The 72,089-nt window shown below is 36.6% G+C and overlaps 2 protein-coding genes across 2 annotated transcripts; both read right to left on the bottom strand.

The window, feature by feature from the left end:
• Window positions 1-18,780: 18,780 nt before the first annotated feature.
• On the bottom strand, window positions 18,781-21,784 carry LOC145568765 (putative GPI-anchored protein At4g28100). The gene is made up of 2 exons (XM_081628175.1): window positions 20,977-21,784; window positions 18,781-19,218 (listed from the first exon to the last, which is right to left on the bottom strand). The coding sequence occupies exons 1-2, from the start codon at window positions 21,640-21,642 to the stop codon at window positions 18,877-18,879; spliced, it is 1,008 nt and encodes a 335-aa protein (XP_081484301.1). The 5' UTR covers window positions 21,643-21,784; the 3' UTR covers window positions 18,781-18,876.
• Window positions 21,785-44,969: 23,185 nt separating this feature from the next.
• LOC145567503 (phosphoethanolamine N-methyltransferase) lies at window positions 44,970-53,842 on the bottom strand. Its single transcript, XM_081626796.1, has 12 exons — window positions 53,541-53,842; window positions 53,304-53,431; window positions 49,667-49,804; window positions 49,371-49,508; window positions 48,831-48,974; window positions 47,405-47,515; window positions 47,168-47,309; window positions 46,189-46,469; window positions 45,721-45,882; window positions 45,579-45,632; window positions 45,403-45,477; window positions 44,970-45,267 (listed from the first exon to the last, which is right to left on the bottom strand). The coding sequence occupies exons 1-12, from the start codon at window positions 53,551-53,553 to the stop codon at window positions 45,169-45,171; spliced, it is 1,485 nt and encodes a 494-aa protein (XP_081482922.1). The 5' UTR covers window positions 53,554-53,842; the 3' UTR covers window positions 44,970-45,168.
• Window positions 53,843-72,089: the final 18,247 nt, after the last annotated feature.

Genomic DNA, 72,089 nt, shown 5'->3' with positions numbered 1-72,089 from the left:
CTCTCTTTTCTGAAACCCATATGTGTTCTACATATGGACATAACCCTCTGGGGGTTCACGCTCCATCTACCCTATCGAACTCTCCTGGCAACGACGGGTACATCCGAGTTTGTGAATCCACCAAACCGTGGAAGCAAGTTTTTAACTTGCGGGGTCCCATCCATACGCGCCAACCCTTCCAAAGGTAAGGTTTTCGCGCGATGCATCTGGACTCATAACCATGACCCTCTTTGACTAACCCATATCCTTGAACTTTAGAGAACTAGAGCCATGGTTAGGTTGCAAACTCATTGCATCATATTGTGACTATTTGAACTATTTGTGCATTCTTTGCTTGTGCATACACTATATGTGCTAACCGTTTGTTTGACTTGTGTTTAAGTCTAAATAAACCAATTAATGATTAAAAAGGACTTTGTCTAACTAATTAATTAATTAATTTGACTAATTAAAGACTAATAAAATAATTAATCTGACTTAGTAAGACTGTAGGCATGTCCCCTTAAAGTAAGCTTACTGGAAACAGTCCCAGATTAATGTTCCAGCAATGGCACAGGAGTTTGGGCTGTGGCACCGCAGTTTACTGCTTGTCGCAAGGCGACATATTTGTCGTTTGGCGACAAGCTTCAAACTGTGGCGACAGTTCTGTCGTTCCGGTGACAGTCCAGATTCTTACTCGAGTCATCATGACGAGTCTAATTAACCATTCTGCTAATCAGTTTAACCAATTTGTTAATAGCTCTACCCATGTTTAAGTCCTTAATAGAGTTTAGGCACTTAGTCCCATGGTCATACATTAGATTCAAAGCATGTCACTTGCACTCACTTATAAAGCACACACTTAACATGTATGTCACACCTTGACCATGTCTAGAGAATCTTGAATGCGTATTTTCCGTCATTTTTTTTAGGGGGATAAGTCGGATATTAATCCTCCAATTAAATCACTTGTCTTGTTTGAACCCATTCCCAAAAATACACCCTATTTTTGCTTTTTTTTTAAAAAACCATAAAATCAAAGTCAACTTGAGTCAAGTCATTAAAACAAATATGGTTTAATCTACAACGCGTGGTTAAGGAAGGAAAGGCGTTTAATCAAGGACAACACTTTCGTTCAAATCTCACTTTTTGATAAGCCAATCGGTCGAAAAAGGAAAGCTAAGAAGATAATGGCAAGTCAGGAAGAAGTCAATGAACTCAAGGGACAAGTGGCTAACATGGCTGAAATGTTGAAGAATTTGACTCTTCAAATCAATGACCCTGTGAGACAACAGCAAATGGAGCTCATCCAGGAAAGTTTGAGCAGATTATCCAATGACTATAGATTCCAGGACATTAGCTCACAAGGGGTCTCGGTGGACAAAGATCTTCTTCCACAGAAGTTCAATGCCAACAACATCCCGATATTCAAGGCAATGGATAACCCTTATTTTCATTTAAGAGCTTTTGAAACTGTAATGAATATTAAGGGAATAGACAAGAAAGCTTTTCATTCTATGTTTTCTCTCTATCTTTAGAAACCGTTTGTCAGCAATGGTACTTTTCTCTTGATAAAGAGAAAACCTCTAGTTGGGAGTCAATTGTAAACGCTTTCATTGATAGATATAAATGCAATATTCAAGTTGAAACTGATCATAGGGAACTTGAAATACTCAAGCAGAAAGAGAATGAAGGTTTTACTTCTTTCTTTAATAGATGGAGGGAAACTTCTGCAAAGATGAATGAGGTGCCTAGTGAGAAAGAATCTATGAGGATGTTCATCAAGAACCTCCAAGAAAAATATTCCAAGCATCTTAAATACCAAAATAACTTGCACACTTTCAAGGCCGTCTATGACATTGGTATCAATATTGAAGACGACTTAGCTAAACAAAAAGCTGCTAACAACAGTAACTCTAATAGTGGCTGGAAAGGCAAGAATAACGACAATCCTTCTTCTTCCAAAACCACCCACTCAAATAATGTTAGCACCTTTAATTTGAATGAAGTCCTCGCCATGAATAATCAAGGACAAAAGAAACCATTTAGGAGGAACTTTACTCCTATTGGTATGAGTTATGACACCGCATTCGATCGCTTACATGCAAAAGGTTTTATAACTCCCACAGGACCGTTTGGGGACCCACCTGTCGAAAAGAGAACGGCTAGCTGGAACCCCAATGCACATTGCAAGTATCATCAGGGTAGGGGCCATCTCACAGAAAATTGTTGGAAGCTAAAGGAAGCAATCCAAGATTTAATTGATAACAACAAACTTCCATTGCCCCCTGCAAGCAAGAAGCCAAGTATCAATAACGCACCACTGTCGGATTCCTTGGCTATTTGCGATGAGGAAAATCAGGTTGACCCCTCGAACCTCATTAAACCTGTCGAAGCTATTGAAGAAGAAGAAGAGGAAGTATTCGAAGATGCCGAGGATCATTTTCCTTGTGGACAAGAACCTGAGACAAAACAAGAAGTGTGTATCCTTATTCAGGTTGTGTTGGAAGCAAGAGAATTATTACGCGAGGCCATGGAGGTTGTAAAAGAATGAAACGAACTACTCAAAAGTAGACCTCTACCTAAGGAGAAGAAATCGTTCTCCCTCCAAGTAATTGACACACCCAAAAGGAGCAATAGGCCATAAACTCCATTGGGATTTCTTATGCAAATATGTTCAAAATGCTCTCCGAGAATGGTAAAATTCAACCTCTCGAACCGAGACCATTTGAATCACTAAAAAGGACAGATAGGTACTACTGTCCATATCATCAATCGGGAGGACATACTATAGAAAATTGTTTCAAGTTCAAAGACTTGGTCCAAAGATTGATTGATAACAAGAAACTAGTTCAAATCCCACAAGAACGAGATGCTACCATTAATGGGGTTTGGGATAGTGATGACGAGGATGTCTACCTCAAGGACGTCGAAGAAACTTCACTCTCGACAATATATCCAGTAGGCGACATTTGGGATGAAGAGGATTCACCCATAGATGTCCTCACAAGATCCGGGAGAATGCAACCTCCCATTACTACACAACCTATTCCCACTATTCAGCAAGTTCCCATACCAATCATAGAAGACAACGATGTTGTCAAACAATTTAAAAAGACTAAGGCCGAAATGAACGTAAGGAAACTTCTAGCTACATCCCGAGAACATAGAATTGCGGTCATTGATGCCTTAGCTAAAGTAGGGATAGAATCGGACACCACTCCTGAGGGGTTGGCTAACTTCCTCACGAGTGATCTCCCAAGTCCTACTAATTTGATTACTTTTTCCGACAAAGATCTACCGCCGGAAGGTGACAAGCACAACAAATCTCTCAACCTCACAGTAATTTGCAAGAGAATGAACGTCCCTATGACTCTTGTAGATAATGGATCGGCAATTAACGTTTGTCCACATAGAACTGCGAGGATGTTGGGGATAAGAGATGAAGATTTATCTCCATCAACACAAGGGATAAGAGCTTACGATAACTCGTGCCGCCAAGCATTAGGCACAATTACTATGAACATAACGGCGGGAGTAATTGAACATGCCACCACATTCCAAGTGGTAGATATTAGGGCTTTGTTCAACTTACTGTTGGGACGCCTTTAGCTTCATGACCTAAAGGCCATCCCTTCATCTCTTCACCAACAAGTGAAAGCCATAGTTGGAGGAGTACCGATTACAATTGATGCTTCACCCATGAGGATCAAAACAGTAGAAAATCCACTAATCAATGTGGAGCACGATGAGAATGATGAAGATTTGTGGGGCTTTAATGAAGAGGACTCCTTAATCGAGGAAGATGAAAGGACCCCTCTTCGTTATGACCTCCACTCCAACATGATAACCAATGCAATCCTGAGAAAACAGGGACACTTCCCTGGAATGACTCTAGGAAAAAAGAAAGGGATAGCAAAACAGATGGGACTACCTGGCCTCCCTAAATTAGATACTTTCGGACTTGGTTTCGAACCGACTCTCGAAGATCTAAAGAGAGCTCAGGAAAAATCAAAAGCAATCCCAATGGATCAATACCCTCTTACTTTAAATGGACAATTCATAAGAGAGGGAGAAGATTATCCATGTTACGAATTTCCAGAACCCTTTGTTGTAAACAGCATAAGACAACCTAGGTTCGAAATATTTCTGGATTGTTGCTTTCTACATGAAATCCCAACTCCTATCCATAAAGAAAAAGCACCCCCATGCTTTGACTTTAATGTCATGGGACTTCTCTTTGGGCAAGAAAAGAATGAGCCAAGATATATAGAGGATAACTCTTCACTCATTCAAACAGTCCTACAAAGCGAGAACTTTGATCCCTCTAAACTCATCACTCCAGCAGAGGATTTAGTGCGAGGATGGCACAAGACAGTGAAGGTGACTACTGCAAACGGAAAGAAGATCTCAATAACTACAGGACAAGGTCCAATGTTCGAAGAATCGTCTGAGTCAGAGTCTGAGTCAGAGTCTTCCCCTATCGAGTCCTCTAAGTCTCTAGTTGTAGCACCTCCCTCTAGCTCTTCTATTTCAGCATCTACTCCTAGGATAGTTAGCAATCAAGTCCCAACGGGCATTTATTTGTTCGATGTAATGATTTCTGAGTTTAATAATATGTCTTCTTCCCCTTATTCCTCGTGTCTTTCCTTAACTCAAGATGACGAGTATTGCTTAACTAACGATGAAAATGACAAAGAAATTATTAAAGCAATGGAAACACTTGAAAATAAGACACCAATAATTGAGGACACTGAAACAGTTGATATCTCAAAAGATCCAACCATTAAAAGAGAAGTTAAAATCAGACTCACGCTAAACAAAGATGAAAGAACCGATTTAATTAATTTACTTAAAGAATTCATCGATGTATTTGCATGGTCATATGAAGATATGCCAGGTATTAATAGATAAATAGCTCAGCACACTATACCACTAATCCCAGGATTGAAACCTGTAAAACAAAAGTTGCGTCGAATGAAACCCGACGTAGCTCTTAAAATAAAAGAAGAAGTACAAAAGCAAATAACTGCAGGTTTTATCAGGGTATCCAAATACCCCGAATGGGTTGCAAATGTAGTCCCAGTCCCAAAAAAGGATGGTAGGGTTCGAATGTGTGTCGACTATCGAGACCTAAATAAGGCAAGTCCAAAGGACGACTTCCCTTTACCACACATCGATATTTTGGTAGATAATACAGCAAATCACGCACTTCTCTCATTCATGGATGGATACGCAGGGTACAACCAGATTCTCATGGCCGAAGAAGACATGGAAAAAACAACATTCATAACACCTTGGGGTACTTACTATTACACGGTAATGCTATTCGGGTTGAAAAACGAGGGTGCCACTTACCAACGAGCAGCAACTGCCCTACTCCATGACATGATGCACAAAGAAGTCGCAGTATATGTGGACGACATGATTGTGAAATCTAAAGACCGTCCAGGACATCAAGTGGCCTTAAGAAAATTCTTCGAGAGGCTAAGAAAATACAACATGAGGTTGAATCCATCCAAGTGTGCTTTTGGAGTAGTCTCAGGCAAACTCTTGGGATATGTCATAAGCTCTAGAGGAATAGAGATAGACCCAACCAAGATCAAAGCAATCATGTCAATGCCACCGCCCAAAACCAAGAAGCAAATTCGAGGATTTATTGGCCGGTTGCAATATATAAGTAAATTCATATCTAAGCTAACAACAATATGTGAACCAATATTCAAGAAGCTTAAGAAAAACGTGTCAGTAATATGGGACGACGAGTGTCAAAAAGCCTTTGAGAAGGTCAAAGCCTATCTCGCCAATCCTCCCGTATTAGCCCCAACGCTTCCAAGAATCCCTCTAAGGTTGTACTTAACAGTCATCAAAGAAACAATGGGAGCTATGCTCGCACAAGAGGTAGAGGGGAAAGACAACGCCATCTACTACCTAAGCAAAAAGATGCTCGAATATGAAGCACGCTATACACCACTTGAGAAATTGTGACTCGCATTGGTGTCGGCCACAACCAAGTTAAGACATTACATGCTGGTTCACACAGTCTTTATAGTGTCACGACTGGATCCTCTCAAGTACTTATTCGAGAAATCCACGCTTAACGGACGCATCTCAAGGTGTATAGTCAACCTAGCCCAGTTTGATGTAAGATTCATGCCTCAAAAGGCTATTAAAGGATATGTAGTCTCAGACTTCTTAGCGGACTTTCCAATAGAAGATTCGACACCAATACACGACAATGTATTTCCAGATGAAGACTTAATGGTCACGGAAGATGATACTTGGACTTTATACTTCGATGGAGCCTCGAACCAAAAGGGATGTGGCGTAGGAGTCCTATTAGTAGCACCTAAAGAGGAGCATGTTCCAATCTCAATAAAGTTAGATTTCGACGTTACCAACAACGCTACAGAATATGAAGCATGTGTGGTAAGCCTCGAAACAGCTTTAGCATTGGGTGTAAAGAAACTTCGAATATTCGGAGATTCTTCCTTGATCATCAACCAAATCTTCAAAAGATGGAAATTAAGGAGCGAAAGCTTAGCCCCTTACCAAACCTATTTGGAAACTCTCACCGATCAACTGGAAAAGGTAGAATACACATATCTACCTAGAGAAGAAAACCAATTTGCCGTTGCCTTGGCAAAACTAGCCTCAATGGTTAGGATTCCTAAGGAAATTGAGCAAATGCCTCTAACTATAGAGAAAAGACACAAACCAGCATACATTCAGGCTATAGAGGATGATGAAACAATCCAAGAAGAAGAAGAAGAAGAAGAAGAACCATGGTATACCGATATACTCAATTATGTCACCAAAGGAGAATACCCTCCTCATGCTGACAAAAGAGCAAAACAAGCTTTATGACTTTTGGCTTCCTAATACGTACTCATAAATGATGAGTTACACGAAAGGGTACCTAAAGGTCGAGCCCTATTATGTGTAGGCAAGAAGGACGCTCAAAGAACTATGAGAATAGTCCACGAAGGAGTATGTGGAACACATGTTAATGGCAAATGCTAGTCCAAAAGATAATGCGAGAAGGATATTATTGGACTACCATGAATAGGGACTGTCATCAATATGTAAAAAGATGCCCTAAGTGCCAAATTTATGCAAATTTGCAACATATTCCTCCATCTCTTCTCTACACCTACATCTCACCATGGCCATTCTCAACATGGGGAATCGATATAATCGGAAAAATCACACCTCCTGGAAAAGGAGGTCACGAGTACATCTTGGTAGCAATCGATTACTTCACAAAGTGAGTTGAAGCACAATCATATGCTAAACTCACTGCAAAACATGTATTACTCTTTATCGAAAGGAACATAATTTGTCGATACGGAGTCCCACATGAGATGATAACTGACAATGGAACTCACTTTCAAGCCGAATGTGAAGAATTGTTACAAAAGTATGGTATTCAACATCACCATTCTTCCCCTTATAGACCTCAAGCAAATGGAGCAGTTAAGGCAGCTAACAAAAATTTAAGAACTATCATCGAGAAAATGACAGAAAATTACAAGGATTGGCATGACAAACTCCATTTTGCACTTTGGGGTTATCGCACGTCAATTCGAACGTCAACAGGAAACACGCCATTCGCCCTAGTCTATGGAATGGATGTCATACACCCTGTAGAACTAGAAATACCTTCTCTACGCATTGCGTTAGAAAGTAAACTCGATGAAGTTGAATGGACTAGAGCACGGTATGAAGAGTTAATTCTACTTGATGAAAAACGACTAGAAGCTCTACATCATACCCAATGCTACCAAACTCGTATGGCTAGACACTTCAACAAAAAATTCAAGATAAGAAACATCAAGGTTGGAGACTTGGTACTAAAAGCACTAAGGAAAAATGTTTTGGATCCAAGAGGCAAATTCAGGCCCAATTGGTCCGGACCATACATTGTCAAAACAATCTTGTCAGGAGGTGCAGCTCAATTAACTGACATGGACGGCAATGAATTCTCAAACATAACCAATCTTGACCAACTTAAGAAATACTACCCATAATTACTTGAGTAGGACACTCAAGAGAGCTACATTTGGCCTGATTCCTTAAGAAAGGATACGTAGGCAACCCTTTAAAGGGTGCGGCCACTTTAATTATCAAGCATTTCGTGTCCCAGCATCGACAAAAGCATAAATAAAAATAAAAATATAAAAATTAAAAAAAAAATTGTCGCCAAACGACAAGTGCGTCGCCATGCGACAAGTGGAAAAGTCTGGCGACAGACTTGTATGAGCAACGCCAATTTCCTGCGGACATCTGGACAACTTTGGTGCATTCTGGAATTTTTTTTGACTTCCGTTCTTGAAGAAATTTTTTCGGAAAAAATATTTTAAGCTGTTTTCATTGCTTTAATGTAAAGTTAATTTAATTAAAAAGCTGAAATTGCATTAATAAATAAAAGAATTACATTATTAATGGAATTTAAATAAAGCTTAAAAAAATTAAAATTAACTTAAAATTGTCTAATAAATTGAAGGAAAAGCAATACTCTAATCTTTATTTTCTTTCTTAATTCTTTTCCAATTCTTGTCAGAAGCTTCCTCTTCATCCATCATTTTTGCTAAGAGACATCCATTAGAAGCTCTACATTCGATTTTAGTATGGATAGTCTCTCCCACAGCTAAAACTCCATGCTTTATCTCTACCCAAACCTTCTTTTCTATAGAGTCCACCTTTCTTTTACCTTTGTCTTTATTAGCACTCTTCTTCTTAGGCAGCACAGGAGTCTTAAACTCAACTCTTTCACCTAGGCGTTCCTTAGCAGGAATTTTCTTGTCACCAAGGCGAGTCTTCACATTGGTCTTTTCTACTTTGGTTCGGTCCTTTTGAGATCTACCAGTCAACCATTGCTTCACATCATTGGACAAAGAAGGTGGAACTTTTTGGGTAATCACTTCCCATAAAGGCCTAGCACACCAATACTTGTCAAATCGTTCAACTTCTTGTGAAACGGGGAATTCATAAGAGCAACGAAGATCTCCCGTAGGAATGGTTTGCGCAATCCCATATTGCCTCTTTACTCTACAGGGATAATAAAAGGTCAATTTTGACAAACTAGGAAGACGGCAAAAGGGTTGGGTATTACAACCAATCATCTTTTTAAGCTTCCACAAGGGAACGACCCATTTAATGGAGAAGTCACAACAGGCAAAAACTTTACCCCACTCACGGCGACCCATCTTCGAGAATAAATGTTTCTTTCGCCGAACAAAGCAATTGGGGGTATATTTGTCAATAGTATCAGGAGGACTAATCAATTCTAGTCTCTCCATGAGCCACATCTGTAAAAATCAATGCACATAATTAGTATTGCTATACAAAAATATGTTTTTAATTTCTGTAATTAAGAATATTATTTTTCTACCTGTAATAAAATTGGAGAGCCTCGAAGAGGTGCTTCGGGATTCTTCTTCAATTCATCAAGATTAAGCATAGTCTCTCCAATGATTAATGGCATTGGATTTCTCCCAGATTCGATTTGTTCTACCACAGATATTATAATTGCTTGACCATCATTATTTTTACCATTAGTAAGAAAATATTGGCTAAGCATGCAAAAGAGGAAAGCTCTTCTCCTATAAACATGAAAAGATTCAGAGTATGGTCTATCAAAATAAAAATGTGCAAATTCTTTTAAATCAACATTATTACCATGCACGATGTTTTTTAGATCTTTACCCCTAAGGTCAAGGAAACGCTCATAATCTTTGTAATAATACTCACTCACCCTAAGCATTACCACAAGATTTAATGAAGGAAAGCCTAGAATGGCACCAAACTCTTCTGGTAAAGGGCAAATTTCATCATAGCCTAATCTAAAGCAATGAGTATTAGGATCCCAATATTCTAAGGCGGTATGAATGAAGTCTATATTAAGATCTACCCCCTTTATGCCATAAATACCCCCCCATATGGAAAAAGTCAAGTTCCTTAGCAGTTAAAGAACGACACCACTCACGAATGAAATCACAAAAATTCTTCTTAATTAAAGCCATGATTAATTTTTTGAGTTAATATGTTGGAATTATACAGAAATTGTCAAATTTGGGGGCTATTTATAAACAATTTTTGGCAGATTTCGAATTCTAAAAGGATTTGGAAAAAAAGGTTGTCGCCAAACGACAAGCTTGTCGCGTAGCGACAACATCTGTCGCGCGGCGACAAAAGGACACGCTTGGCGACAACTCGTCTGAGCTAGCGACAATTACGCGTTATGCAAACCGTATTTTTCTGACTTCGATTCGACTTTGATTTTGCACATTACACCCCGTTATTCAATACCCCTACATACAAATCCATTCCATATTGCCTTTTTATTTTGATTAAATTGGGCTTAGGCGTATTTTTGATCGAAATCATTTTATTTTTCATTTTTTCTTTTGGGGGAGAAAGTCGGATACCCTCCATTGATGATAAAAATGACGGAAATTTTTACGCAAAAATTAAGTCACAATTGCACACACTCACATGCACATAAAATGAAAAATTAAAATGCAAAGATAAACTAGGCTTAATATAAAAAGTTTGTATGTACAATATGTCCAATCTACAAAAGACAAAGTCCTATGAAGTCAAATAAATAAATAAGCATAGGTGCAAACTATGGTGCCGGAGGCCGTAGATGATGAGGTACGCCCATCATATCAAAGAACGCTGTAGTCCGGGGTGTATGCCCCTCACCATCTCCTGACCCACCAGTCGGCGGAAACCCCAGCTCAGGGCCAGTCCACCCAGGCTCACCAATCGACAACGGCTGAGGCTGCAAGGGCTGTTGCGACGACGAGCCAACCTCGTACGTCCCACCACCCATCGAATGAGCCGATGTCACGTCTCCTTGGCCCATCGGCCCAGCAAAAACATCCTCAAGCGAAGAAACCGAGTCCTCGGTTGGAGCAGCCTCAGACCGGCCACCTCGACCGCCATCAAAAGTGCGGCGACGCCTTGAGCCAGATCTAGTCAGCTCTCTCTTAGCCTCGGGTCTCAACCGAGTGCGGGGTGAAGGAATAGGCTGTCCCTGCAAAGGTAAATCAAGTCAGATACCAAGTAAAGAATATAATAAAAGGTGATACAAAAGAAGGACAAGAGAGATACCTCCTCAACGTCGTTCCTCCGACAAGTAGCTCGGTTCCGTAACCTTACGAGCTGGCTGCGAAAGAAATCTATACACCTCGCCATGGCTGTCACCACCTCGCGAGAAAACTGTCAAAGGAACAAAGTCAGTAACAATACAGAACAAATACAAAAATAAGAAAATAGATAAGCTCACCCGAGTTTGGTGACGAGGAATGGATCGCTCCACAAAACGTTGATCCTCGGGGGCTGGAGGAATCATCTCCTCGATCGGTCCGAACACATCCTGGCAATAGATAGACATCCTCGGAGGGACGAACTCCCTTGGCCCAGCCTGATAAAATAAAATTCAAATGATCAGAATTCACTTGGGAGGCTACCTAAAGAAAAATAAAAAGTAAGCATACCGCTGCCTCCTTAGACAAAACAGGGGCCGGCGCTAGCAAAGGCAGCAAGTCATCCTCGTAACTCTGCTCCAAATGGACATGAGACCGCCAGGGAGTGCCAGGAGACGACCGACTCGCAGAGTCACGCATCAATGCCTCATGAAACATATGTTGAGGCGGGCAAGCGGGGACGACGAAAATATCCGAGGAGTGCTGAATAGCTACTCTCTTGCCAAGATATACTGTAGCGTCATACGTCCCTAGAAAATAACGACGCTCGATAGAATACCGCACGGCCAGCGCAGGTATAGCCAAATCAGCCCATGGTCGGTATACCACGCCAGGCTCCTACAAAATAGCTATGTAAGATAAATGCCCTCAAAAGAGTAATATCAAAAATAACAAGTGTCCACGAGAATCTACCGAGAGGATCAGATCTCGAATACGTGCAGTCTCAACCTGACCGATGCGACCTCCCCAACCAGCACCAACGGGAAGCTCGCAAGGTGAAGGTCTCACCAGCGCAAGCGAGGGGAAGTACTCGTAGAACCAAATCTACATGGTAAGAGAAAGTTAGCGAATGCTTGCACAAGTCTAGAGCTAATTTCAAAAGGATATAATTATACCTCTACGACCCTCCAGAAACTGGAAAGTGCAACTTCTCCAGACAAGGCCCTGTGACGGCAGGAACGTCGCAGGCCTAGAAGAAAGTCAGCATAGGCCAAGCTGGCCTAATCATACGTCCCGCCCAGGTGAAGGTCGCGAACAGCTCTCAGGTAGTAGAGGAGCACTCGACTACCCTTGTCAGGAGAAAAGGTCCCTGACAGCAAAATAAGAACAAAGATGTGCACCCGCTGCTTGCGAGTGGTCGCATCATCCTCAAAATCCGCTACTAAGGTGGAACGGCGGATGCACCGGGAACTAAGCTGTCCCGGCTGAGCCTCAGCACGGGCCCGAACAGCAATCGGACCCAATAACTCCAAAACCATCGGTGAGTAGAAAGTAATATCACTGTCAAATGGCAGCGGAGAAGAACGAAACTCCAAACCTGTGATGAGACTGAAGTCGGCAGGAGTGACCGTCATCTCACCCCAGGGAAAGTGAAAGGTGTTGGTGGTGTCCCAAAAGATTCCACCAAAGCTCGGACGACGAGGTTACCCCCATCATAGAAGTACATGGCCTAAGTAGCCCGAAAGAGGGGAGTCAACCCACAGGACTCCCACAACTGTCGCAACGCCTCGTCTCTACTGAAGTACGCTTTATATAGCGTACCGATGACGTTGTTGCCAGAACCATGACTGCAAGTCCTCCCGCTGATGAGCCCACGTCGCACCCGCTCAGAGATATGGTGCTCGGGAGAAAAGAAAAGAGTGTGCTCATCCCACTCTGGAAGAGGTCCAAGTCTAGTAGAGGGGTCCTCACCCTCACCGACAGGCTCGTCCTCCTGGCGTGTGTCCCTCGACTGAGACCATGCTATATTATGCAAATAGTAAAGATTAAGGTTCTATAGTATCTAATGGTTCACCTAGCCGCATGATACTATGTTCACAAAAAATAGAGTACGTAGTACTAAAACAGAGCATAAATTCAATTTAAGCATAATTAGCATTTTCGAGCAACCAAACAATTTCTTGCAATACCATGACAAATATTGTGACAAATTGTTCAAGAAGAACTAGTAAAAACACAAAGAACGGATCACATTGTTCTTCACGGCCTCAAGAGGTCCAACAATGGTGAATCGCTCATTTCTTCACCAAATTGAGTCAAATAAGTCTCAAAACACTCCCAAGGCAATGCATAAGCATAATCAAGCAAGTTCAACGCATAAAATTCAACAAACGAAGCATAATAAGCAAGAACATGTTCGAATTTTCGGAAAATTCGTGAACAAAGAACGCATAATTCAGCAAAAACCGAGTTGAGTTTGAACAAAACTTACATGGATCGGGAAAATAGATGAAATAAACTTTGATTTGCAACAAGTTTGAGCGAATTCGGTTGAGAATTGAGCGAGAACGAGAAAATCAAAGTTTTAAGCAAATGCGAAAAAACAGAACAGCAGAAGCAGAAAATGAAGAAGAAAGGGAGGGTATTTAAAAAACTCGACCCTGTCGCCAAACGACAAGTTTGTCGGGTGGCGACAAGCAGAAATATCGGCGACAATCAGTTCCGGCTAGCGCTGGAGCGGCGACAGAGTACAGGGCTCCATAATATGGTTATGTGAACCTCCTGCAGCGGTTTGGGTTTCTTGGTGCGCCAGTTAGCCCCTCTAAGAAACTTGACATGATTTAATGATCGGCTCGATTACGATTAAATCAAGTGATCGACCTGGTAAAAAGATCGTCTCACTTCGCTTAAAGCGCCTGAACATTGGCTCATTGCAAAGGCACCAACATAATGGTTCATAAACAGCAAAAGCACCGACATAATGGTTCATAAACAGCAAAGGCACCGACGTAATTGTTCACAAGAAGCAAAAGTGCCGACGTACTAGCATAGCGGAAGCAAAGTTCAAGCGAACTTTAAAGGATCAATAGGCATTAGTCTTCGGTGATATTCTTCGGAGTATTGTCGCAATAAATGAGGATGACTTCAAGCGAAGATATCTTCGACAGCGTCCCCTATCTTGTGGAGGGTTGTCACAAACAACTGAAGATGGCTACAAGCAGAGTTATCTTCGATCGTGTTCCCTAGGATGTGGAAGATGGTTACAAGCGGCGGAGAATGACTACAAGCAGAGTCATCTTCGATAAAATAGGAGGCAGCTACAAGCAGAGCGGTCTTCAACAAATGCAGTAAATCGGTTACTTCCAGAGACGTGTCCTCGACGGTGCAAGATACACGTTTCTTAACTCTTTTATCTGTTTAACTAACGCTAGTTTGCAGGTATCGGCGTTACAAGAATGATTTAGGATCGCCGAACGTTCTGAATCATTCTCCGTCCCTATCGCTACTTTGACTTTCATTTTCGAAACTTGCGTTTCTCCAAACTCAGTCAAAGTGGGGGCTTCTGTAGACACCCATTTGTGTCTGCCCAAAACCAAACCCGGTGATGAATACCTTTTGCATCGAATGATAATCGAATTAGGTGAAAGTGTGAAAGGTCAGGTGTTGCGGTTGGTTTTTTATTAAAAATTCTTTCTTTCTGTTTTCAAAAAACAACTCTATTTTATGAAAACAGCCAATCTAGTTTAGTTTGGTCCACGACAAGGGTCCAATAATAGCGTAGTTGGATGGGGCTTGCAAAAAGCTTTCCAACGATATATTATAAGCCCAATTCCGATGAATAATGAGGAAGTTATGGCTAAAATACTAAATTGGGCCCGGTTTGATCTTTACATGCGGCCCAATGATCTAGGGGAGGACCCAATGTTAATTATTATTCCTAAAGTTATTAGAATTAATTATGGTCTTCTAGAATTCTCTAGAGGGTTCTCTTTAATCCTAATAGAATTAGAATTAATAATTATATTTTGATAAGTTTTATTTGGAATAAAATATTATTTTATGAAAATACGATTTCAGTTTTCATACGGATTTTACAAGTTGATTTTAATCGATAAGTGGACTCCGTGTTTGAAAGCACGTAGGAGTCCAGGCTGTTGCCACGCGACAGAGCTTGTCGCCAAGCGACAAGGTCGGTTTTGCGGCGACAGCGTGGAGTTTTATTCCTTATCAAATTCTACCTATTTTCGAACTGTTTTCTTATAAATAGGGTCCTGAACCTCCGTTTTTATTCATTCACAATCATCAATTATCATCAATCATCTCTCTATGCTCTCATCTCTCTAGCTTTTCATAAACACAATTCCGCATACACGAGATCTAGAAACACCTAGCCAAGTTCGAAGTTGCCTTCGCCCTAGACGTAAAAGGTTTGATATTTCTGAGGGTTTGGTCCCAAATCTCTATTTCAATTATTTGATTTGATTGTTTAATTTTATTATTTTCCTTGAAGTTACTAACACATATATTTTGTTATTAGAAAGAGGTACGAGGCATCAAAGTATGTGATCTTATTGCTCTATTCTTGTAGAAAGTATGTTTAAATTTGTTTAATTCCTAGTATCATGTTAGGATGTTATTATTGCTTTCTAATATCATGTTTAGAGTGCCTTTTACCCTTTTCTAATATCATGTTAGTATCATGTTAGGGCTAAAACTTTGATTTTTATTGTTTAGTGACATGTTAGGGTTTGTTATTAATCTTGTTAGTATCATGCCTAGGATCTTGCTATTATTATGCTTTAACGTGATTATGATTGTTATTATGATTATGATATTTTTTATTATTATTATTATTATGTTGCTTGATATGTTATATTATCGTTATTGCTTGATCACGCCTTTTATGCAGGATTAAAGGGAATTTGTACTTGTAATCACGCTTAATAAGATAATTAATAATCTTGTTTAGGCTAATTTGATTATAATTCAAGTGATCACCAATAATAGTTTTGTCTGTGCATTAATATTTAACTAACATAGATAAACAGGTTTAGGGTTAACCTATTGATTGCATGTTAGTCAGAAAGCGCACATGAATACGAGAAGAATGAAGTAGAGTCCTATTATTAGGGCGAGTTCTTTCTTTTGTAGATTGGATTTGTACCTTCATCCCCGAACCCTATTTGGTTCAAGACCTTTTGGAGTTGACGATCTCATGGATCGTTAAGGGGTGTAATCTTCACCTTGTGAACGGCTTACAAGTTCCTAAAACTTGTTGGTGACTCTTTTGCTCTAGCTTCCTTCCCTTTGGACGCCACCATGCTTAAATGTATGATCACAGTGGGGTTCAAGTTTGAGGTAATGCTTGAAATGTTCCCTACAGCATGATATAATGGACTAGTAAATAAGGGATCTAGAATATATGTCCATTTTAATGTCGACATAATGATAATAATTAAAGTTTATAATGGACCAGAAATCCAATGAAATATAGATTTTTAAAATCCACACTTTACAGTGTCTTGCATTATTTCGAGTCCTATGTATGGTCATATGCATGTGTGAGTTCATAGGTTACTGGATTACTCATTGCATATGTTCGAAGTTGTTAGATGAATTACTTATTGTATAATTTGTTTAATATGTTATCATATTCTCTATATCTCATATTGCATGCATAACTTTCTATACAATAATTGTGGTGTTTGTCAATGTTCATTCATTCAAAGTATAGTAAGACATTTACAACTTTGATGGAATGAGAAAGAGATATTTATATTCCAATAGGTTTATAATTGTGATGAAATTATTGATGACGCCGATTTAATTGCATGTTATGAATCATGTAAGAAGAAGAGTTTCTGAAGAACTTATGTATGACGCATTTATATATCCAGCCCTACAAAATTTATATTTTGGAAATTGTAATTATTATTAAACTTTTAGTCTATGTAACTAAACCATTGACATCTCAACCTGAAATTTGAGCATATAAGTGTTAGTAATTAGTTAGGAATTACTATTTGTATATGAAATAGAACTATCGTGTCAATTATAAATATTATAAAAAAATCAACAAGATACTAATGCATGAGACTGTTTTATCATGGACCAGAAGAACCATGATCAATGTATATAATTACATGTGTTATATTAATATTTCATACAAGATTGAAAAATCAACATTAATAATATCATGTGTTGCCATATTATTATTAAGGAATGTTTAATCAAATAATAATGATCATCAATTTCTATTATTCACGGCCTCTAGAAGAAGGCATAAGTATAATGGTTAAGGCAACTTTAAACAGACATTTCGAATGAAATGTGGACAAACACATGTATTATTGTTATAGGTTTGGTGATATGAAGACTCACTTGTTCGCGTAAAGATTTGAAGATTTGGGAGGATCGAAAATCAAGGAATGATACTATTCTGTGTCATGTGAGAAGACTCTCAACTATATTGGATTCATAGCATTAGAAGACCTCAAGTTATGTATTCATCAGGGGGAGAAATTACACGCTACACTCTTTTTCCCTTAACCATGGTTTTTGTCCCATATTGGGTTTTCCTGGTAAGGTTTTTAACTAGGTAGCATTTTGAGCGTATTACGAAGAATGTTGTACTCTTTTTCCTTCATTAGGTTTTTATCCCACAGGGTTTTTCCTAATAAGGTTTTAATGAGGCACAATCTTCGATAATGGACATCCAAAGGGGAGTGTTATGAAATATTTGTGGATATCCATTATCCTCCCTTGTATCATTCAAGAACAATCTAGATCTAGGGTTTATATTCTTATCCAACCAAACCCTAATTATATTATATGTATATATATACCTTATCATATGGAATAAAAATATACAGATTGATTCTCTCTCCATCTCTCATACTTCTTCTTATTTTATAACAAGTAAAAGTTTTTTTGTTTACCAATAACGTTGTGACATGTGCAGATTAGGCTTAATTAAAAAAAAAAATTACCTATTCAACCGGTTACAGATCACTTGGGACCATTTTGAGCGGATTGAGTGTAAAGGTCAGATTATTTAAAAATATCCCAAAGGTGGGATTATTTTTCGCAGATGCCCCAAAGATGGGATTATTCCGAGCAATTTTTTCATGAATCTATAATGATTTGAATCATCACTCGGACCAATAACTAGTATCAATAAAACACCTAACATTTTAGTTACATTAACAAGATTTACCAACAAACAGAATAACAACTAAAATAATATACTAATTCTACCAAAACATAATAATAATCAACTATAACACCTTATTAATTTTGGGTACTACCTTTATTTCTACTGAACATGTAAGTTTTAACTCTATTTCAAATAATGATGCCAAACATGGTTTGTTTTTTTGTTTGCTTTGCCCCTCCGCACTAAATACAAAAAGCTTAAAAAAAAAAATAAATAAAAAAAAAAAAAAAAAAAAGAACGATGCTATACATAACCCATAAAACCGAGCTATTAGCTCTGTAGTACCATGGTGTTTGGCTTCCTATCATTTTCTGTAACTGAGTTCAAGTGCTTGTTCTTCACAGTAAATATACTTGCTTTTAACCCAAAAAACATTATCACAATCAGTTGCAGGCCTTGCAGCTGCCACGTGTCATTTACTGAAGCGCCACATCAGCAGAGCATATCTAGATGTCGCAAATTATAGCAAGATACAGTTCACGAGTGTCGATGTCAACTCCATTGGCCCAACACCATGTTATTCGAGGTCCATATGTTTCACTAAACGTTAAACACACTAATTGAAGTACTTGACTCTTCCTTATAGGATACCTTTTACGTTTTAACTTCACAAAGTTACATGTAAATGTTAAAAAGATTAAGAAGAAATTAAGCCTAAGATAATATTACATTTCACTAAAACAAAGTTGTGAACACTAACAACAACCAATAACGAACAAAAAATTTGGATTAAAGAGAACATAGCTAGAAATATGATAGTACACTCAAGCTCATGATTAGCAAGAACATGAATAAGCAGAGATGGAGGGGGAATTGAAGGGATACAGATGAAGACTGGCCATCAATTTCGGCAGAATCAACAGCAAGGGGCAAGCCATTGCTGCTAATGCTACATGATTGCGGATCAGCACCTTCGACATTCAGCATTAGGGCTCGCATGACTGAAGTAACCGTAGACATGTATGTGTCTCTGTCTTTGTGGAGAAGCCATGTCAACCCCATTAGTTCGCAGTCTCGGCTGCGCATCTTACTTGTCCTTATGTCTAATTTTGTTCCATTTCCACTAGCTTTGTTGCCTTTTTTAAGCTGAATGTAAAAGGAGGCAAAATTAGCTTACATCTAAATTGAAACAATCAGCATCATGATGTTATCATGAGCCCGAACTTCATTCTGGATTATAAAAAACGAGAATAATCTATCCACACAAGGCAAAGCCTCAAAGGCCTCGTGGTAAGAAACGGTAAAAGAATCATCAAAGACTGATTAAGGTGCTTTGCCTGGTTTTATTATATACTATTTAGGGACAATTAGAACATGATTAGTAGTGATTGCTGTGAAAAAGTACCAATCACAAAAGTAAGAGTACTCATAAAGTAAGGCTAAACTAAATAAAAGAATTTGTATATTTAAATCAGTAAAATCTTCTAGTAAGAAAATAAATATAGACCAAATTCAAACAAGAAGAATTATAAAAATATGTAACAAGTGTATGAAATCATAATAAATAAGTTCATTCTCTTGTCACGTAATCTTGAAGGGGAAGCATAGCATTTCTTCACATCATAATTTAAATATCATAAACGCCTGACTAGCAGAGTAGCAAGAGTTTCACGAGAAAACTTAAAAGAAACTTCAACAACCAAGAAAAGGAGAGGCCAAAACATATATTACCTCAAATTTACTTCGTATTATCTAGAATAAAACGCTACGACATTGACATCAATATCAGCATCATCATTAATCCAATATACCCCCGAAGAGGCTCCTGCCCAATGCAACCTAAGAATGTAAGAGCGAGCTAGACGTACTATACACGCAGGATTACACTTGTGATCAGGAAGCCATTTCCAATCAATTCTTAAGTCGATTAGTCCAATTTACTAGTGATTACTCCAATTTTCAGAATAGCAGGGACTACAACATTTCATTATATATCTTCCTTGGTTTGATTTTCGTCTTTGATTTCACATCATTTGACAAGTAACTGTCACTATATTACAATTCCACAAGTGTTAGTTCTAAGATGTTTTCACGATAAATTAATTATGAATGACTAGCCAACATTAGCATTTAGTAGCCTTCGTATTATGAACATACCATAGCACACAGGAAGTATTATGGTATCAAATTCCAAATCGAAAACAGATCATCGATAATATGCAAGATTGAACACAACAAGAGACACAGATAACCATTCCACGATTGCATAATTACACCATTAAGCAGGCAAGCACACTAATTCGAGCAGGAACATAAAGAAAAATGATCATCTTTAGTAACCCTGTAATCCAGATTATAGCGTAATTTGACAAATAATGCGTCCAATAAACCCAGAACAAGCATATAGTTATCCCTATCCCTATACATCTCAGGAGTCACCTTCAGCCTTATCCATCAAACCGTTGATCCAACAGAAAAAATGAAAAACAAACAAAAAAGAACCGAGACAAATTGAAAAGATATTTTCAATTATCAACTTCCCCAAATTCAAATGGTGCAATATCAAAGTAAAATTTCAATTAACTCCTCCTCCATTTGTTTAACAAATTTGGGCTACATTTGTTTTGAAGGACGAAATGAAGGAATGGCACACTGTCAATTCATATTTTCATGTCTCACATTTTTCTCTTCCTCTATAATTTCTTTTTCCATTCTACAATTTTGTAATTTCTTGAAAATTGTTTTCCACAGAAAATCATTACCTATTGAAGTCAACAAAACATTAAAATTGACATTTCTAAAAACACTAAATTATTTCATACAATTAGTAAGTATAAACCCAAAAAAAAAAGTAATTAAAATTATGCAACAAATCAAAAACAGAATCTGGGTAAAAGAGAATACCGAGTATAAAGAATGCAAGCACTTAGAACAGGTAGCAAGGGTAGAATGGTCATTATCCTTAGACTTATGAGAGCTCAAACAATCCTTCTCCAATTTCATAACTCTTTTATCACCAGCTAATCTCCCGTCTTCAGAAACATAAAAAGCTTGAGGACAGCTCAATTGATGAAGTCTAATTCCACAATAACAATACACAACATCACAAGTCTCATTAATCTTAACCAAATTCACCCCTTTATCTTTCATCACTTTCTCAAGTCCATCAACACAAGTTTCCGAGTCATCAGGTAGCATTGGCAAATCGTATGTCGACGTCGCCTCGCCACTCCCCGCTCCTTTTCCAAGAGTTGTATTGGTGTAAGCGGAGTAAAGCCAGGCAGCGAGGACGGGACAGCATTTTCCCCGCCGCAAATGCCCGCTATTACATGAGGCCTTAACGGCCGGAAAGATCTCATCGTTGAGTGAAAGTGGACAACCGGCAACGGCAGATTGTTCGGGGAAGGAGGGGATAGTTGCCGGAGGAGAAGGGTTAGGGAGGAAGGTTTGTTGTTGTTGGATGGAAGCAGGGTCAGGGTTGGGTAGGACGGGTAGGGCGGGCAGTTGGGGCAGGAGAGAGAAAAGGAGAGTGAGGAAAATGGGGAATGGTGGAAGATGGTGGTGGGACATTTCTTTAAGGAGGGTGAGTTAGAAGTTTTGGTGGTGATGTTTGTGGGAATGAAGAAGAAGAAAGTGAAGTGTAATGGAGGAGGAACAAAAGTGGGATGTTAGTGGGATACTGAAGTAGTGTAATGAGTATTGCTGGGAAAAAAAGGTTGATGGTTAAATAAATTGCCTAAAAGTTTGGTTGGATTTTGGCTGTTTGGAGCATTGGAGGTGAATATATCTTTTTACTGTACTGGAGAGTCTAGAGATGAACAATAACAATCTTGGCATTTAGTGTAGACTGTAGAGGAGTCAATTCGGGTCAGGTCGTGTCAGGGGTAATTTTTTAAAGTTGAGTCCGATTAAATTATTGTGTCAATATACGTCGAAATCTAAATCAGATATTTTTTGTGTCCATTTTTGAATCAGGTTAGGTTGGGTGTGACTTTAATAATTGATACCTATAATTAAGTGCATCCTTTTGGCATTACCTTGGTGTTCAGTTTTTGGGTTTTTTTTTTTTTTTTTTTTTTTTTTTGAAGATATAAAGTAGTCAAATTTTTTCGAATCATCATAATTTTGAAAACTAACAATTAAAAAGTCAAAACCACATATTATGGTTTCCTTTTTTTTTAATATTTTTTTAAAAAAAAATTTTTGGCTCAAATTGCATCATCTGATTTTGTCTTAAGTTATTTTATCTAAATTTATTTCATTATATTTTAACTTATTTTATTTTATCATAACTTATTTTCATTGGCAAAATCACACACATTGACACCAACTTTAGAGTATGTTAAAAACATTTACACAAACTTGTATCACTCGTTGAATTGACACCAACTTGCTAAAAAAATAAAAAAAATTGATATTTTTTTTTAACATAAAGGAAGCATGGATTACTTGGGCAAAGCCCTAAAAGGATTACAACCTACTGTCCATTGATTTGAATAACCAAAAAGGCAAATCAAGGACCAAGTTCAGCAAACTAAAACAGAAGGAAATATAGAAAATGTTTCTGTTGAAAAGAGATTACATAACACATAACTAAAGCTCCAGTAAGAGTTAAATAATTCCCTGTAAAGCAGCAAGATCAGCTTCATAAGCAGCAAGGACACTGGTCAGAACAGTGTAATGTGGCACATGTCCTCTGTGCATACGCATAGCAAGTTGACTCAAGTAATGAGCTACTGAATTCCTTTCGCAAGGAATATGGCTTAAAGTGGTAGTCATCTCTTGGTTCCTCATACATCTGCTGATATCAATAACAGTTGCTAGTTTATAGTGCATGTTATCAGGCTCTCTGTTGATCATGGATCGAATAGCTTCAACATCAGTTTCAACCTCAAGATATCTGATTGGAAAATCCCTTGCAAAATTTAGCCCTTCCTTCAAAGCATACAACTCAGCTTGAAGTGGAGTTATAGCATTGTACTTGCTAGAATATCCAAAGTACCATTCTTCCTTGTCTGGTCGGAAAACCCCTCCACCTCCAGCATCTTCATCCTCAGCATGTTTCCAAGCTCCATCAGTATTCAATTTGGTGTATCCAAGTCTTAGAGGCCTCCAGGGGATAGATCTGTCTGCAAAGGGACCCTTGGCACAATATAATTTCTCCTTTGCTATCTCTTTAGAGCCACCCTGTAAAATAAAAGCGTTGATTTGATAATCAATTATAAATCTGTTGAAAACAGAATTACAATTGTGACACCATTTCTAAGCTTCCATAATTGCACCACATTCCCATTAGAAAAATGCATCTCCATTTAGGTGTTTAAGAAAAATTGAATTTAATCCAATCATTCCAATGACTGTTCATAAAAGTAGAGTAGTTGAAACTTGGAGGAGGCTTAAGCTTTTGGAATATCATTTTCCATAGAATAGTGGAAGAATGACAATCCCTAAGCAGATGGATAAAATCCTCTGAACATTTTTGACATCTGCAACAAGTACTATCAAAATCTGGAATTCTAGAAGCAAGAACTTTAGCAACTAGAAGAATAGAAAGCACACAATTCCACATGAACATTTTGTATTTAAAAGGAACCCTAATTTTCCAGAATATTTTCTAATTAAACGAGAAAGGCAGATGAATAGGAGAGAGATTAGTAACAGAGAAGTAGGCAATTTTGATGGTAAAAACTCGTAAGACATGGTGAATCCACCTTAGCTGATCAAGAGCAGAACCATTTTCTGAAGTGGAAATAGGAGTAAAGAGAATTAGAGGAATAATATGGGGAGGGAGAAGGTGTTTGACATTATCTAAAAACCATGAACCTTTTCTGATGATGTTAGAAACTCTCCAATGACATTTAGATTGAGGTATATCTCTGGAAATCAGTTTGGAAAGAGGTGCTTCACCAACCCAATGGTGAAACCAGAGGGAGGTATCCTCACCATTACCAATTCTGATTATTAACCCTTTGGCAAGTATGTCTCTTCCTTTTAAAATGTCCCTCCACATAGGTGACTGGGAATTGTTGGAACAAGCATCCAAAAAATCTGATATTTTGAAGTACTTATCCTTAAAAATTTTAACCCAAAGTTTGTGAGGTTGAGTGAGAATTACCTAGCCTAGTTTAGCCATGAAAGAAAGATTCTACTCTTTTAAAGATCTCAGCCCCTAAACCCCCTAAAGCTATTGGAAAAACAACATTACTCCATTTGGTTCTAGGGGTATACCTGATGGAATCAGACCTATTCCATAAGAATTTTTTTGCATTGCCTTTCAAGATCTGTAACAACTGATGAGGGAAGGATACTAGTTTTCATAGCATGAATGGGATAGGAATTCAACACTGATTTGATTAAAGTGCATCTGCCAACCATGTTAAGTAACTTAGCTTGCCAACCTTTAATCATATCAAGAGATTTTGAAAGAAGATCCTAGAAGTTCTCCTTTTTCAGATTATTATGGCTAATATTCACACCTAAATACTTGCCAAAGGAACTTATAGACTTGAAATTTGAAATGGTTTTTAGCTGAAATCTAACATTATAATCCATTTTTGGAGGGAAAATAATACTAGATTTTAAATCATTGATTTTAAGCTGTGAAAACATTCCAAAATCATTCAAGATTGATATTATATTCTCTAGATTAGTAATATTGGCTGGACCAAACAAAAACACATCATCAGCATAAAAAAGGTGAAATAAATTATAGTGTTTTGAGATTTTCAGAGGCTTCCAATCACCCTTGGAAACACTATCCTCTATCATCAAGGAGAGTCTTTCCATACATAGAACAAAGAGATAAGAAGAGAGGGGATCACCATGCCTAATTCCTCTAGAAGGTTTAAAACTTTCTGTTATTTCACAATTCCAAAGGACAGAAATAGAGGTAGAAGTAACACAGTTCATGATCAGTTTAATGAAGGAGTCAGGGAAACTAAAGCTAACAAGAGTATCTTAGATAAAAGACCATTCCAAGCAATCATAAGCTTTAGCCAGATCCAGCTTCAAAGCTATTACATTTTTTCCTTTTTTGCATTTATGAAACAAATGAGCTACCTCTTTAATCAGGATAATATTATCCTCCATTCCCCTCCCCTTAATGAAGCTAGACTGAAGAGGACTAATGATGCAGCCAACCATAGATCTCAGATGTGAAGAAATGATTTTTGTGAGGAGCTTATAAATGGTGTTACATAACCCAATGGGCCTAAATTCAGACATAGTAGAGGGATGATCCTTTTTAGGGATAAAACATATGTAAGAATTGTTGAAATCAGAGGGGATATCACCTTTTCTAAACATGTCAGCAATAAAAACAATAATGGAAGGTCCTAAATCATCACAATATTTTTAGAAGAAAAGGGGCTATATCCCATCAGGACTAGGGCTCTTAATAGGATCCATTCTAAACAGGTTCATTCTCACTTCCTCAGACTCAAGGGGAGCTAATAAGAAAGAACATTCACTAGCATTAACTTGTTGAATATAAAAACTAGGTAAAGAATCAGTTTGAGAAGAGATAAAACCGGAGAGAGATGAAATGATTTCTAGCTAGACCTTTAAGGGAGAGTTGATCTTCAATGAGAAGACCAGAAGAGTCAGACAAAGAAACAATTTTGCCCCTACTTCTTTAAACCTTAGCTAGAATATGGAACTATTTGGTATTGTAGTCCCCATACTTTCTCCAATTAATGCCTGCTTTTTGTGCCCAAATAACCCTCTCCATTTTATACACATCATTTAACTCTTGAAGAAGAGTTTTTTCAAGGTTTACAAGAAAAAAAGAAAATGATTTTTCTAAAGCAAGCTGGATGCCATTTATTCTTGAAAGAAGAGTTTTCTTTTTTTTTTTTTTACTAAGGTTGCCAAAAACATTAGAATTCCAATCCTGAATGCTAGCTAGGAAGTGTGATCTTCCATCCAAAAAAGGAAGAAGATCCTGATTGTTTTTCCAATTAGAAATAAAGAAAGATTTAAAATTTGTATGTTGCAACCAAAAATTTTTACATCTAAAAGGGAAAGGGCCTTTCAAAGGTTCAGGGTTTAAGGAAACAAGAATAGGATTGTGGTCAGAATAAGTTTGTACCAAGTTAGTTACCTGAACTTGAGGAAAGAGCTCAACAAAAGAAGCATTTGCAATTGCACGATCAAGTCTTTCTCAAATCAAGAATCTTCCATGCCTTGCATTCTCCCAAGTGTAAGGATTGCCACGAGCACCCAACTCTATCAGACCAGCAGCATTAGTGAAATTGTTGAAGTCTTAGCATTGAGAAGATCTGAAAGGCCTTCCACCCTGTCTCTCCTTGAGAAGTGGCTTCATTCATATCACCCACAATCAACCAAGGTGTAGAAGGAGGCGGGCAATCAGACTGTAAATCTTTCTAGAAAGCATGTCTTTCTCTAGCAATACTTGGAGCATGCATGCCAGTGATTACCACTTTTGGTTTGTGATTATGAAACTTGAAAAGGAAATGGAAATTATGTTCATAATTAGTGTAATGAATCAAGTCCATGGTGGCTTTCCAAAAGACACACACTACTAGAATCAGGTCGATTTCCGACGCACTGGTTCCGATGGACACCTAATTCCGTCGGATATTTACGACAAATTCAAAAAATCCATCATAATTTCTGACGGAAAAAAATCCATTGGAAAATATGCACTTTCCGACGGAATATTCCATCGGAATATTAAATTTCCGATGGAATTCCGTCGAAAATTTCTGACGAAAATTCCAAAGGAGTCTATTTTTTTTTTAAAAAAAAGGGACAAAACCCTAAAACAGCCAACCCCCTTTTCATTTCCGCGTTCCGCCCCCTTCAATTCTTTACCCTGCTCCTCCTTTTCATTCTCTCTCCTCTCCTCTTATCTTCTTCTCCCTCTCTCTCCTCTCTCTTCTCAATCTTCTCCTTCTCTTTCTCTCTCATCTCCACCTCCCTCCTATGTCCTCTTTTCATGGTATTCATCTCTTATCTTCTTCCTTTTCTCTCTCTCCGCCCTCCTCTTTTCGGTTCGTCCTCCTCTTCTCTAAGCATCCCAGACTTATTTTTCGACCAAGCTCCCAACGTGTTTTTTTTTATCTAATTTATGGTTTTAAGGTCAAGTTCGACCATGAAAACGCTAGATCTAGCGTTTTCATGGTTGAACTTGACCTTATACAACAAAATTCAAGACTAAATTCAGTTGATTGTGGTTGAATTGTTGTGGTAAGTGTAGTATATCTATAATCTTTTTTTTATATTTTGTTTTTAGTTTTTTGTTTTGAATTTATCTTTTTTTTCAGTTTTCATTTTTTTAATTTATTTTCGGGTTTCAGGTTTACTAGATCGAATTGGGTGGTTTTTGTTTTTGAATATGTTGTAAGTGTAATAGATTGTGGGTGTGGGTTTCATTTTTTTTTTATTTATTTTCGGGTTTTGGTGGGTTCGGTTAGGGTGGTGGGTGATTTTGGGTGTGGGTTTGGTTAGTGCACGATTAGGTTGGTGGGTGGTTTTAGGTGGGAGGGTTTGAGTGTAGGTTCAATTAGGGGGTAACAAAGGTAAGTTTAAGTGGGTTGGTTAGGGTGGATCTGGGTTTGGGTGTGGGTTAGGTGAAGTGGGGTGGTGGGAGTGTAGGACTTTAGATACTCTAAGCGGAATTGCATGAATCATATTTATAAGCATCTAAACACCAAGATCAATGCATATCACATAAAGAACATATAATTGTACCTTTGAAGCGTGATTCCACGTGCGATCGAGCAAGAACATTAAGAGATAAAGAACCCCACGCTTAATTCATCTACTTGGTCCATGGGCAAAGATTAAGCCTCCACTAATGCTAGTCAGTCGTGACTGAACAGTTCAATCAACCTTCCACGGAGAAGAGAGACAAACTAACCACGAACCACCATGACGAACACCATGAACCACCACCAATGGGCGCCGGCCGTGAATGAGGAGAAAGAAAAGAAGATTAGGGTTTGGGAAAACGGGTTGCCTTGTGTCACAATTTACTGACTGTTAATTGTGACTTATGTTAACCCTAGGCATAGATCTTATTTATAGATCATATCTCGAAATAAGAGTCCATGTCAAGCCCAAAGTCCTAATCCTAATCAAACTACTATAGCCCAACACCTTTCATGGTATGTCATAATCTCATGAGGCCCATTAAAGGGCCTCTTACTTGTTTAACCCAATACCCTTTTTGTGTGACCTCATAGGATCCATTCTATTGGGCTTTGGACTATTTAACTAGCCCAAAAATCATTTGTCATACCTAGAACCAAACAATGACGACCCTATAGAATGAACTAATTATTTTCATAATAGTGATCCTTGATATATCTAGTAATTGCACTTATCGAAGACATAACTCCTTCAATCTCCCACTCGTCTGAGATAAGTGCACAATATTCAAATTTCTTAAGTCAATGTGCGTCAATTTGATAATATGATTGCATCCCATGTCGAGATCATATTAATCTACAAATCTTTTCTTGAAATCTGAGTAAGAATTACAAAATAAATGATTACTATGTAATCCATTTGAGCACGGCCATGCATTTTCTGAATTCTCCCTCTTTAAGAGGTCGAGACACGTTTCTAATTAAATAGGTAGACTCAATCCAATCTTGTGAAACCAAAGCTCCTACTCAATTCTTGAAGTAACCGGGAAACATCCTTTATAACCCCCTTTTACGGCATGACGTTTGAATGTACCAAAGTTAAGACAATCATTGAATGGAATCAATGTTCCACTCATGTCTGAGGAATCTACTAATATATCCGGAAGCTCTGTACTTGAACTTCAAAGTAAGTTTATAGTTCGATCATGCATCATTCATCCATATCCATTTGATTGACTGAGCATCATCACTATGCCCCTATAACCCATGAAACTGCGCTATCCAATCAATTTTACATGCTAGTCCATTTAATGAAATCATTTATGTCCATTTTAATGATTTCAAACTAGGAACTTAAATAATATATGGATTTTGTTCACTTATGGGGTTTCATTCACCAGGTCATCAACCTGATGAGCCCATCAATCCATAATTATTTTGGACATTTTATTTAACATTAAAACCATAATTAAATAAGATTGAAACTTTGTTTCAATTGATAAACATAATTCAGCAAGTTAATGTATTACTTATGTAATATGTTTTCTCAAAACATACACAACTTAAATTACATAACTTGCCTCAACCCAAGAACCTTGGTATGACTCTCATACCTTGGTCATGGAAGGGGTTTAGTAAGTACAATTCATGAGACATTCTCACAAATATGAATTTTGTAACTTCTAAATTTTATAATAATATTCATCTCCATACACTAAGAATCTTCCTTCATTCTTTCATAAGGAACTTTGGAATTTCTAATTTGTATTCCAACGTTACATTGGATTTCGATTGAAATCTATCAACACTTGTTCTTAAAATGCGTGAATCAAATAGACGAGTATAGTCCATGACATGTATGATGCACCCTTTGCAAACTGCATAAGGAGCATCACTCAAAACCTTACTATCATCAACCTTTCTCAAAGCATTGAATTTTGTTAAGCTTTGTGCCATGGGATTGAAACTCTTTTCAATATAATGTTGAATCTTATAAGAATCTTATCAATATAAGCTTCTTAACCAAGCTCAAACATCCTTCGAGACATATCTTTATAGATGTCGAATCCCAAATGTACTCATTATCCTCTTCGAGGTTTTTCATACAAAATGCATTAGCCATTACTTAACTCTTCAAACAATGAATAATTGCTATTTATACTAGACCAAGAAAACTTTATAGCTCCCACTAAACATCTTGGATATATAACACCTTCATTTATGAGAACATCAAACAATTTTGATTAACTCACAAAATCAAGAACATCAATTAACTTCATGATGCCAACTTTAATCCATTAAAGGATCATTTATGCATCCTTAGGATTATTAGATTTTCAAAATCATTCTGATTGTATTATATACAAATCTTCTTTCATGAACAATTTCAAGAAAGTGTTTTGAAATCCATCTACCAAATCTCATAAGGTAGAAATCACTAAAATATCTTTAATAGATCTTTGCAACATTACTAATGTAAATGTTTCATCGTAGTCATAGTCATACTATAAATTTGTTGAATTTTTTAACAAGTCTTTGCTTTGTTTAGAAAACATTTTATTTCTTGTCTGTTTTGCTTATAAAGGGTCTTACCCAATTAGGCAAATTAATCAAGTGTCATACACTTGCTTACAGACTTATAATCTATTTCAGATTTCCTGGTTAATAAACCACTTTGGAGTTATAACTTGTCAAATCATCTTTATTACTTGCATAATCATCATGTTCCAAAATAAATATTTTAGAACTCTTAGTCAATATGAAATCATATTTCTTTGGCTAAGTTTTAGATATGCCAGTCATCATTGTGGGTCTTTATGTAACAATTGAAACTCATACAACAACTTTGTTTAGTTTTCAATGAGAAACGACAATAGAGGATGTGCACTTGGAATGTACTACCTTCAACATAAGGTTATTATTCCCATTACACTTAATGAGACCACACGTTGTCATTTAAAACATAAGGTGAATCATGCTCATATTGTTGCTTTTATTTGATTACTTCTCGAATTTCTTCAAGATTTTCGAATTAAATTTTTTTGAACTCTTTCAAGGCTCTCAAACTTTTCGAGATTCTTATACTCCCACTTGCCTTTTGAAGAGGCACATTTAGCATAGGGTGAACCAACCATAGTTTGAACCATGTTTGTTTGTTGCTTTTCTCGAACTCTTTCGAGATTTACACTACTCCCACTTAACCTTTTGGAAATGACATCTTTTCATAAGGGCATTTACTTGAGCAACAAACATTTTGTGCTAAGTATGACTTGTATAGTAGTACCCTGTGCTCTATATAGGAATCGAATGTGTATCAAATGATTTAATACACCTTTTATTCCTTGCTTTGTAGAAAGACTTTATAAGAACTTTTTTTATCCATATCACATATGAAGCTTTTGCTATATTTTGATTTGACATATGTAGTTTTGTTTAGTTTTGTAGCTTATCTTAAAAGTATATCCCCTAAATAATGGTTGGAAGATAGGGTATTTTCATCCATTATCAAAATATATCTTATATAGATTGATAGCTCCTTTTTCATTGACACTTCATAAAGTTTTCTTTCGGAGTTTGTTGTAAAACGATTTAACAACTCTTGGATTTTATCAAGGTCTTGAATCAAATTCTCATTATTACGATCATATCACAATATTTTGAATATCTTGCCAAGTAAGTGTCTTGACTCAAAATTTCACCATTACAATCATATTGTAGTGTATTTATTGTCTTGTCAAGTTGAATCTAAACTTCATGTTGAACCTTTTGAACTTTTCAAAATTTTCACACTTTAGCTTCAACTAAGCACAAATGATCATATCACAAATGAAGTTTCACTGTCCGTCTCTAGCCTTTGAACCTTTGGTTTTCTTACATCGATATGTAATAGACCTTGAGTTCATATCATCATTTCTCTAAATGATGGCTTTGTCAAAATTTTCGAATTAGAATGATGTTTATATATATATATATATATATATATATATATATATATATATATATATATATATATATATATATATATATATATATATATATATATATATATATATATCAATGGATTCATAATCTAATAATATTGAAAGTCCATCCCTTTGGATCTTCCGCATGCAATGTTCATTTTTCATTCGAATTAATTGACATTTTAGAAACAATTTATATATAGAACTGGATTATTTATATCTACTATATATAACTTTTAAACCTATTTAGCTTTTTATTTAATTCTAGTCAATTACTAGGTAAGGTGAAATATAGGTTCTACTTGTAAAGTTGCAACTTTTGCTTCCAGACTTGTAGATTCTATTTGTGAAGTAGCAACATTTTCTTCTAAACTTGTAGATTTATTTCTCCCTTAGCCATAATTCTTCTCTTAGTTCAACCACATTCTTAATGAGAGTAAACTAAACGTGACATCGTATGTCCAAGAAGTAGTAATATGTTAAATCAATTTCTACAATATACTTCTTAAATTGGAACATTTCCATTCTTTTACCTTCCAACTGTATGAGGTTGTTCCTAATCAATTGGAATTGGTCCATTTAATTGGAAACATTTGTTGTTCATAACAACTTTTAGCATATAAGTAGTTTTAGGTTTTAGAACTAGCAACTTGATTGCGTTTCTTGGCCTATAACTTCTTAATGCAATCCTCATATATTATTAAACCTTTCCCTTTGAGCCACTTAGGACATTTCTCTTAGGTTCAAAATGATACTTTGCTTAACTTCTTTAAGCACTTTTCATGATTTTTCTAAGTCTATTCAATCATTATTCATATTAGAGTTTAATCGACTATTTAACTCCATATGAAATGGATGAAGAATAATGTCTTTTGATCAACTTTTAATCATAGTGACTTCCAATCACTTTCTTATATTCAATCATATTGAAGATTAGAGATTTTATTGGACTTCTATACTTGTCTTTTGGAGGGTTTGCACCTCCCATCTCATTATATCCCTTGAAACACTTTTCAAAATGAAGATGTGTTGGCATTTTACTCAAACATTTTGAATAAAACCAACCTTAGACATTTGACATGAATTTCTAAAACTTGCCTTTTAGAACCATCTTAGCAAAATTGGAATATAGGTTTATGGATTATCTTTTAACCTTTTGAGAATATTTCTCAACTTTATTTTCAATCGAGGAAATTATATATTAAAATAAAATTAGAACAAAATATTACTTATTTAATAAATGCAAAATTCAATTATGTTTAATGAAATTTATAGTACCATAAGCGTATTAAATTGGTAATTTTAAAACACTTTATTCAATTTAAATGATCCCAATTTGAATTAAGTGATTCCAAGACCCTTTATTTGTGCAATAATTGACCGGACTTTCGCCCTACCATCAACCATTACATTTTCAAGGTGAGTAAACTCTTTACTGATTACAACTCTTGTAACTCTTGGTTGAATAATTATTCATCACATGTTTAGTTATTACCCTTTGCTTCAAGGTTTTAAACGCTTTAGGTAACCTTGTTGAGTATAACCAATTAAAATTGTAAAACTTGATTTCCCCCAACTCTCCCAAGATATAAAATGACACCCATCTTTGGCATGACCTATCATAAATATCAAAGGTTCATTGGGTTTTTAATTGGAAAAGCAACCTCAATATTACCAGGACCTAGATTCATTATGTTTGTGATTAATTTAGTGAACTCTAGCGCATCATCACAAGCATCAATAAAATCTATCATGCATACTCTACTAATTCATAAATAAACATGACATAGTATGTCCCCTTGATCCTAAGGAAACTAATAAAGCAAAACTCTCACTTGAACCTTCATGGATCTCATCCATCTAGCTCCTTTGGGCCTTCACTCCATTGGCTTATTGGATCAACTACAACATGTAATACTATTCTATTTTATCTACTACTTAAATAAAATAAAATAAATTACAAAAATACTTAACGGTACGCAGACCGTATTTAGGTTACAAAAATATGACACGATGCGCAGATCGTATTTAAAATCTATGGGCCATACTAGTCTATATATAGCAATAAATAACATCATATATTATAAAATGCCATATAATAAATCACTCATCATGCTTTCCTAAACTACAACATCAAATGTTCATACTCCCTCCGTCCCAAATTACTTGCAACGATTTGACTTTTTGCACTATTCACACATCTCCCTTTGACCATCTTTTTTAACTATTATATGAAAGTCAATGTAATCATGTAAGATGTTGTTGGGTCTATTTTAATGTATAGTTTCTTAATATAAACTTTTTATAACTTATATAAATATATAATAAAAGATATCAACGGTCAAACATATGCATCGGCAAACGTGTCCAGTCAAAATGTTGCAAGTAAATTGGGACAGAGAGAGTAATTAAGGAATCATAGCAATAAATATCTCATATTTTAATTAAATTACCGCAATTAAATAATATCATATATTATTTATTACCAATCATAAAATAACATATATTCTATTTCAGGCATGAGATAGAATCAAATCTTATTTTAATTATGAAAGATAAATCATATTTATTTCCCATGATTATCCTAACTAACTTAGGAGATTCTATCCTAACTACCTAGCCAATCACAATATTTTAAATTCAATTATTATCCTAAAATAATTATGGGATAATCTCATTATTTAATCAATTATTATCCATATAGAATCTTGTTGCTCAAAATTTATCCAAACTTAACAAAATTATTAACTTTAATTTTGATAATAATCTTTTCAAAATTCAAAACTTATCTTTTATTTTTAAAACTGATTTTATTAAAATAAAATGATTTATTTTTTTCGAAAATCACGCCAGCCACCGTGGTGTGGCCAGCCGAAGACAGCCACGGTGGTCGTACATCGTACTGGTGTACGCTGTTGTGTAGCGACGCAAGGCAGCAGCAGTAGTGCACGCAACTCCTTGCGCGACGCTGCTGTTGCTGCCACTGCTGTCCGAGCCTCCTGTCCAGCCCCGCCCTCCCTCCTGAACTACCTGGTGCGGCAGTTGTCGTGGCTGCCGTACTAAAAACCTCTTTTCCCCCTTTTTTAATTTTTATTTAAGTTAAAACAAATCTTTTATTAAAATAAATTAATTTAATGTGGTCCTATTAATTTCAAAATTAAATCATATTCAACCTTGAAATTAGGGTTCTTCATGAAATTAATCCCGAATTCAATTTAACTCTTAAATAAAATAATTTGATCCTGAAAAATTCATAATTTAATATGAAATCAAATAGATTAAATTCAATCGAATTAAATTAAAACCAAAACACAAAATAATTTAGGGTTTAGGGTTTCGAAATTCTCAAAATTAGGGTTTGGGGGGTCGAAATTTTCGAATTTCTAGGGCGAAAATTCAGATCTTTTTATGGTTAATCTTGAGCAAATTAAACAAATTTTAATAATTCCATATGTTAAATAACATTTAAAATAATAATTGACCCATAATTAAATTATTCTCCCTCCTAATTGAATTAAAATTGTGGACATTCAAAGAATTAAAATTCAATATGTGTACATGGATAGCCTAACTGATACCACTGTAGGACTTTAGATACTCTAAGCGGAATTGCATGAATCATATTCATAAGCATCTAAACACCAAGATCAATGCATAACACATAAAGAACATATAATTGTACCTTTGAAGCGTGATTCCACGTGCGATCGAGCAAGAACAATAGGAGATAAAAAACCCCACGCGTGATTCCTCTACTTGGTCCACGGGCACAGATTAAACCTCCACTAATTCTAGTTAGTCGTGACTGAACACTTCACCGAGAAGAGAGACAAACTAACCACGAACCACCACGACGAACACCACGAATCACCACCAATGGGCGCCGGCCGTGAATGAGGAGAAAGAAAAGGAGATTAGGGTTTGGGAAAACTGGTTGCCTTGTGTCACGATTTACTGACTGTTAATTGTGACTTATGTCAACCCTAGGCATGGATCTTATTTATAGATCATATCTTTAAATAAAAGTCCATGTCAAGCCTAAAGTCCTAATCCTAATCAAACTACTATAGCCCAACATCTTTCATGGTATGTCATAATCTAATGAGACCCATTAAAGGGCCTCTTACTTGTTTAACTCAATACCCTTGTTGTGTGACCTCATAGGATCCATTCTATTGGGCTTTGGACTATTTAACTAGCCCAAAGATCATTTGTCATATCTAGCACCAAACAATGACGACCATATAGAATGAACTAATTATATCCATAATAGTGATCCTTGATATATCTAGTAATTGCACTTATCGAAGACATAATTCCTTCAGGGAGCTGGTGGTGTGGGGTAGGGGTGGTGGTGGTGGTTCGGTTAGGTTAAGGTGGGTGGTGTGGGGTTAACAATGGGTTTTTGGGTGGTTAGTAGTGGTGATAGGCCATACCAGTGGTGTTGCAGCATTTTTTTTTCTTTTTTTTTTATTTTGATTGCAGAATGTACCAGTGGTGGAAATAGGATGTTTCTAGTAGTGACAAATTCGCCCTTTCTGACCAATAACTAGAATAACCCCTATGATCATGAAACCCTAGAGTTTTCTTAAGATCATCAGTTTTACCAGAGCTACACTTTGTTTCTAACAAAATTAGCACGTTAGGGTAATAATAGCTTACAAGATCCCATGCATGAGAAACAAAATCATTATTGTTCACACCCCTCACATTCCATAGAATAAACTTTATGTTTAAACAAGGCAATGGTTTGAAGGGGGTGAGAGAAGGCAAATCACTTGGTTGAGCATTCTGAGGAAGGAAGAACTCCTCCCAGTCCTTCCACTGTCTCCAATGCCCTAACCCATGGACATCTTCCACTTTGATCGGAGCTATGTAACTCCTCATATCCATGTTCTTGCATGAGTCCTGAATGTACAAAATTTGAATTCCTAGTACCTCCTCTTGTGACTGATAAATCGCTATAGGGTGTCCCACTTTTGCCATGTTTTACCCTTCTGTTACGATGCGTAAGGGAATAGCTAGAAGATTTTCCTGCAACCTCGTGAATTGCATCAACCTCTCGTGAGATGGCCATTGGAGAGTCAAGCTATCCTTGCATGGGGAGGCATCATTTCCTCCCTTCTTCTCAGTGCATCCATCTATGCCAGAGCAACCGTTGTTTGCAGTGACTAAGTTGAGGGAATACTCATGGTTGTGCATAAAGGTCTGGGAATTTAGGGGAATAGAGCTAAGGTCTTTGGCTGGGTTTGTTTTAGCTGATAATTCCATTCCCTTGAGAAGAGGGGTCTTTGAAACTGATATGTTGCAAACGGGGTTGATGAAATTGACAGAGGTGGAGATGGTCGATTTAAGTTCACTGGGAATTGAGAGGTTTGGGGGACTATGGTTGGTGGAGTTGGAGTAGTTGACAATGGTGGAAGTGAGTTTGGGCGAACTAGAACTGGTCTCCATATCGAAGATGTTCTTGGGGGATTAGGGGGAGGTGATTGGGTGAATGTCAACATTGAGGGGACCACAATGTCCTTGTTTTCCAATTATGTTTCTAACCTAAAGCTGTGAAGAGGAAGCTAAAATTGATCTGGAAGTAGTTGAAGGTGTAAAAGAGGAGTCAATGGGAGTTAAGACAGAGGTGGTTTCTGTTTTGGCTAAATTAGTAATATTTGTAAGATGCAATATTGGGATATCTAGAATGGGAATATCTTGCATGGGATTTTGTTTAGAGCCTAAAGACAAGTGTGTAATAGATTGAGAGTGATTATGTTCAGAAGATAAACCCTTTTTTGGAGAAACAGTTGAAAGAATAGTGGAAGTAGAGTTATGGCACTGGGAAGAGGTGGGTGGCATTGAATGCTTGAGTGAAAGCTCAACAGGCTCTTCCTTTCTCGCGATATCCGTATTTAAAACTTTCCATAAATTTTTTGGGGCTTGAGAAGCTTTAATGCTTGAGTTTATTTGTTTCTGAATTTGTACTCTGTTAGCTTGCTATTTAGGCTTCCCCACCAGATTATTTGTGCTAGCTTTTGTATTGGATTGAGACTTTGGCTTACTTTTCTTGGATCTAGTTACTAGAGTCCATGGGCCATATTCATATGAAGAAACACTATTGGTAATAGTGATTTGCTTGTTTAAGTGGGCCCCATAACTGGATTGTGAAGTGGACTCGATTGTATCTGGTTTATCAAAAGTTGGGCTTTGTTTGGTAGTAGAGGCCCCAGCAAAAGGTGCCAAACTTTCCATAGAATAATCCACCTGTTTACTTTCCAGTGAGTTACTAGAACTTGCCACATGTTTTCATTCCTTCACTAGGTGCCTTACCACATGCGAAACACAGAGAATGAATATTCTCATACTGAACATTCTACCATCCACCGCCAACCCAAACTTTGGACACTAGTGAATTTGACATGTTGATTTCAACACACACCCTAGGATACCTTGCTCTTGATACAGTATCAGTAGCATAATCTACCCTGATTGGAATTCCCACTAGTCTTACTATTTGGAATAGAGCTTCTATATCATAGTACTCAACTGGTAGCTTGGGGAACCTAATCCAAATCGACATTGTATCAAAATTAGTGGTTGAAGAACTGAAATTCGGTTTCCATTTAGTGATGACTAAGTAATGATCCAAGATGAACCAAGGGCAACCATATAAGGCTCTTTCATAATCATTAAGGGAAGAAAATCGAAATAGCAAAACATGATTTCCCACGTCAATTGTTTCAAGAGTCCCTTTGATTCTCCACATGATTTTAGCTCTAGAAGCTAAAAAAGATGGTCTGATGTTTAATCCCAATTATTTGCCCATAAGGGTTAATTTTCATGGTTCTCTTAACCGTGAAAGAGTTTCTTGAGAAAAAGGCACTGTTACATCAGAAATTGGCAATTCCTCATCACGATCTTCCCATTCTAACGAAGTATCAGCTATGTTATGTGCTTCAGTAAACCATTGGGATGATTTTGACACTACTTCTCTAAATGAGATAGGTGCCAAATGCTTAGGCTCGTCAGAACAAGCTCCAGTTTCCTTATTATTGCCTTTACCTAGACTTATATTGTCATGCATAACAACATCAATTTCTGTTGAGATCATGCTTGAAATATTCATGGAGGAGAGTAAAAGAAAAAGAAGGTCAGCCTAAACGCTCAAACTAAATCAAACTCCCAAGGACTCCACACCCCGGGGTGTGAAGGAAACCTTTAGTGATTTACTAAAGTAAAATGTATAGACTACGAAGAAGAGAAAAAAGAAAATCATAGAGAGAACTAATACGTATTAAATAAAATTGATATAAAAGCACTAAAAATTGGCTTCACTACACATCAGTCATGTAATTTTTTTTAACACATTGAGAATTATTTGCAAACAAATGAAGGTTGAAAAGGAATTTTATACTTTTTTTTTTCGTTTTTTGATGGAAAAAACTACAAGTTTATGAGGAATTTAATACTTATGAGGGTAAGTTAAGTTAAATTGGTTGTTCAGTGTCATTTATGTCAATTTTTAGTAACAAGTTAGTGTCAATCCAACAAATAAATACAAGCTGGTGTTAATAATTGCAAAACACCACAAAGTTGGTGTGTAATTTTGCCTTTATGTTATTAAAATTATTATTTTATTAAAAAAATATAAAAATAATAATTTCATCTTTGTCTCATTTTCTCAAAACAATCCCACCTTTTTAAAATTTAGAAACAATCCCACCTTATCACCCCCCATCTTGCCATCTTCTCAAAATGAACCACTAACCGGATTCCTAAGTAGTATAAGAAGGTTACTTGCCACATATGTTACGTTCTAATTGGTCCGATTTTATTTTTTAATAATAATAATATTAATAAAAACCAACCTCTTATCTTCCCATCCCTGTTCCTCTTCCCTCTTCTTAATCCCCCATCTAAACTAGCACCGCTATCGATCCTTACGAACCATTTTTACGCCCTTCCACACGAACAACACCACCACCTTTTCCCCGTTGAACAACAACCGGAGCTAGTGGTTGGTAGCAACCCCCTTTTCCCCTTGGTGGAGTTCCAGAGCAACCCCCTCCCCTTTACCGGTGATTATGCTAGGGAACGTGCTCACTTAGAGGTAATGTAGAATAGGAGCAGAGCATAAGGCTGACAGGGATGTTAAAGAAAGAGAAAAGAAAAATGTGCTTGGAGATCCAGTGTACCATTACCAAAAATTCTCATGAGAAGAGATTGTATCCGCTACCAACTCATTCAATGAAGAACTAAAAATTGGAGAGGGATCATATGAATTTGTGTATAAATGCAAGTTGCATTACTCAATAATGGCTATTTAAGTCCTCTACTTTAAGGTGGGCGCCAACAGAATTGGCGGATCCAGGAGCTAGAGTAGTACTAAATAATAAGAAAAAAATAGAAACAAGTAATTATATTATCGTTTAATTAAAGATTAGCCTTTAAATTTTAAATATTTGTTTTGGTTGATAAATTATTATTTTACAAATACGAAGTAATTTATATTTTAGTTATAAATATAACTAGTTTTTGGCCCGGCAATGCCCCGGGTCATTTTGTATATTAAAAATTATAACAAAATAAAGTAAAATATAGTGGTGATTTTATAATAATAATACTCCCTCCATCCCCAAAAGTTCGACCCTTTTGGCCTAATTTAGTCCCAAAATGATCGATCCATTTGCATTAAAATACCCACCAATTTACAATAATATTTGTGCAAAATTAGCTTCAATTCCCCATATAAAATTTTGTTTTTTTCATGTATTTTTATTACTTTCTCTCTCTACTTTTTTATAAACCCCATGTAAATTTCTGTTTCCATATACTTTTACTTCTTTTTATTTAACTTTCTCAATTCCCGTTAAATCAGCCCAAAAGGGTCGTTCTTTCGGGGATGGAGGGAGTATTATTTTTATAAAACCACCAATATATTTAAATTTTGTAAATATAATTGAACATCAAAATTCATTATTTAATATGCAGTAATCTAAATGTTATATTGTATTAGTTTGTTTTAATTGTTAAAGGGATTTTTATTAATTAGCTGTTATAATAAATTTCTTCAAGTAAATAATTTTATGGTAAAAAGAAAAAACCTGTAAAATTGTTATGCATTTTTGGGTTACATATTTTAATTAACACATATATGAATTATGGTTGAGTAAGTGAAAGAAGAGAAAATAAATTTGTAATCATCTGATTTCCTCAAAAAAAAGATGTTATTGTCAAAATATCCACATATAAGTTCACAATTATAATTTTAGAATTTATGAACATAAATAACTCTTTTTAATACAACTTTATTATCATATAAGATGTGTCATTGGAGTGGTGGTCAAAGTTCAATTTTAATGAATATAAGGTTGTGGCTTATGGGTTCAAATATCAATGCTAACAAATAAAATTTTTTATGAGGAAACATTGGTAATTAATAATAGTAGGTGACATGGCAACACGTGGCAAGATTGACAACACATGGCAAGATTACAATGCTTGCAATGAGTTTTAATACATATATATATATATATACATATTAATACTAATATAATGATCAAATTTAAAAATTACTTCATCTGTTCTATGTTTGGTATCATATACGCCTTTTGAAAATAATAGATTCTACTATTTTATTTTTATAACTTAAACGAGAGCTTTTAGAGAAAAATAATTTTTCTAAAAAAATTAGGTGAACAAAAAATTGATTAAGCTAAGTAGAAGTAAAAGAGAGAAACTAAGAAACCGGTGTTCATATATATAACCGGTCACTTTTAGTTTAAAATAGAATGAAAAGGAGAGAACTAACCTAAGAGACCGATCTCTTTAGTCTAAAACAAAAGGCAGCGTCACATGTTTGGCATTAACTATGGCAGCATCTAAGAGACCTGTTATCTATGATCAACTACTTTTTTTTTTTAATCAGGGGTAGCACGTGCTACCCCTTATTCCTTCATAGATTTGCCTCTGGCAAGCAATGTCATCAGGATGTACCCTTAAGATACTTCAATAAGGAATTAAGATACTTCAATTAAATTTTGACTTAACTTCTCTTCGATTTTAGTTGAAGAATTTGAGTTGAATCCGTCATCCTCATTTGCAGGTGCTGCTTGGAGCCTGCCCAAAATAGGAATGCTTGGTATACAAGTACAGGGAAAATGAAAGTTTAGGTTCGGTGTGGTAGTGTAGACACCTGATTGTGTTTTCCCAAAAACCAAACTTAGTGATGAGTACCTTTCACGTCTTTAATTAACGAGTTCGGTGAAGAGTTGAAGAGTCTCATGAAATTCCCTTAAGCCTTGACCATGTCTCTAACCTTTCCCAAAATGTTTTAAACCAAAATCATTCATTTCGTGTCCTCAAAATCATTCATTTCTTGTACAACTTATAAAAACATCCAAACTCATTTGTTTTGAACTTATAAAAACGTCCAAACCTGTCTGTTTTGGTCCATAATCCCGGTCCAATTATTATTTATTTGGATGGATTTTGAAAAGAGATTTCCAACCATATACATTATAAGCCCAAATCCGACTTAAAAGAATAAGTTATGACCAAAATACTGAACCAAGCCCAAATTAGACTTAGGTCCACCTTACCTATGACCCAATGATCATGTGAGAGTCCAATTACCTTAATTCCAATCCTAAAACAATTAGGATTTATTACAAGCTTCTAGAAGTCTCTTGAAGATTCTAATCTATGCTTTGCGAAAGATAAAGATCAGTGAGTTTGAAATTGAATAAAACTCCTCTTTTTGAAAATCTTTGTTCAATTCGAATTCAAAGAGGTTCAGATATGATTTTTGTGCCTCATTATTTTTATCCAAATATTAGATTGTTGGATAGGCCTTGAAATCATTTTTCCAATGATATATCATAATCTTAATTCTTAGTTATAACGAAAAAGATATGAATGATATACCAAACTCTATCTAAAACTGACACCATTCCACTATTTCGGCCATCTCTTTTATTCTACAAAAGATATCAATCTGGTTTTAATTGGGTTGGAAAGTAGACTTCAAGATATTTCCAACGATATATTATTTACCTTATTCCAATTTCTAGAACAAAAGTCGCAAAAACTGTTGTCTATTGCGCTGCGATAGTCCCATCGCGCCACGATTGTCGCGCTGCGACAAAGCTGTCGGGCTGCGATGGAATCTGTATTATTTTGATTCGAATTTTGACTCTTATTTACCGCTTTGACCCTCTTTTTTTTATAAATAGAGGTCGTTTCACCCCGTATTCAATCATCAACAAGCTTGATCACCAAAAATCATCATTAAATCCTCTCTCTTTCCTTTCTCTTAATTCTTTTCTTAGCCTAGCCTATACACATCCTTGATATTTTTCCTCAAACAAACACTATTCCTCCTTAACGAGCTTCGAATACTCCTAGCTAATTTCGATGTTGCCTTCGACTTCGACGTGAAAGGTTGATAGTTCTGAATGTTTGGTCCCAAACATATATTTCGATTCGTATTTGATTTATTTAATTGATTTAATCTTTCTTGAAGTTTACTAGTGTGTGTATTGTTTTATAGAAAGAAGTACGATGTTGGATTCGTACCATCATCACCTAACATCCAGTCATGGTTCCGGACCACTGTGGAGTTAGCGATCTCCGTGATCGTGAATGGAGTGTAACCTTCACACCCGTGAACGGTTTACAAGTTCCTAAAACTTGTTAACGTCTCTTATATCTCTAGCTTCTTTGCCTTTGGACGACACCATGCTTTAAAGCATGATCATAGTGGGGCTCAAAGTTGAGTTTGAAAAATTCCCTACAAGCATGTTTCAGACTGGTGGGGTTTTGGTTCGATGTGTAGGGTTTCGAGGTGAGGTGGGTTTTCGGTTTGATGGGATGGGGTTTTAGTCTGACAAGGTGGGGTCAAGTGGAAGGGGGTGGAATTTTCGGGTGGGGTTGATTTAGGTGTCCGTGGGTGGTGAACATTTCTTTCCTTTTTTCATAAAGGTCATTAAGGTTTTCAATTAGATGTGAATATTTCCTTCCTCTTTTCTTCAAAAATATGTAATACTGATTTGTAAAATTAAAATTATCTTTATACTCCTTCTATTTGAATAGTAATGTCAATAATCTTTCCAAATATTATCACTTTCCGTAATTTGATTAATCGTAATCCTAAAAATTAAAGATAGTAATAAATATAAAATCTTAAACCTAACATTGCATGTATTAGTTTAGATAGAGAGAAACTAATTCTTCCATTTATATCATTAAATGAGACTTTTTATTTCTCCTCTTTCTTTTTTTTTTTTTTTTTTTTTTTGAAATACATTAAATGAGACTTAATCTTCCCTTTTTTTTTTTGCTTGATTGATGAGTGATTGAAGATTAAATTATTTTGTTTGTCTTTTGTTTTAATGGGTATGACGTGGCACTATAAGAGGAATGTATTTGGGTTAGTTTTGGAACCCTCACATTAATCCTACTACTTTTAATGAATTATATAGATACATAAAGTTAACTGAGAATTATAATGGATGAAACAATTGCTCTCACTAAAAGAATGTAGTGAGAATTATAAACGACGCCCCTCTCTCTACCAAGAAGGATTGTTTTTCTTCCTCCCAACTAGCATTGAAGGAGATTATGCTCATGTTTGTAGACCAATACTAGGAGAGCGATGCTTGGAGTGCTTTATCTCAACAAGAAGAGGAAGAAACACTTGGGAAAATATGCGTTAAAGGTTGTAATTTCTAACCTTGAATTTGATTCATAATATACATACGCATGCGAACCAATTAGGAGTTATGAATGTGATTCATAAAATTCCGCTAATTACACCTAAAACCCTACAATTTGTAAAATGACAAATCAATAATTCAAAAGGCGAGCATGAATACAGTCTAAAAACAATAAATATTCTATCAAGAAGTCTTCAAGGCTCTATATGGGTCTAATAGATCAGTTTCTTAATGATGTTAATATAATCATGTGTATTTTGAGGATTGCTATGCTTCAATGTCGATTCTTTGCATCAAGAAAGTATATAAAGAATCTTAGTTCTGAAGGAAGGTATAGTTTGAGGCTATTACATATCTCTTCACATATGCAGTAAATAAACTCCCAAATTATCCTTCACACTAGTGAAGCAGATTCCACTTTCAAGTTTCAACACATTATGCATTAGTTGGATCTACTAACAAAGGGTTTAAACTTCAATCCACCATATTAGCAAGTTAAAAGATGCTATTGCTATGGTAAAATCGAGACTCCCTTTGAGGTTAGTAAATGTATAGAAAACACGGCACATAATTTAACCACTGGATCTCTCATGTGGATTGACTATATCTTATGAGAATGATTCGAATGAGAAATTTACTAATTTAACTCAAATGTTGTAAATCCATAATATATAAGATAATTATGAGAAATTATCTTTTAGTTTGCAACACGCAACTTATTGGCATATCTCCCAAATACAATTCAGGATTGAAAATACATAGATAAACTAATACGAGTAGAAGGTCCCGTGAAGAGTTCACCAGCTAGCTGATTCTTCATTTTTTCTTGGCAATGAACAAACCCCATCGCTGCTCACCTCCTTTAGTCCGCACTAACTTGGCCTTCCACCCATCAACTATATCATTGTAATCTTGCTGAAAATCGTTGCAACAATAAAATGTAAAATATTTTCATAAACTATCACAAAACCAATTTCGCTCCTTAATTTAATTTGCAAGATCAATGAGAAATAGAAGATATAAGCAGTAGAAAGTGCACAATGTACAAACCTCAGAGAAATCAGCAATGAATTCATCCTTCTCCTTCTCAAGAGCATCTAGTTCCCTCTGCAGAACTTGAATGAACTGAAAGCAAACAGCAAAACAGGGAAATAAAGGTTCAGTTTCAATTTCCCCAGTCACAGAAATTATAAAAATACAAATTAATAACGAGTGAAATGCAAGACCTGGTCAGTCCTATCCTCAGCAATAACCTCAACAAATCCAGCATCTTTAAGCATCTGATAGAATCAACAGTCACATGATCATAATTTGTTAATATCAAGAAGTTCCAAATTTAAACACAAAGCATAAATTCAATAAGCTTGCCTGCCCATATGCCTTCACATCGTGGAGATCATATCCCCTCTGCTTGATGTACGATGCAAATTCATATGAAGGTGGACCAGCACTCTTGCAGTAGTCACTAATTAGAACTTTGCCTCCAGGCTTCAGCCATTTGAGGAAGGATCTAAATAATGCAGGTTTGTCCTGAATATGATAAATAAGTTCAGGAGTTAGTTTTTCCATTTAAAAGAACTTTCCTTTAAGTCTATCTCATAAGTTGTGATGCAGATTACTGGAGTTCGTGGATTATGAAGTCAGTACAATTCAACATGGACAGCTAGCAATTTATTAATTGATTTCTTTTTTTTCCTAAGATATTTGGCATTTAAATTTAAATCTTCAACAATAGTATTTGGACATTAAATTTAAATCATAATTGAAAAGGTATGATTTAAAATGTTCACACATACTTAAATATTTGAATCCTAAATATCAAAGAAAGCATGTTACCTGAATATGCAAAATGGTATCACGGCTGTAGATGACATCGAAAGAGTTCTCAGGGTAATCTTTCTTGGTACAATCTGCCACCTCAAACTCAACAGCACATTTGAGACCAATTGAACGCTCAAGGGCAAAAGAGATCATATTAATAGAGAGATCAATTCCGACAACCTCCACATCATAGTTCTCTGCCATGTAAAAATCACCTCCACCTATGCCACAACCCACATCTAGGACCTTCTGGCCAGGCTTCAAATCAAGCTTCGAGACGAACTCTTTGGTTGTTTCTGCTCAGAACCAAATACACTAACATCAAACCAAGAGTGTTTTCACAAGGCATGTAAAAATATTCCAGAAAATGTTAGTTCTCAAACTCACCCATACCACCCGTAAAGGGGTGGTCATATTTGATCTAAACTAAGATCGACATGAATGATGTATTTTAAAAGAAAAACCCCAAACAAATTCAAAAGCGTTTGTTTGAAATGAACGACATATGCTTTCTTTTCAATACCAAATTTGAGCAGTTTCATAAACATGTTTGATAATGAAACACAAAACATGGTAGTCAACAATAATACTTCATGACAATGAATGGAGTCTCCTATGGAACACAATCATATAATACGTTTTCTCTTCTTTTGATTAGACCAAACCCAAAACAAGAAGTATAGTTCTCAGAAGCCCCCACTCCCCCGAAGAACAGTTATTAAAAGAAAATGCATGAACAACCCTGTGCTTTCTGTGTAGTCTTTCGTTTTTAGATTTTAAGATGAGAAACAATTAGTCTTTGCTTATAATTGTTATGACAACTGCTAGGAATCAAGGCAGATATCTTTGTGATAGATGATCCTCATGTCAGGTTTTATGAACTAAATTAACGAATTTATCAAGTATAACTATTCGGAGTATCAATTTACCAACTCCTAAAAAGCTGCACACTGATGACAGAACATTATAAATAGGGTAAGAACTCCAAACTTACCGATTCCTCCAGTGCTAACATAGCCTGGACCAAATACCCTTTCATACCGCAGGATGCTGTTAAATTTGTACTGACTCGTATCGAGAAACTTCTGGAACCCTTTATCATCCTCTGAATCAACTTTCTGCCATAACCAACTAATCTGCAACCAGAAGTCACTTTTCAGTTCATGTTGCTCACTAGTTGTGATCCACAGTAAATAAATAGAATTATGGCACAGAAAGAAACATCCATGACCTGGTTTTGATTCTTCTTGCTTCTGACATAAGCTCCAATACATTTGCATCCAATAAGGGTGAGCTCATAGGAGTTCCCAGATTCATCTGTCATATGGCATTCTTTGAAGACCTGTAGCAATGAATGACTTTAGTAGTGAGAAGCAAAGTATCAAGTTTGAGGTAGCAGAAGAAAGGCTAGAAATATTGAATAAGGTACTTCCATATCTAAATCAAAATTCCAATAGCAAATATGATGCAAGGTGCACAACATCACGTTTTACTAATAAATTATCAAAGATGCATGAACAAAGACGAATTAAGATAGCATATAATGCCTTTATTTTTGTTTATATAATTATATAAAGTACTTACTTCCTTCTGCATTAGTGTTGATTTCATATATGAAGCTTTATATTATAATATAGTTAGCAATTGCTTATTATGTTTAACCTAGTAGGCTACTTGATAGAGTATGCTGGATGAAGCTCTAATCGTAACCAACTATGTTATTCTCAAGAGTATCCAATTTCTAAAGAGAAATTTATGAAGGTATGCTCTCTACATATTTCAGGGCACCACTCACCCATTGAATCTGACATGGCTTCCATTTTCCTTAAACCTTAAAAAATGTCATGATAGCCCTAGAGTTAATAGATTAAAATTAAAAATAAAGGCACTAAATCCTCAAATGCATATGAAAAATACAAGCTTAGCTTATACACATATACAGATAGATAGCCTTTCCCAGTATTTATGTTTTTTTAACAAAATTTGAAAAGCTGCTATACTACTCATGTTCTATAAACATAAAATTAAATGTGTAGGTGTGAAGATTGTCAACAGTATAAGCAATGACTGAAACCTTTGCTAGGCCTCTCCAACGTAATTTGCATCTGTAACATCCATTTAATTTTTTTTTTTTAATTGGACTATATCAGCAGCATCAAATTTGCCAATTAAAATATTTATAAATCCTCTTTAGTGTAAGTTAGCAGAGGGTCTAATCAAAGCAGGCTCTTGTTGTAAATTGTAATGACAAGATTACACAGGCGAGAGCCTTCTTAGAGTTTTACAAGCAATAATGAAGCAGATGCATCATAGCCTTCGAAACTAGGTCCACTACTTATCAAAGCATAAAGACAAGGATATTTAATTAAAGTACTAACTACTTATATCACCAGATACACAATGAAATTAAATAATTTCAACCGCATACATAAGAGAAGAATCTACATGATTACAGATGCTCTACAAGAGAAATGGTTAGTTATGAACATGAATGACATTCATGTAAGTTTTGTCAATGGTAACAAACTAACAATGACAACAAATTCTGCATCCTGCGCTATAAGAAGAATACATACATAATGATTTAACCAACTAATTAAGAGGAAATGGGCATAACAAACATAACAAAAAAAATGTTAAAAAACATGAATCACAACCTTGGTGTAGAACCTAGGTTCACGATAGTGAGTCGGATTGCTTTTGCGCTTGTGATCTCCAGATTGATGAAAGCAAGATTCTCTGAAAAAAATGTACCCTCCTGGCTTCAACCATTTCAACATCCTTTCAACCAGACGTTCAACCTATAATTTTAAACAGGAAAGTAGAGAAATTATTATAGCAGTTTTCACAATTTGCAAATACTTACCAGAGAAAAGTTGGTAGACTTTAGCACAAATAGTAGATTTAACTTCACAAGCTACTTTTTTAATGCTTCAAATTTTCAGTTGTAGGTGTAGATTGTAATTAAAATGCTCTTTGCAACCATATACCACTATGGTAATGAGTACAATGACTATATGCTTGGTTGTAGTAGTAGATACTAAATGCTTCTAATACTAAATGCCGCATGGCAATGCAGAAACGGCAGATAAATCAAGAAGCTATTGTCTAGAAAGGCATTCTAGACAACCATGCTCAAGAAAACAGCAGAACAACCAGTGTTAATTGGGGAACTAAGGGTGAACCCGAAAGTATACCTCTTCATCAGAAAGATACATGAGTAGCCAATTGGAGAATATGATATCCACAGAATTTGGTGAAAAATTGAGACTGGGAGATGTCACATCAGCACACATAAACTTCACATTTTTGTAATGCCCATTTATGCATTCATTCTGCAACCAAGAAAGGCATTAAAGCAGTTAGAAGTAGAGAAGTGAGCACTTGTAGTCAGTACCATAGTGAAAGAGTAGTAATCGTTCCTACAAAATCAGATAGAATACACAAACTAGAGAAAATCAAGAGATAGAAAGATGTCATGTTTCCACATCACCTTCTTTATAACACTCTCAATGAAATCCAGAGCAATAACCTGGCCAGCTTTTTGGGCCAATTCACCAGTAAAACGACCAATACCAGCACCGAGTTCTAAGATTGACTTTCCTTCATAAGGTGGAAGCATGGAAAGTACCTGTGCCCATAAAAAAATTGTGTTAAAAAGTCTCATACAGTTTATTGATAAACATTTGCAACAAGAGATAATAAAGAGTATACACACTCTTACTTCCACCTACCTTTAAAAACTTATTCTAGTCCAAAGTCTTCAAACATACATGCCATGGTTTCTCAATCGACAGAATACAATTACAAGTAGAATAGATTGCTTATAAATTATGACAAAGTCACTTCAGAATCATGTTAAGATTACTTTAAGAACATGTTTGGTTAGTGTATATTTTAGATTGGAAACGGATTCGGTTATACCATTATCGTTACGGAATGTTTAGTTAGAAGGTTTAATAACTTTTACCTTTACCTAAGGGTAAGGGATTCCACCCATTTGTTACCATTCTAAAACTTGAGGTAACAAATACCCTTATCCTCCTCAAATAGAAAGTGATTCAGTTCCATAGTTAAACTAAACAAATGAAAAGGTAATACTCCCTCCGTCCCTGAAAGTTCGACCCTTTTGGTCTAATTTTAGTCCCAAAATGATCGACCCATTTGCATTAAAATACCAACCAATTTACAACAATATTTGTGCAAAATTAACTTCCCCACATAAAATTTTGTTTTTTCATGTACTTTTAATACTTTCTCTCTCTACTTTTTTATTAAACCCATGTAAATTTATCTTTCCAATATACTTTTAATTCTTTTTATTCAACTTTCTTAATATCCGCGAAATCAACCCAAAAGGGTCGTTCTTTCGGGGACGGAGGAAGTAGTTAAATGATTCCTTTCTCCCCTCTTATCTATTTCCTTTCCACTTTATTTCCATTGTTCTAACCAAATGTCCCTTAAATAAGACTAAAGTTTGTAAGAAGGCAGTTTAGCATGCTCGAAATAACTCTTAACAATCTTAAATGGATCAAGTTTGGTAGTCTGGTGAGTTGTTATAGCTTCAATTCAATCACATAAAGCTACAATCTACTCTGACAAATAAATTAGGTTGGTCTTAAAGTATTAACTTAAACTGTTGTTACAAATTGTTAGTGGATCATCTCAACCAAAAGATTAAGCTGATTGTTGATGTCCAAGAATATATTTTTATACTCTATTATGCCTCCTTACCTGAGAGACCTTTGGGATTGAAATGTGAATGCAACATGGACTCTCTGCATACCCTGTGCAAAACATTCTACTTAAAAGTGGGGGTAGATGAGATTCGAACTCGTGAAATCTATGTCACGTTAATTCTGATATCATGTTAAAGGACCAAATCAATATTATGATTGAGGCACAGGAATATACTTTCTACTCTATCACGAATAATTAACTTATGTTTTAAACTTCAATGACGTAATATTTAGTAATTACAAAATTATATGATACCAAAATTCGTTGTAGTTAGTCAACACACCTAAATAGGATTACTATATAATATTATAATCAATTACGAGTACTAGCTTTTGTTATAAAATTAAAATAAATTTATTTATTAAATAATTAAATTAAATTTAACAAAGCTCTAAATAATAAACAATCAAACGATTATGTATTGGAAAATATGTACTATTTGTTAAGACTTTAGACTAGGACTCCTCTCTCTTATCTTAAATTTCACTAAACTAATACTACGTGCTTCGTCTTCCTTTTAACATAACTATTTTTTAATGAATTTTTACATACTATTTTCTCTCATATGTAAACTTCTTTCACCTGACTTTGTTTTCACTTAGCACAAGTACAAAATGAACTACAGCAAGGTTTAATAAGTTTAAAAGTATGTTAACATAGAATCAGATCTTTCTAGCTAATAGCTACTACTATTATTTGTATAGATTAACACAATCTTGTCATTCTATTACAGGATTCAATTATTAATTTCCTCTAGACTTATCAAGTTATTAGCTCATTCACGCCAACAACTTGCTTTGAGTAGTCCATGTGAAGCATACACTTTTATGCACCAACTTGTAGTCAAGTTCAACAACTCCATCATCATAAACCGAGTATATACTTGTATATTTCCTCTGTTTTTATATACTTACAACACATTTTTCTGCCTCTCTACTTGAAAAAGTGATTAGAAAAGATAAAAATGAGTAGATTAAGCTATAAAACTTAAATCATAACAACAAAAGTACATAACAATTCTTTTCTTATCCGTCTACAGTGTGTGTCAAAGTGATGATCTAAAGGTAATAATAATATATTAAGGGTCTATTCTGATTTACTGAACTAAGCTGAGCTCAACTGAATAGACTGAAATGATTTGTTTATGAACTGAAATGATTGGAGCTAAACTGAACTGAATTGAAATTAAGCCGAAGAAAACAAGCTCTAAGTATTAATCTTTTCATTTCCAAATAGAAGTCTTATCTAACCCAAATATCCTTGCCCCTAAATTAAAGTCTCATTTCCCCTTTGTTTATGCATTTAGCTACTTACAACTTTTAAAAAGCTATTATTATTATTATAAATTGTACTATCTTGTTTTATATGAGTATTAGCATTTAATCAACATCACTCTATTATACATAATATATAATATAAAATACATACGGAAAAATACAAATTAGATTATTTTTTTTTTAATTTTTTTAATAGTATTACTATTGTCAGGAGAAGATATAGTATCGTTAAGCGCAGAATAGATCAAGTCACATGAACGAAATAGTTGGTACAAAGCATAGTAGTTACTTATGTACACCACTTGAGTTATTAAAAAATGGTCATATTGATAAAGTAGTAGTCTCTACTCTCTATTGTTCTATTTTTTACACATCTTTATGAAATAAAATGAGTAATTAATGAACATGGACGAGTACAGGAATAAGATTGAATTGATACTCCGTACTCAAAAGACATTCGTAAGATGGTATCCACGTTATAAAAGTATACGTCTTGAGAGTTTATAGGAATAATAAGTCCAACATCGGAGGTATCATCATTAATTTATTTTAAGGTTGTTTAAATATATCTTTTCCTTTATACTGGTGTTAAAACATTATTCAGATTTTTTACTCTAGATTTCCTAAGTAGAGTAAGTTTAAGCATACAGTAGTATTTTCAAATATAATTTTTATAGTTTATAATTTTTAAAGTCAACTTATAAATTACAATTTTTTTTTTTTTTTTTTTGGTGTACAGTGAAACACATGGACAAAGGTGATGAAAATTAATCTCATAATCACCTAATCAGAAAGAAGTTTTAACCAATCCACTCATCCTTCACTGTTTTTTTTTTTTTTTTTTTTCTTTAAATTTATGGACTGTAGTATAGTCCTGGACTCCATAATACGAAGAGTACGTAAATATTTTACAAGTGTCCACTATTTATTGTTTTTTTAGTAACAAATCAACTGTCATTTCTTATCGGTTGCGGCTTTTTCAAGGTAGGAAGTCCCAGTCCGATAAATGATGTGTACATCCTAATTTTTCGGGATCAATATTGATGTTCATTACAACCAAATTAATCAAAACATAAAAAAATATATCAAAAGAAGAAAAGAAAACGAAGATACCTCAGGTCGCTCTTCTTTGTCAAGATCTGACGCTTGAGAATCAAGCATCATAGCCTCAACAGTCAAATCAACAGAGTGTTCAACCCAGTATTTCTTGAACACCTCTCTCTCTTCCGTCACTCCAAAAGCTAAATAATCCATTCACAAATACCCAAAACCAGTTTAAAACAATAATCATTTTTAATTAGTATTTATTTCAACAATATCATACCAATAAAACAGATTATTAGCACGAACCTGAGGCGGCCATATTGCGAGACTGGAAACGATGGATTTCAGATCTAGGAGGATAACAGACACGATTCGGAAAGAAAAAAGAGCGGGTAGTACTAGAAGTAATTGAAGAGGGGAAAATGGTGAAAATTTAGCGGCCTTCAATGGCAATGCGAGAACGAGAGAAAGTCCTGGATCTACGGTTCGAAGCCCTGCCTCTCTGCCGCATGAGCAGTACAACAATCACTCAAAGTAAAAGAAGTGAGGGTACCAAAAACAACTACCACGCTAGAAATGATGGATAGACGTTTTGGTGTGGGAAAGAATAGAGGGTTGAGGGCTCTGTATATATAGACTCGTTAGCATGATAGGAGAGAGAAAGTGGGATGGACCTACAACAATTGCGATTTTTTCTGTTGTTAATAGTATTTTCTCACCCTTACGAGGCAGCAAGCGGTCATCATCATTGGACGATTAGGGGGTTGCCTTTTTTTATGTGGTGATCCGAGAAACGAACAAATTGTGAAAATTGTATTCAGTCTTGAGAAAATGAGAATTAAATTGAAAGTTTTGAAGAAAATGAAATTCAATTGAAAGTGGTACTAATACGTGTCTGGTGCTAGTATTAAATTCACTCTTGTGTCATCTACTTTGTGGTACAAATTCTTACATGCCCCATGTGTTCTCGAGTACAATCAACAAACAGTTGAACTTTTTTTTTCCTTCTCATTTTAAGGATGAGTGAATATATATATATATATATATTTTTTTTTTTTTTTTTTTTTTTGGAAAATCGCCGAGTACATTAAAATAAAAATAGAGCGTCTAAAAGTATATAAGGAGCAAATCTTTCTAGGTTGGTGATTGACCCAAACTTGTTTATCCCTAAAAGGCACTAACTTAGCAAGATGATGGGTGATACAATTTCCATCTCTTTTAACATGAGACCAACAAAAGAGCTAAAATTTCTACTAATAGATAGGATATCTTCCAAAAAAATATCAAACTCCGAGAAGAAAACTATAGCCTTTGAGAGTCTATTAATGAGCACTTGGCAGTCTGATTTAAGCACCACATCCGCGAACCCATAGCGATGTGCGAATTGGCTAGAAAGAGAGCCCTGCCTTCTGCTATCTCCGCTAGCCAAAGAGCCACCCGCCTTGTTAGTGAAAACAGAACATCACCCTTGTCTCAGCCATAACTCCAAGCCCTACCTATCCGTCATTCGCCAAGCAGGCATCAACATTAAGCTTAATCACACCCACAGGATCGGAGGAGCTTCTCATCTCGAACCACTCTTCTTTCTTAGTGGCATACTCGGTTTCTATATCATGTTATTGTATTTACCATACTCCTCAATTAATCTGCTTAACCAAGCAAGGAGAACATCATTTGGGGTGATCTTCACTTCAAAGACCTACGAGTTACGGTTATCCCAAGTAATCCACGCAAGATAGACTACTCTCTATTGCTTCTTAGTGTGTGCACCACCAAATCACACATTGTGCCCCCTATACACCATCAAATCTGCACAACCACTTTCTTCCCATAAAACTCGGACCCTCACGCAATCAAGCAAAGCATGAGCAGTAGTCTCATCTTCTACCCTTTACCATGGGCACACTGCATTCTCAATCAGGTGACGTGACTTAAGCATAGCTTTTGTGGGAAGGGTGTGTTGGGTTTACAGTGCTCTAAAAACCGTGCGGAAACAAAACCCCGCCTCGGACCCATGTGTAATGAATACGAGTAAACACATAATAAAGGTAAGTCATTATACCTTTGTTGCGTGCATCGCCTCGAACACGAACACAAACTTTGAGCTTGAATTGGCACGTGAGCTAGAACCCTACTTGGAATTCCTCCAACGCCTCACACCCGCAATTGTTGAGGTAAATATTATTTTTGCCAACAAGTCAAGTACTCTATCTTGTTCTAGAGTATTAGGGGGCTGGCCCCTCGAGTTATCGATTTCAATGATTGATGATAACCTTGCTAATGTAACAAAAACAAATAATAAGGAAGCTTTTCCAAAGAAAATAAAACAAGTTAGACTGCTTAGAGAAATGAGTAGATAAAAATATGACAAAAAATACAAATTCATTTTATCAATTAAAGGATAGAGTCAGGTCTCAATAATTAAAATGGTATAAGTTGAAGAACAGGTTACCTTCATGGCCATTCAATTGGAAAAAGACAAACGATCTTCAATACATGTTAAGAAAACTACGTTATCGCTTAGCTGCTAAGCCAAGGGAAACTAAGAAAGCTAAGAACAAAGTTTAAAAGAAATAAAAGGCTTGTTGTTGATTTATTTGTTGATGTCCTTCGTTCGGTCTTCATGCCTCTATTTATAGAAAAATTAGATCGGCTATGGCTGATTCCCAAAACTGTTTTGCAGTTATGCCTCTTGGCACTAACTCACTTTGAAAATTGAATTTATCTATTCTGCCTCCAAACTGGCTCTTTTTCCTTATCGGGCCTTTGACTTATATTAGCCCATGTTTACTTATCCTTGTTACTCTAACCCAACCTTTTGCTGACTCTAAGGTCCATTTTATCCGGTCAATTAGGTCAAAGTCAAAGAAAAGTCAAGAAGAAGTCAAAAATCTAATTTTTGGGTGTAACAAATTCCCCCCCTAATTTAGGTGGTTGATGGCGTTTGAAACCAACTGTTTGGGCTAAGTCCATTGTCCTAAGCCCAATGACCTAAAATTACGAAAATACCCCTCCATGATCCAGCCCATCATTAATCATTGCAAAGTATAGATTTGCCCTTAATCTATCCAATTAAGTACAACTTTTGTCACCTGAAAGTACAATTATAAATAACTCTCCAATCATTAATGATGGTAACTTTTTCTAATTCTCTCTCTACTTTCTCTCTCTAGGTACTCTCTCTCTATCTACTTTCTCTCTCTAGAAAGTACATTTGCTAACTTAAGCATCGGAGGGGCTTTCCCGGGTCATACCCCCCGGGGCAGCTAACCTTCGTTGTTTTGCAAGCTGAACCTTCGGACGTGCAAGTAGAGCCCTCAGAATTCACTAACCAGGCGGAGCTAAAAGGATACCCATGCATTCGGACAAGAGCCTTAGGAAATCTTGATATACCTTTTAATACTCTAAGACTCCTAGGAGCATTCTGTTTCTAGAAATAGGTGGCGCCATGTGTGGGGATAACTAACAAAAAGTCATGGTGAACACTAGGCGTCGCTGCAGCACATATCAAGACCCTGTTAGAGAGGCTCCAATTCTCTTAGCTAGGCACCCCCATGTAGTCGAGGAAATAGTACCCCATGCTCGAAGCGACCCCAGGGGAGAGGTGAATAGCCCTCAGGTGGTCACCCGCCGGGATTTGGATCAATTGGCAGCCCAAATCAACAAAAACCTTGAGGAAAGCCTAAGGAAAATTATCAATCAGGGCGGGGGGTAAGGTAGGTTGGGGAACGCTCCACAGCTTAACCCTTAGCCTCACTTGTCCCAGCTCCATCAAGCCTCCCCCCAGCCTCAGCGCCCGGAGTCTCGTCGTTCACAACCACATCAATCTCCCAACTCCCAGCGGGAGTCAAGGCAGCCAAGTCGACTAAGAGATGGTAGAGAGATAATCAATGACCGAAGGCTAAGGGAAGGAACTTTATATGCCCGTCAGATAATCAACTCTAGGCGGGAGAACTCAAAGGAAGAAAATGATCCACCCCAAAGAGGTCGAACTAGAGTTCATTCTCAGCATGGATCAACAAGATACTGGGATAGCTTGGTTAACTCAGCTACTTCAAAACAAAGAAGAAGGACCTCTCCTTAACCCGCTCGCTCAGCAAGTAGAAGCCTCGAGCGTCCTCCCTCCCCCGGGCTGAGGAGGCTTGGGATTGTCAAGAATATCACCCCCTTCAGCCAGGAGATAATGAACACACCTATTCCCCTGAAGGTCAAAATTCCTACCTGTAGACACCTAAAAATGTCTCCCCAAAACCAAACCCTATGATGAACAACCTTTCACTGCCATTATTGGTTGGGTTGAGTATTTAATCTTTGGAGTGCTTAGATCCATGTTTTCATTCAATACATTTCGTAAACCAATCCATTTCCTAGCTCATCTCCCTAAACCATAACTTGTTTTCCTCATTTCGTAACCGAGAGAAACTGATTTTGTGGCCTAATAATTTTGATCAAATTATTATTTTGTTGGATAGGCCTTGAAATAATATTTCCAATCATATATCATAAGCCCAATTTCGATTTAAATTGAAAAAGATATGAGCAAAATACTAAACTCGGCCCAAAACCGATACCTTTCTACTAAAACGGTAATATATCAAAATATAAAAATCATTTTTGCCTGATTCAAATTGGGTTGGAAATTAGACTTGATAAGCTTTCCAATGATATATTATATTCCTTATTATGAGTTACGGATCAAAAGTTATGATGATTTTAAAAACGTGTAAAAAACTGGAATTACCGCGCACAGTGTAAAAGCACCGTGTCACGGCACCTGATGACGTGGCACGGTGCCTGATGCCGTGACACGGTAATTTACAACGTGTCACGGTGCTATTTTGGACTAGCATTTTGCCATTTACATATGTTCCACATACTCTTTCATAGACTATTCTCATAGCCCTTTGGGCTTCCTTTTTGCCTACACACAGAAGAGCTCGACCTTTAGGTACCCTTTTGTGTGACACGTCGTTTATGAGCACATATTAGGAAGCCAAGAGTCTTAAGGCTCGTTTTGCTCTTTTGTCGGCGTGAAGTGGGTATTCTCCTTTGGTGACATAGTTGAGGATGTCTGTATACCAAGGTTCTTCTTCTTCTTCTTCTTCTTGGATCACTTCATCATCCTCTATAGCTTGAATATAAGCCGGTTTATGCCTTTTTTCTATTGTTAAAGGCATTTGCTCAATTTCCGTAGGAATCATAACCATTGAGGCTAGTCTTGCCAAGGCATCGACAAATTGATTTTCTTCTCTAGGTAGATATGTGTACTCTGCCTTTTCCAGTTGGTTCGTGAGAGTTTCTAAATATGTTTGGTAAGGGCCAAGCTTTCACTCCTTACTTTCCATCTTTTGGAAATTTTGTTGATGATCAATGAAGAATCTCTTAATATTCGAAGTTTCTTTACTCCCAATGCCAATGCTGTTTCGAGGCCTACCACGCATGCTTCATATTCTGCAGCGTTGTTAGTAACGTCGAAATCTAGCTTTATGGAGATTGTAATATGTTCTTCTTTAGGTGATACCAATAATACCCCTATGCCAAACCCCTTTTGGTTTGAAGCTCTGTCGAAGTATAGAGTCCAAGTATCATCTTCTGTAACCATCAAGTCTTCATCTGGAAAGTCATTCTCATGTATTGGTGTCGAATCTTTTATTGGGAAGTCCGCTAAGAAGTCCGAGACCACGAATCCTTTAATAGCCTTTTGAAGCATGAATCTTACATCAAATTGGACTAAGTTGTCTATCCATCCTGATATTTACCCATTTAGTGTATATTTCTCGAAAAGATATTTAAGTGGATCCATCCGAGATACTACGAAGACTGTGTGAACGAGCATGTAATGTCTTAACTTGGTTGTGGCCCATACTAATGCGAGGCACAATTTCTCAAGTGGTGTATAGCGTATTTCATACTTGAGCATCTTTTTACTCAGATAGTAGATGGCATTCTCTTTTCTTTCTACTTCTTGTGCGAGCATAGCCCCTATTGTCTCCTTGGTGATTATTAGGTACAACCTAAGGGGGATTCCTGGGAGTGCTGGTGCTAATACAGGAGGATTAGCGAGATAGGATTTGATATTTTCAAAGGATTCTTGGCACTCATCGTCCCATATTATTGGCACATTCTTCTTGAGCTTCTTGAATATTGGTTCACATACTGTTGTTAATTTGGATATGAACCTACTTATGTATTGCAACCGGCCAATGAATCCCTGAATTTGTTTTTCGGTTTTGGACGATGGCATTGACATGATTGCCTTGATCTTTGTTGGGTCTATCTCTATTCCTCTAGAGCTAATGATGTATCCCAAGTGTTTTCTTGAGGTGACTCCAAAAGCACACTTAGATGGGTTCAACCTCATGTTGTATTTTCTTAGCCTTTCAAAGAATTTTCTTAAGGCTACCAAATGTCCTGGACGATCCTTTGATTTTACAATCATGTCATCTACATAGACTTCAACTTCCTTGTGCATCATGTCATGGAGTAAGGCAGTCGCTGCCCGTTGGTAAGTGGCACCCGCATTTTTCAACCCGAATGACATCATCATGTAACAGTAAGTTCCCCAAGGTGTTATGAATGTTGTCTTCTCCATGTCTTCTTCTTCCATGAGAATCTGGTTATACCCCGCGTATTCGTCCATAAACGAGATTATCTACTAGAATATTATACCCCGCGTATTCCCCGAGTAAGTGCCCTAAGGTGTTATGAATGTTATGAGTGCGTGATTCACTGTATTATCTACTAGAATATTAATGTGTGGTAAAGGGAAGTCGTCCTTTGGACTTGCCTTATTTAGATCTCGATAGTCGACACACATTCTTACCCTTCCATCCTTCTTTGGAACTAGGACCACATTTGCGACCCATTCGGGGTATTTAGATACCCTGATAAAACCTGCAATTATCTGTTTTTGTACTTCTTCTTTTATTTTAAGAGCTAAGTCGGATTTCATTTGATGTAACTTTTGTTTTACAGGTTTCATTCTTGGAATTAATGGTATTGTGTGTTGAGCTATTTCTTTATTATTCCTGGCATATCTTCATATGACCAAGCGAATACATCGATAAACTCTTTTAGTAGATTAATTAAATCGGTTCTTTCATCTTTACTAAGTGTTAGTCCGATTTTAACTTCTCTTTTAATGGTTGGATCTTTTAAGATATCAACCATTTCAGTATCTTCAATTACCGGTGTTCTATTTTCAAGTGTTTCCATTTCTTTAATTATTTCTTTGTCAATTTCATTGTTAGTTAAGCAATGCGTGTCATCTTGGGTTAAAGAGTGACACGAGGAGTAAGAAAATGAAGACATATTATTAAACTCGGAAACCATTACATCAAATAGAGATATGTCCGCTGGGACTTGACTACTAACTATTCTAGGAGAGGGTGCTAAAACAGAAGAATTAGGGGAAGGTTCTATAGTTAGAGACTTAGAAGACTCGATAGGGGAAGACTCTGACTTTGACTCTAACTCAGACGATTCTTCAAACATTGGTCCTTGTCCTGTTGTTATAGAGATCCTTCTTCCACTTGGAGTAGTCACCTTCACGGTTTTTCGCCATCCTTGAACTAGCCCTTCTGTTGGAGTGATAAGCTTAGAAGGATCAAAGTTATCACTTTGTAGTATCGTTTGAATGAGCAAGGAGTTATCCTCAATATATGTTGGCTCATTCTTCTCATGCCCAAAGAGAAGTCCCATGACATTAAAGTCAAAGCATGGGGGTGCTTTCTCCGTATGGATAGGAGTTGGGATATCATCCAGAAAGTTGCAATCCAAAAAGATTTGAACCCAGGTTGTCTTATCCCATTCTTGATAAAGGGTTTAGGAAATTCATGACATGGATAATCCTCTCCTTCTCTTATGAATTGTTCATTTAGGGTGAGAGGGTAATAATCCATTGGGATTACTTTCTTTTGGGTACGAGCGTTCCTACGTGCGTTTGCTTTTTCCCGGGCTCGCTTAAGGTCTTCTAGAATCGGTTCAAAACCAAGTCCAAAAGTGTCCAATTTAGGGAGGCTAGGTAGTCCCATTTGCTTTGCTATCCCTTTCTTCTTTCCAAGAGTCATTCCAGGGAAGTGTCCCTGTCTTCTGAGGATAGCATTTACTGTCATATTGGAGTGGAGGTCATAGTGAAGAGGGGTCCTTTCATCTTCCTCGATTAAGGAGACCTCTTCGTTAAAGCCCCACAAATCTTCGTTATCTTCATCGTGCTCCATATTTATTATTGGATTCTCGATAGCCTAGATTCTCATTGGCAAAGCATCAATAGTAATAGGGATTCCTCCTACTATAGCCTTCACTTGTTGATGAAGGGATGAAGGGACAACCTTTAGGTCATGAAGCCTAGGGTGTCTCAACAATAAGTTGAAGGATGCTTTAATGTCTACCACTTGAAAAGTGGTAGCATGTTCTATGACTCCTGCCATTACATTCATGGTGATGGTTCCAAGAGCTTGGCAGCGAGTGTTGTCATAGGCTCTTATTCCCTATGTAGATGGAGACAAGTCTTCATTGCTTATTCCTAACATTCTCGCAGTTCGAAGTGGACAAACATTAATTGCTGATCCATTATCTACAAGAGTCATTGGGACATTCATCCTCTTGCACATTACTATGAGATTTAAGGCTTTGTTGTGTTTGTCACCCTCTGGAGGTAGATCCTTGTCAGAAAAGGTGATCAAATTGATGGGACTAGGAAGATCACTCGTGAGAAAGTTAGCCAACCCCTCAGTAGTGGTTTCGGAATCTATTCCTATTTTATCTAAAGCATTCATCACTGCCACCCTATGTTGATGGGATGTGGCTTAAAGTTTCCATATATTCATCTCGACCTTAGTCTTCTTTAGTTGTTTGACAACATCGTTGTCTTCTATGATGGGTATGGGAACTTGCTGAGTAGTAGGAATAGGTTGTTGTGCGGTAATGGGAGGTTGCATTCTCCCAGATCTTGTGAGAACGTCTATGGGTGAATCTTCTTCATCCCAAATATCGTCCACTGGATATATCGTGAAGAGTGGGGTTTCCTCCATATCCTTGGTAGACGTCTTCATCATCACTGTCCCAAACTCCATTGATGGTAGCATCTTTCTCTTAAGGAATTTGGACTAACTTTTTATTATTAATCAGTTTTTGATTTAAATCCTTGAACTTAAAACAATGTTCTATAGTGTGTCCCCCTGATTGATGATATGGACAGTAGAATCTGTCTGTCCTCTTTAGTGATTCAAATGGTCCCGGTTCGAGAGGTTTGATCTTGCCACTCTTGGAGAGCATTTTAAACATATTTGCATATGTGGTCCCAATTGGAGTGTAGGATTTATTTCTCCTTTTGGGTATTTCGACTACTTGGAGAGAAAATGGCTTCCTCTTAGTAGTCTCTATAGGTGTCACCTCTTCATTGACATGTTTACTTTGTTCTAATTTTGTGCGTTCAAGAACTATTCTACACGTCTATTGTTTTCCCCATTGTATATATGAAGAGCAAAACGTCTTCTTTAGTGGCCGGTTGTTGAATTGGGGCCCAATCACTCATGGCATCGAAAAAGATTCCAATTAGTCGTTCTCCTTTCGACTGTTGGATCCCTAAATGGTCTAATAGGAGTTATAATACCTTTTGCATGAAGACGGTCAAATGCGGTGTCATAACTCACACCAATAGGAGTAAAGTTTCTCTTAAATGATTTCTTTTGTCCTTGATTGTTCATGGCGAGGACTTCATTTAGATTAAAGGTGCTAACATTATTTGAGTGGGTGGTTTTGGAAGAAGAAGGTTTGTCGTTCTTTTTTCCTTTCCAGCCACTATTGGAGTTATTGTTAGCATCTTTTTGCATTGCGAGGTCATCTTCAATATTAATTCCAATGTCATAAACGGCCTTGAAAGTATTCAAGTTGCTTTGGTACTTGAGATGTTTGGAATATTTTTCCTGGAGATTCTTTATGAATAATCTCACAGACTCTTTTTCAGTAGGCACTTCAATCATCTTAGCAGAGGTTTGCTTCCACTTATTAAAGAAAGAAGTGAAACCTTCATTCTCTTTTTGCTTAAGTATCTCAAGCTCCTTATGATCAGTTTCAACTTGAATATTACATTTATATCTATCAATAAAAGGGTTTACAATAGCATCCCAAGTAGAGGCTTTCTCTTTGACAAGGGAAAAGAACCATTGTTGACAAACAGTTTCAAGAGATAGAGAAAATAATGAATGAAAGACTTTCCTATCGATCCCCTTAATACTCATTATGGTCTCGAAAGCCCTTAGGTGGAAATAAGGATTGTCTTTTGCCTTGAACCTAGGCATTGAACTTCTGCGAAAGAAGCTCCTTGTCCACGGGGACCCCTTGTGAGCTAATGCCTTGGAATCTATAGTCATTGGAGAGTTTGCTCAAGCTTTCTTGCATGAGCTCCATTTGTCGTTGCTTCACAGGGTCATTGATTTGAAGAGCCATAGTCTTTATCAATTTAGTTAAGTTGGCCACGTCCTTCCTAAGTTCGTTAACTTCTTCTTCGGACGCCATTATCTTCTTAGCTTTTCTATTCTGACTAATTGGTTTGTCAAAAAGTAGTATTTGAACAAAGGTGTTGTCCTTGATTAATCGCCCTTCCTTTCTTGACCAAGTGCTGTAAATTAAACCATTTATTTGTTTTAATGACTTGACTCAAATTGACTTTTACTTTATTGGTTTTTTCTTTTAAGAAAAAAAAAACAAAAAAGCAAAAATAAGGTGTATATTTTGGGAATCAAGTAAGGGTTCAAACAAGTATGGTTTAATTGGAGGATTAATATCCGAATTACCCCCCTAAAAAAATGACGGAAAACACGCGCATACAAGACCTTCTAGACATGGTCAAGGTGTGGCATAAATATTAAGTGTGTGCTTAATAGTGAGTGTGAATGTGTAGACACCTACTTTTGGCCTCCTGTCCCGACAGGAAGTGCAATGACGATAAACAAAACCATCTTCGTGTTAGATCGATGTGAAGAATGCTTATGGATAACTGGCTATACCACAAAACACAAAAGACTAGCCCAAACCAAGAAACAAAGACAAATAAAGTCCAATTAATTAAATCCGATCATAATTAGGCTTAAGCCCGTACTTAAAACCCAAATAATGACAGATTTAGGAGCGCCTAGGTCAAAATAAGTGCTGCCACAGAAAATAACGCACGCATCTCAAGGAGTCGTGCTGAGTTAGCGTGCGCAACTAATTTTGTTGCGCGTGACACTCAGCGCAACATCCAGAGTTGCGCTCGTGAAAGATTCAGAATTTCAGAAAATTGGAAAATCGAATCTTGCCATAAAGCCGCGCGCAAGATAATAAGTTGCGCTGCCTATAGCAGCGCCGCTCAACCACTTATGCTGGGTGGTCGCACGCAACTAATCCAGTTGCGCGCGATACCTGCTGCGGTAGAATGTTCAAAACCCTAAACCTACTCATTCCCTATAAATAGAGGCTTAATCCGAGGCTTAAACAAACATAAATTAACCCTAAACTCTGGCGCAAAAATTGGGAACTTGTGCTACCTAACCCCTCTTGTCCGAAACACTCACCCCTTTGATTTTTTGTTACTACGGTGGAGGTTCCTCAACAAGAAGGAGTCCATAAGTGTTCTAAACGGAGATCTAGCAAAGAGAAGTGGTAAATTCCCGAGCACTTAGATAAATCATTTTTATTTTCTTGTTTAAAAGAACTTTAATTAATTAATTAGTGTTTCTTGATCACTTTAAAAGGTTTAATTAATCAATTCCACATAGTATCTTGCGTTAAATAAGATTAGAATTGAATAATTAATTGTTGGTTGATCACTTAAGCCAAGGCGAATATTGTTTATTTCTTGTCATATTCACGAATTTGATTAAATAAAGAATAACGACGTTGCAATGTAATTCCTACGTGAATTAATATGTGTAAATAAAATCAACTAACTTAGTTTTAGGTATCGCGTTGCATATATTGTTTGGTGATGAAATTGTAAAAAGTGAAGAGCTAGTAGAGGCCGTACTAGGGCTAGAATAGCGATTCCCCTCTAAAGGGAACGTTATTTTAGTACCCTCGCTCCCGAACTCATTTCTGGTTTATGTAGACCAATTTGGGAATGGGTAAACTTACGATTCGTGCTAATTATTCCATGAACTCTACATGGAAGAAAGGCATGAACGGGGTTTATTAGTTTTCCCAAAACTCATTGGCGACTCCTACTTGTTTCTTATAAAAAAAGCGTAATGATAGAATCAATTCTAATTCAAGGTCCCCCAAACAGTCAGGAATTCAAATCCTACTATACCTTATCAAGTGTAAAGTCCTAGGCTTTTAAATGGCCATGGGCATCTAAGAAAGGACCCCCTTATGATTGGATCACCCTCCTTATAGTGGCTACTCCACTGGGGACTTAGAGGTTACATGATTAGTTATTAGTTATGGTCCAACATTTCCAACTCTAGGTTGCCTATGGGTTTTAACAGGAATTAACTTGGATAATCTCTAGTTAGAGAGCGAGACTTGAACGCATAATATCTTCCTTTTGCACAAAAGTAAAAACCAAAAAAGCATCATTGCATCATGCATAATCATAGCACACTTCAACCTTTAGGGATTGGCTCATTGATTAGGGGTTGCCAACACTAGGCTTCTATCCCGAAATCAATAACAATCATCCCACCCATATCACCAACAAAATGTTGGGAGAGCGATGTCATGAGTCAACACGTTGAGTGACTGATTTGTGCGTCGTTTCTTAAGATATGGTACCTTTGGGCACCCAAGCCTTTTGACCTTAGAATGGCATTGCGTGAATCTTGGCTTATGACATGCTCTATGTGATTATGTGACTATGTGCAACGTGTTAGGATAGTCTTCTTTTTTTTTTCTTTTTTTAGTTTGGTCTAGGTTCCCAATTACGAAGTTGTCCCTTCGTAATTTTGAGTCGTATTTGAAGGGTAACATAAAAATAAAATAAAATAAAAAATAAAAAATAAAAAAAAACGATGACAAAAAAAGCGCTTGAATTAAAAAAAAATCTTACGAGCAGGTGGCACGCGTAACTCAATGAGTTGCGCGACCCCTACAAGCGCAAGTGATTCTGATGCGTTCGCCAGCCGCACGCAGCTTAATCACTTGCGCACGCCCATTGTTATGAGTCGATTTGATTTCTCAAAAAACAAATTGACTCGTTTAAATAATATCTTCATTGGAGAATTGTTTAAGGGTGATGTTATCCGTTCGAATATATCTTGCATCATTTCTTTCTTTTTTTTCTACTTTCTTCTAAACAAGTGTATCGATTTACTTATCCTTCCGTACTTCCTTTAGGGCCGCTTTTCAAGCTTGGGAACGAAGACTTTCGGGCGCTCGTATTCTACGTTTACCATCAAGAAATCCACCCCTTTCAAACCACCTTTCCTCGACAACTAGTCCTAGTCCAAAAACAATGTCAACCATCGAGCAACTCCAAGAAGAGATTGCTCGCTTGAGAGAAGAAAAGGCTCAAGAGGCCGAGGAAAGAAGGATTAAGAAACTTGAAAAGGTTGAAAAGAAAAATGCCGAGGCTCTAGCCTTGCAACTAAAGATGGAACAATTATCCGTCAAAGAAAGTTCGTTGGAGAAGCTTGTTCTTCGTTCCACCATGGGGAACAAGTACTTCGAAGCAAAAAATTTTGCTCCTCCCCCAGGACTTGCTTTACCGGAAAAGTTCGTAGCTACGGACTTGCCAATATTTAAGGTGACCAATAATCCACAAGACCACTTAATGTGTTTTATTGGCACCATGGCATTAAAGGGAGTTGATCCTAAGCTTTATGCTTTGACTTTCTCTTTATCTCTAGACCTAATCACGAAAGAGTGGTACTATGAGTTAGATCCGAAATTCAAAACAACATGGGAAGATGTAGTTTCGGCTTTCATTACCCAATATGAGAGTAACGTAGAGTTCAAATCGACTCTACGTGAACTTGAAATGCTTAAGTAAGGCGACGATGAAGGTTTCCTTGCTTTCTATGGTAGATGGAGAGAAAAGGCGGCTCACCTTGCCCAAAGGCCACCTGAACTCGAGTTAGTACAAAAGTTCATTGACAATTGTCATGAAAAGTACAACAAGCATCTACGTTACCTCAGTTTAGACACTTTTCAAAAGGTCTATTTTGTGGCTACTAGGATTGAAGATGATCTTGCTAAAGAAAAAGCAAACAAACCTTATCATCATCAACCTGGGAATAAATACAAAAAGGGGAATGATAATACTTCATCCTTTATTGATATATTTGCAACTTCCACGCAATATGATAACAGTAATGATCCGCGGAAAAGATGGACAAAAGAAAGAAAATTTACACCATTTCTTGTAAGCTATAAAGAATTATTAGAAAAATTGAGCGAAAAAGGCTTACTTGCACTAACAGGGCCAACACCACCCACTCCACCAGAAAAGAGATTTGCTAATTGGGATGGTAATGCTTATTGTGCTTATCATAGAGGCGTTGGGCACGATATTGAGCGTTGCTACGTCTTAAAACACAAGATACAAGATTTAGTAGACGATGGGAGAATTCCCACGCCTAAACCTAATAATAATGCATCCCCATTAGGGGTGTTTTATATTGATGAGGACCATATAGGAAGTGATAAGTTCAATCCTTTGGACTATATCACAATAGGAGAACCTCTAGCCACAATACTCATAGGGGCAACTAATGAAGTATGTGGACTATGGGGCGATGACTTTCATGACTTATATGTCTTCAAGTATGCCGCCGTCCCACCTCTATCTTGTTTACAAAATGAGACAAATGGAGCACTTGATTGGGGTCATTTCTTGGGGAAGTCACAAGACTCATCAAATCTCTCCTTGGATGAACAATGGCATCAAGCACAACTCATGGAACATCTTGAAATGGAGGCACCTTCAAAGCCTCTAGAAGAAAGTTGGTTCATGAGTCCTACAACTAACCCAAATGAGATAGATCATCTAACTCATTCTGGGCAAGTTTACCAAGCACCACCAAATGGACCTTCGACCACACAAAATCAAACTCAAGGTCAAGAACAAAATCCAATACCACCTTCACTTGAGGTGGAAGATCCATTGGTTAAACAACTTCGCCAATCCAAGGCGAATGTTAGCATTTGGGAACTCCTAAGTACTTCTAAAGAACATAGGATTTCTCTTATGAACGCTCTAACGGCTTTGTCTGTAAGCACAGATACAACCCCTCAGGATCTCTTAGCTTGCTTACTAACGAGAAATCCGACAAATCAATCATTTTCACTAATGATGATTTGCCTTCAAAAGACACTACCCACAACAATGCATTATACCTAACTGTGGGGTGCAAGGGATACAATATCCCTCTTACTTTAGTAGACAATGGGTCGGTTGTAAATGTGTGCCCATTACAAATAGCAAAATATCTAGGCCTTAATCCAGAAAAATATTTTCATTTAACAACACAAAGCATTAGGGACTATGACAACTCGAGAAGATCGGTGTGTGGAACTGTTAAGCTACCAGTTACCACAGGCCCAATTCAAAAGACGGTTGAATTCCACGTTATGGACATTAAACCTACATTCAACCTTCTACTTGGACGTCCTTGGATACATGAGCTTGGTGCAATACCATCCTCACTTCATCAAATGAATAGGTTGAACTATCAAGGGCTTCCTATGACTATACATGCTTCTCCACTCAAAATAGCCATAAATGACCAATCACTTTTGGAAATAAACCATGATAATGATGAAGAGGACATGTGAGAATTTGCCGCCGAGCCAATCTACACAATCGAAATGGAAGAGAGCCTTGAAGAATCATTCAAGCTTGATCCATACTCCACCCGGATAGTAAACAACATCTTGTTTAAGAGTAGTTACTTTCCTAGGATGCCTTTGGGAATAGGAATGAAGAAATCTCTTTTACTCCCTATCCCAAAGAAAAGTCTCTCCTTTGGCTTGGGATACAAACCAACCAAGGAAGAACTAGAGTCTCACGATGCTAAAAACAAAGCACGTAGAGACAAAAATAAAAAGGGGATAATCACTTTGCTCCCATCTTACCAACAAATCCTTAATGGACAATTCATTAGGGAGGGAGAAGATTACCCTTGCTATGAATTTCCAGAACCACTAGTTCTGGAAGGAATCAAGAAGCCTGGATTCGAAATATTTCACGATTGCTACTTCTTGTATGACGACCTTAAAATCGTTGAATCAAAACACCCAACTACAGGGTGCTATGATGGGCAAGCATTCAACTTGCTATTAGCCATTCAAGATGAAGCTTTCGACCCAACCTCGTTGATCACCCCTTCTAGTGAAACCTTTGAGCATGGATGGAAGAAGTCTTTCAAATGGACCAATCACAAAGGTGATAAGCTGGAAATCGTCACAGGCGAAGGGGAGATGTTTGAAGAATCGGACGACGAATCTAGTATAGACTCTAAGGAAGCTGAAAATTTAGGCCTTGTGGCCATTATTAAATCTTTATTTTCTAGTTCTAAGGTCGAAGATCCCAAAAAGGATTCTTCTCTTGATGTACTCTCTTTTGAATTTAATAATATGAGCTCTATTTCCGAGTATATGCCTTCTCTTGAGTCTTTTGAATGCTATAACAATCAATCTAATGAAGATGATAATATTAATAAATTGATTGAACTAATGAATGAACGAGAACAAAAGAACCCTATAATTGAAGAAACCAAAACCGTCAATATAGGAACGAATGAAAACAAAAGAGAAGTCAAAATTGGCTTATCTTTAAATCCGGAAGAGCGATCGACCGTCATATCGACGCTCAAAGAATTCGAAGACGTGTTCGCTTGGTCATACAAGGACATGCCTGGAATAAATAGGGAAATTGCGTAACATACTATTCCCTTGAACCCTACCTCTAAACTAGTAAAACAAAAACTTCGACGAATGAAACCAGATGTCGCTCTGAAAATAAAAGAAGACGTACAAAAGCAATTAGACGCAGGTTTCATTCGTGTATGTAATTTTCCAGAATGGGTAGCGAATATCGTCACAGTCCCTAAAAAGGATGGATGAGTTCGCATGTGTGTCGACTTTAGAGACCTTAATAAGGTTAGCCCTAATGACGATATTCCTCTACCACATATTGATATATTGGTAGATAACACGGCTAAACATGCGATGTTATCCTTAATGGATGGATACGCAGGTTACAACCAAATTTTAATGGCAAAAGAAGACGAAGAAAAGACATGCTTTATCACCCCTTGGGGTACATATTGCTACACAGTCATGCCATTTGGTTTAAAAAATGCAGGAGCTACGTACCAAAGAACGGCTACGACTCTCTTGCATGATATGATGCATAAAGAAATAGAAGTGTATGTGGATGATATGATCGTAAAGTCCAAAGATAGAATGGGACATATAAAAGCTTTAAGCAAATTTATCACTCGCATAAAAGAATACAAAATGCGATTGAATCCACAAAAATGCGCCTTCGGAGTAACTTCCGGCAAGTTACTCGGATACGTAGTAAGCACACGTGGTATTGAGATCGATCCCTCCAAAATAAAGGCAATCGTTGATATGCCTCCCCCTCAAACAGAAAAGAAATTAGGGGTTCCTTGGCAAACTACAATACATTAGTCGGTTTATCAACAAATTGACAATGACCTGTGAGCCAATATTTAAAAAATTGAAAAAAGAAGAAAAACATGAATGGGACGATCAATGCCAAAAGGCCTTTGAGAAAATCAAAGATTATCTCAAAAGTCCACCAATTTTAGCACCACCAGTACCCAAAATACCTCTTAGGCTATACATCACAGTTACAGACTAGGCCATAGGCGCCATGTTAGCACAAGAGGTAGAAAAAGTCGAGTGTGCAATATATTACATAAGTAAAAAATTTATTCAATATGAAACAAAATATAGCACCTTGGAAAAAACAAGTTTAACATTAGTGTGGGCAACTAAAAAACTACGACATTATATGCTACCACACACTACTCATGTGATTTCTCAACAAAATCCGATAAAGTATTTGTTTAAATAACCACCTATACAAGGAAGAATATCCAAGTGGTTGGTAATGTTGGCCGAATTTGAGCTAAAATATATTCTTAAAAAATCAATAAAAGGGAAAGTAGTTTCCGACTTTCTGGCACAACATCCAATTCAAACAAGTCATGCAGAAACTACTCATCTTCCGGATGAAGAGATTCTCATGACACAAGATGAAAAATGGGTAATGTACTTCGACGGTGCGTCCAATCAAAAAGGATGTGGCGTAGGAGTGTTACTCATAAGTCTAGAGGGAGCACATACTCCAATCTCTGTCAAACTAGACTTTGAGGTTACTAATAATGCCGCGGAATGTGAAGCGTGAATTATTAGATTAGAAGCAACAGCTAGCATAGGTGTGCAAAAATTAGAGGTATATGGAGATTCAAGTTTGATTATAAATCATATACTGAAAAAATGGAAAATAAAGAACTCCACAATGATATTATACCAAGCACACATAGAGCAACTGATCGAGCATTTTGAACATATTGATTTTAAATATCTCCCAAGGGATGATAATCAATTTGCCGATGCGCTAGCATAATTAGCCTCAATGATCAACATTCCAGATCACTTAAATATGATGCCATTATGCGTTGATAGAAAAGAAGAACCAGCATATTGCAACGCAATAGAGAAAATAAATGACACTAAAGGAGACAATCCTTTGTATGATCATATCCTCTAATATATTACCCATGGCACATATCCTGAAAATACTTCATCGAAAGACCAACGAGCCTTGAGAACACTTGCGGCCCAATACGGTCTATTAAATGGTCAATGATGCAAAAAAAGGACCTAATGGTCAAAGTTTAT

Source organism: Chenopodium album, chromosome 11 (genome assembly GCF_948465745.1).
Source record: "Chenopodium album chromosome 11, dcCheAlbu1.1, whole genome shotgun sequence".
NCBI classification, from domain to species: Eukaryota; Viridiplantae; Streptophyta; class Magnoliopsida; order Caryophyllales; family Amaranthaceae; genus Chenopodium; species Chenopodium album.
The sequence above is the reverse complement of the archived record's forward strand: the minus strand, read 5'-3'. Positions and strand labels throughout refer to the sequence as shown.

Bases quoted from the DNA above. Each gene is read 5' to 3' on its own strand.
- LOC145568765 (XM_081628175.1), bottom strand. From the start codon at position 21,642: ATGTCCCACCACCATCTTCCACCATTCCCCATTTTCCTCACTCTCCTT. The intron at 19,219-20,976 runs GTATTCTCTTTT...TTTTACATTCAG, and splicing joins GCTTGCATTCTTTATACTCG to CTTAAAAAAGGCAACAAAGC.
- LOC145567503 (XM_081626796.1), bottom strand. The intron at 47,516-48,830 runs GTTGTGATTCAT...TCATTGCTACAG, and splicing joins AACCTAGGTTCTACACCAAG to GTCTTCAAAGAATGCCATAT. The intron at 46,470-47,167 runs GTAAGTTTGGAG...GGTTCTGAGCAG, and splicing joins TGTTAGCACTGGAGGAATCG to AAACAACCAAAGAGTTCGTC.